The sequence below is a fragment of the Salvia miltiorrhiza genome, unplaced genomic scaffold, assembly GCF_028751815.1.
Source record: "Salvia miltiorrhiza cultivar Shanhuang (shh) unplaced genomic scaffold, IMPLAD_Smil_shh original_scaffold_269, whole genome shotgun sequence".
NCBI classification, from domain to species: domain Eukaryota; kingdom Viridiplantae; phylum Streptophyta; class Magnoliopsida; order Lamiales; family Lamiaceae; genus Salvia; species Salvia miltiorrhiza.
In genome coordinates this window covers 309,871-381,526 of record NW_026651514.1, presented here as the reverse complement: position 1 = coordinate 381,526, position 71,656 = coordinate 309,871, and the positions used below count along the sequence as shown (strand labels likewise).

The following is a 71,656-nucleotide window of genomic DNA, read 5'->3' as shown; positions in this document are numbered from 1 at the left end:
TGAGAGTGAATTTTCTGTCTATTTATCAGCTTGTACATTTATATATACAAGATATCCTAATCTATCATGAGAAGGAAATAAATTAAATTAAGCCCTCTAACATAAAACTAGATCACAGACATGTACTTTATCAATGACAACTGACAAGAAAAAACACATACTTCTTGTACAGTGCGTCCAGTTTCATCTGACCTTCAGCAACAGCACTGGGGTTCATGCCCTGTCAAATAATCATGAGCATGACATGACAATCGCAAGTTTGAAGCGCCATAATAAAGGATTATATGCAATAGTAGAATGATGAATGCAATAATAAACAAGGGTCTGCAGCATGATCCTGATATAAAGAAAGCAAACAGGATCTAGAGTAAATTTACATACCCAGAGTCTTAAGCTCATACCTTATTTTGCATTTCGTCCCTAACTGCCTCCATTTCTGGTTTTAAAAGCTGCACAAGGTTTACAACCACAAAAATGTGTTTATAGTCCAATGCATAGAGCAATGTGGTAAGCCAATGTCACATTCAGTTCAAGTGAAACATTATTAGACAAAATAGATCAAATATCAAATATAGCATGAGGGGTCTCTATTTTTTGACACTATAATTCTCAAGTTTATGCCAGGGAGTTGGTGTTGGTACACCATAGTTTACCTGACGGTTGTATGATTCTAATTCCCAATTTCCACTCCTTCATGAACAAAATAACAAAAGTATGTGTATTATTTGAAATTTTCTGACAGATCAATGAGACAAAAATTAATATGTGTCTCCTTAATGAAAATGAGAGAAATATATTATGTAAATGTTGCTCTACTCAACTAAGTACTCTTACCTTTTTTTACATGTTCTCTAATTTTACGTTTCTTATATGACCTGAGCTAAATCCATCTAGAAAATCTTCTCAAAAGTTTCCTTTTCACTTTACCTTTTTATTATGAGCAAGACGGGCAATGGCAGATGCGGGATAATAGTTTTAGACTTTTAGGGTGGAGGTGTGGAGCACATGGAAATATGACAATGAGTCAAATTTGTAGGTCTAAAAAGAGAATCGATACTCAAATAATTAACGTATTTTACATCTTAGCTTTAATAGAAATGGAAGCCTCCATTCCACCATTGAGGACAGGTACGTTTTCAGAAATGGTGATTTCTTAAATTTCTATAATCCAAGACGTATGTCTTGATAGTAATTTCTCCATAAATGAGTTGCCAGAATTCCGGGATCAACAAATATTACTGTATGTACTATGTAGTAAGACTCGATCAGTATACAAAACCCAAACTGCAGAGGCCAAGAGAACTCACAGCAAATTTTGAAGTGCACTTCAGTTGATGTATGAGAAGAGGAATTTGAAGCCAACGAATAATAAGAGTTGTCACAACAATGGATGCCCACCTAAACAGAAGTTACAGAGGCCACTTTGAGTTATTCAAATCTTAACTACAAAAAGAAAGAAAGATCTCTCCACTCCAGATCAGCTCACACTTAATACAGTAGGATTTGCATCGATGCATACCTTTGAGGTCAAATCTTGAACACAACATCAACTTTCTAAAATGTAGTATAACCTTCCTAAGAAACTCAATACTATATGTACTTCAATATGCAATACCATAATTACTCTTCTATCATACAAGATTAAAATAAAATAAAATAAATCTCCATGCAAACCTTTTACCAGAACAATAGCACTAAACATAAAAAAAAAATGAAAAAATATTCCGCATATGTAAAGTCAAAGAATTGTCCTCACCAATTAAAACCAGTAAAGCAGTGTACATAATCAATCAGATACTGGAGGGCGGCCACTGGAGCAAACGAATCCGCGGCTGCAATGGCCACCTCATTCATCGCTGGAGCAGCCTCCACAGCCTTATCCCCCAGCACAACAACCACATCATTCAGAACATCAATTTTATCAGCCGCCACTTCTCCAACTCTCGCACTCGAATAATTCCGGCCGTAGCCAAATCCGAATCCCGCCGGAACAGAAAATCTCCTATCTTGAAGCGCGCTTGTCGGTCGGCGGTAATTGCTGAAATTATCTCTGCCTACAAAAAATCGGTTGTGAATATAATTCCCGATTTCAGGATAATTCGAGATCGGTTTCGCTTGCAATTCGTGAGAATCATCATCGTCGCTATGAATATTAGAAATTGAAGGAGAAATTCGTTGTCGATGTTGATAGAAGAGCTTCGCTCGAGCTGTGATTATCCGCCTGTACGCCATTAATTCCGCCGCCTCCAACCAAAATCGAGACAAATGATATTAAGAAATTCTCTGATCTTAATAGAAAGTGAGATTAGTTTGAAGAGGGAAAATGGTGAAGTCTTTCGACATTTGGAGGAACAAACAGAGAAACAGAAGAAGGGTTTCGGGGGTTTATAAACTACTGTACTAGAAAGTCTAGAATAGATGGCTTTTTTTTTAGGAGGGAATAGAAAAGATGGCTTTGATTGAATAGTAAGAGCATCCACAATGCTTGCACCCATAGTGGGTGCAATAGAATGGGTCCCACTTCTATTGCACCCATTCCCACAATGGTATTGCACTCACTATGGGTGCAATAGATTTTATTTTATTTTTGAATTAGTTTTATTCTAGTTTCCATTTTACAATAATTAAGAAATTAAAATTTCATTGAATTAAAATTCAAATCCTACATTGTTAGAAATAAAAGAAATACAAGAAATTAAAATCCTAAATTACTTAAATTAAAACAAACATAAAATAAAAAATCCTAAAAATCTACGGGATGTTGTGTCGTTGCTTGATCTCCGCCACCTTGCACATGTGAAACGCCAATTCGTCGGGATTCATTTGAGAGGTGTCCCGGCTCATCAACATGCTATCGGCGAGGTCACGTTGAACTTGGGAGAACGTTTCCATTGCATTCACCATATTCGCCATGTACCCGAGAGCTTTTTGGTTATCCTCCGACGTCTCTTCGGCCTTTTTCTTGCCTTTCCGCTTGTCTCTCTTGGCCGCCTTTTGGCCTTGGGGCCGGGTGGAGATAGAGGCGTCACTAGAAGTCGTTGTGGGAAGACCGTCGGACCCCTTTGATCGTTTGTCCGAATGGACATCGGAGTGAACATCCCCGCCAAGACTTGAAAATTTCTTCGACTCGCGCAAGATCTTCCATGCATGCGAATACCGGAACGGAACACGGTACTCGGCTAGCCACATTGCCTCTGCTTGCTCCAGGATTTGAATATCACTCATGCCTGATTTCCATTGATCGTGGCATTTTTTGTGCATGGCCTCAAACCTCTTCGCATCCTTCGACACCCGTTGAAAGTGAGATTTGATTTGCGTGACGTCGCGTGAAATAGATCCTTCGGGCCTTTTATCGTTGTACTCGGCGCAGAGGGAGCCCCAAAACTTCGCCCCTTTTTGGTCGATACCCACCACAGAGTCGTGGGTGTGCTCGCAATACAAACGGCAAATTAGCACCGTTTCTGCCGGATAATAGTTGCTACGTTTGGATGCCGTCGGCATAGAAGCAATCTCCTCCACGTCGGGCTCGGGCTCGGCAACGGCGGCAAAACGGGGGTTCAAATTGGTGCCCGCCTCTTGAAAGGCATTCGATTCTTGCGTGAACGGCGAGAATCCTTGCCTGGAAGCATTTGATTCGTCGGGGGATGGATTTTGAGGATGTTCACGCCAATAGTTGCTCCAATCGCCTTCCATTGCTATTTGTTGAAATAATTTAAAAGATGAGGAGAATGGATGAATGAGGAGAATGGATGAATGATAGAGGACGAAGAAGAGAATGAGGTTGTATATGTATATATAGAGGGGGTATATAAATTTTTAAAAAAAAAAAAATCGGCAACGGAAAAAAAAAACGGTCAAAAAACGGCTATTTTTAATTTTTTTTTTTTCGGCCGAAAAGGAGCGCGTGTTTTACACGCCCCCTCCTTCGCTCCCACTATTCACGGGTGCGTAGCAACGCCCCCCCTCCTTCACACCCGGGTGCGGCAATGGTGGTGGGTGCGATAGGCCGGGTTCGATCCGGCCATCGCACCCACCGCTGCGGATGCTCTAATAGAGCAGTGGAAATTGGGTTAACCATATTAGACCGCATGGTCATCTTTTTTATCTATATATATATATATATATATATATATATATATATATATATAACCTTTTTCTTTCAATAAATAGGCATGGCATTTGCAATATTTTTTGCATACTTAAAAAATTCTCTCCCATTTTTCTCAATTTTTCAATGGATCCAATAAATTTCTTCTTAAATTCTCCAAATTTGTTGAACTCTCAAAATTATTCACAAGATTATTATCCTAATTAATCTTAAAAATATTCATACCCAAGATTTTGGAAACAATTCCAACCCCCAGTTTCACTCACGAACATATCCAACCTACAGAGACATGCACAAACACTTCAGGCTTTCCAAAAGGATGGACTGATCAAGAAGACTTGGCGCTAATGCATGCTTGGTGTAATGTTAGTTCGAATCCAATTGCTGGCACTAATCAAAATAGTGGTACTTTGTGGAAACAAATTTCAAGAATGTATGAAGAAGCTCGAGCTGACAATTAGTATCGATAGTTTGTTTGTAATATTGCAACGCTTATTGTAATTTATGTTTTTAATTTAGTTTGTGTAATTTTTGTATTGCTTTTTAATTTCATAGTTATTGCTCGATTTTACTTTTTAAAATTTTTGCAATTTATTGTTTTAATCATAACTTTATACTCCCTTCGTCTCTAAAATAACTTCCTCTTTTCCCTTTTTGGAGCGTCCCCCAAATATCTTTCACTTTTTTTCTTTCTATTTTTGAACAGTTACCCCACCACTAATAATACTTTATTTATTCTTACTTTTCACTTTTCACCACTCTCAATACTAATTATAACACATTTTCTCCAATAATAATTATAATATTTTTTCTCCACTATCAATACACTTTACAACTTTTCCTTAAAACATGTGTTGTCGCTAAAGAGGAAGCCATTTCAGGGACGAAGAGAGTATATATTTTTTAACAAAAATAATTGTAAAGGTTAAAAATTATGATAAAAAGGCTTAAGGTGAAAATAGGCCCTTGAAGTATACGTCCTTATAGCGTTTAGCTTCCCTTACTCACTGTGTGTGCAAATTACCCCCTAAAGTTCAAAAAATCGCACACTTAAACCCTCACGTCCTAACGTCGTCAATCAACCGTTAGTCAATTTTTTTTAATTCAAAATCAATAGGCTTTAACACTAAGCTGCGAACTGGAAATAGAAGTCTTATTCCCGCAATCTTTCCCAGCCAAAGCAGCAGCCAAAAGCTTGTTAGAAGACGCCGATGACGATCTTAGCTGGTTGAAGGCGTAATCGGCCGGAAACCTATGCTTCAAGCAGATTTTAACTCGGCAAGTCTTGCACGTCTTCGTGTGGGAGAACGTCAGAACCTCCTTGCAGCGCCGCACGGGGCACGCCGACTTCATCTTCTTCCTCGGATCGCAGTCGCCGGACTTCTCGTGCCTCTCCAGAAGCTTCTTCTCGTCCTGTCCATCGCATCCCGTCATCTCGATTGCGGCCGAGCAAGTTTCGCAGACCACCACTTTACGGCTGCCAACGTCGGATTTCAGACACTCGTGCGATTTGGCTGACCGGTGTTCTACACAAAAATACTGCAAAAAACGTAAAATCATTTAAGTCACTTCACCAAGAACATGTGGCTGCAGTTTGCCGACGCGAGCATGGCAACCGAAGTCGCTGTGTGGCTCAGCGAATTTGTGGCGGGCCACGACCAGTTCACCAATAACTCCATTGTGGAAACCATCTGCTTCATTCTGTGGCTCTCAGTCACCATAATCTCCTTCTCACAGAGTGAGTAGTAGTTCAATCTTCTGAATTCACCCCTTTATTTTCAATTACCATAAGTCGTGTATGTTTTGTTGCAGGAGAGAACATCAAGGACTCTGCGTCTAAGGTGGTGCTGGAAGTGTGGATATGTGTGGTTTTCGTGGTGGGAGCGAGTTTCACGGCCGTGCTGAGCTTGATGATGACTGTTCCGAGATTGGAGCCTTCTGTGAGGGAGATAGACTTGTTGAGGAACTCCAATGCAGTTGTGGCATGCAATACCAATTCCTTCATCTATCGTTATCTTGTTAATATCCTAAATTTCAACCCCAACAATATCAAGCAGATCAACTCTATTGATGGGTATCCACGATCTTTCCAGAATGGTAAGATCAAAGCTGCTTTCTTAGTGACGCCGCATGCTAAAGTGTTCCTCGCCAAATACTGCAACGGCTACGTCATATCGAGTTGATGGCAATCGGATTTCTAGCAATGTCTTCCTAAATCTGGAAAATATTATGTTCCGCCGCCCATTTCTTCCACCGGAGAATTAGGGTTCTATGTTTCTAAAAAATCCCTAAATTAAAGGGCCATTGCAAATCGTTACTAGTGGGCCCCAGATTTTGAATTAAAAATAAAAAATAAAAATTGACTAACAGTTGACTGACGGTGTTAGGACGGGAGGGTTTAAGTGTGCAATTTTTTGAACTTTAGGGGGTAATTTGCACACACAGTGAGTAAGAGGAGCTAAAAGCTATAAGGGCGTATACTTCAGGGGCCTATATGCACCTTAACCCTAATAAAAATAATAATATATATATACTTTTGTGGTTGGGTGGTCACATGATGTGGTTGAAATGGTTGTTGTTTTTTATGGTCGAAGGTATCTGATATTCAAAAGATTAAGATATCGAATCAAGATCAAATATATATTAGGAGTATGAAATAATTATCTACTATACTCGATCCGATATCAAATATATTTAATTGGGTATTAGGTATACTTTATACTAAATATAATTTTTATTTTTTTATAATTAAAAAGTACTAATTCTAATTTTGTTCTTGGAAGATTTGGCTAAATGTACTAGCATCTCTTTGTGTTCCATTTATGTTGATTTAGACAAGTATTAGTAGAAATCATAAAATAAGAACATTGGGAGTAATCTAATAAAACATTTCAGGGATTAATTCAAGGGCTTCTTATGTTTGTAACTAACTAATTTTACATTGCAGGTATTATGATACATAGTTGGCGAAGATACTTCTGACCAACACTTTGAATTCATAAACGTGATAATAATTACTAACTACACCGGTCTCTACTTTACAAGAACTGAATGAACCGATACTTGGGACAAAACTTCATTGGAATAAAACTTCATTTACTCTCTACTATAGAGCCTTACCAGGGTGGGAAGATTTTCTTAATGCAATGGAAACAATTTTGAGTGGGTTTTTCCCGATGGAGGATAATTTTTTTATAGTATAACGATAAGAGATTCAAATACTTAAAGATGAACTTAAGAACTCGAGACTTATACGAAAATTGTAGATATTTGATTGCTAAATGATTTGAACCGGCTTTATAACAAAGATTCTATCCCTATTTATCAACTATGACAAATGAGGGCATTTTGGTAAATTCAACTCTAGGACTGGAGTGATAGTCTCGTCTTTTTACCTTTCTCTTGTTCCAAGTGGGCCGCCAACCAAATATTCCTCTGTCTTCTGATCCGTAGGGGTGCATGAGACCATCTGCAAAACGATTACACAAGTACTTTTTTAGGTGCATTCTTTTTCGAGCTATAAAGGTCTTTTTGTCTTCTTCTCCAAAGTTGGCATCTTCAGGTACCCACCCTATTTGACCAGCTTTGTTGGCGATTCATTTCTTCATTGTTGAGTTCATCTCGCTACCAGTCTTTATGCTTACTAAGGAGATAGGTGGACCAGCTCTCTCATGAACTCCACAACCGGGTATCTAACTTTGTTAACCTGTAAACTCCTTATCACAGATGAATCAACTCTGTGTCAATGCTCCTAGTGGTCAGATATGTTATTCATGTTCTTCATTCCCTATAAGTTAATTTATAAGTATTATTCGGAGGTCCATCAAGCCTTGGGCCTTAGGTATTTGGGCTCAATTTTCTTTATACTGAAGAAGGCCCAAATACCATCCTCATCAATCACTCATCCCAGTCTGGTAGAGGCACCGTACGTAAGTCTGCCAGACTAACCAATTTGTGCCAGTATTTTTCTTATCTTTTTTTTCAAAGAAAACTTATCTCCAACCGTCAGATCTGTCGTTTGATCTGCCACCACCTTACTCTCTTGATGTGACGTACAACTGGTGTACAATTAACGCCTTTATGTCAAATTAGCTCTGTGTTAAAAAATTGGAGTCAAGGATTTTATTAAAAATCTCATGTACTTCATAATTCGCATCGCATGTAAAATAATACTCCATCCGTCCATCAATAGTATGACACTTTGGTTGGGCACGAAATTTAATAAAATGATTGATGATTTTTATGTAGTGGAGAAAGGGTCCCACAATTATTTGAAATAAGTGGTTGAAATTGAATAAGCGATGGGTTTTTTTGTAAATAAATGATATTTGTAAGGATAAATATGATAAACACTCATTTTGTATGGTTTTTATGGCTTATATTATGTGAATTGTGTCAAAGTTGTACCAATTGTGTTATCATTTAAAGTTTAATTCATATCATTTCATGATTTCATGCTTGGGTATAGTTTTGACCAATTTGATGTAGGAATGAGTGTTATTGGAGCATTACTAATGAAGGAATGTGTCTAAGGAAGAGATGGAAGACAAACAAGCCTGAAAATCGAGAAAAAGACGCAGAAAAGGTGGAAAACCGTGCCGACGAGCAAAACGACGATTGGGGAGAGAGGTCGCTGAGTTTGAACTCAAACCATGAAGAAAATCGGCGATCGCCGGAAATGCTGGCTTACTTTCATGTTGTAATTCTGGAAATCGGCAATCGCCGAGTTTGTTCGGGCCGCGTATTTTTGAATTTTATGTTTTTTTCTAGTATTTTCGAGTTTTAAGCTGGGTTTTTCCCTGAGACTATATATAGGCAAGCTTTATTTTTCAGTTTCATAGCTTTAGAATTTCATTGCTTTCTAGATTTTAGAGCTTGAATTAGATTTCTCCAAGGATTGAAGATTTAAGATTGTTACTTTGGTTTATTCCGGGTTTTTACATAATTTAGTTTTTTACTATTGATGTCTTTTTTATTAGGGATAATTGCGTGAAAATACGCCAACTTTGTCAAAAATCCATATTTGACGCGAAGTTAGGATTTTACATTTTAATACACCAACTTTCGTTGTTGTCCAAATTTGACACGACTTAATTCTTAAAAATTCAAAAAACAATCCCTTTTTGTAAATAATTATACAAAGACCCACTTATGTTATTATTTGGGACATTTAAACCAAAATAAGATATTTCCTTATGATGTTTTCTTTTAATCTTTGATCCGCGCCTAAAATGGTTTAAAAGAAAACATCATAAGAAAATATCTTGTTTTGGTTTAAATGTCCCAAATTATAACATAAGTGAGTCTTTGTATAATTATTTACAAAAATGGGTTGTTTTTTGAATTTTTAAGAATTAAGTCGTGTCAAATTTGAACAACAACGAAAGTTGGTGTATTAAAATGTAAAATCCTAACTTCGCGTCAAATATGAATTTTTGCCAAAGTTTGTGTATTTAAGTGCAATTTTCCCTTTTTATTATGTTTATGTTTTATTTTGCTATGTCTGGCTAAGTTCTTTATCTGATTCTAGGGTTTGTAAATAGTTAATTGAATTTGTGTGATTAACTGGTTGATACATTTTTGCCTTCTAGTTTATGATTCATAATTCTTGATGTTTGAATTCTTGTGAATTACCTGATCAATAATTTGCATGTATAGCTATTCGGTTTTAAACCTAACGGAGATAACTGTTTAGTGGATTCGGGAATGTATATATGATTTTAACCTTGAAACCTAACGGAGATAGTTAGATCATAGGGAGCTATTCTTAGGTATTTTAGGAGTTAGTAGATTTTCTTGAGACCTAACGAAGATAGAGAATTTATTAATCTACTGTCATTTGCTGCTCTAGCGATACTATTTGATTATATGTGTGATCTCTCATCATAGCTGGATTAAACTGGTAATTATGATTAATAAGTTGATTATGTGAGTTTGATTAATGAATTTACATCCCTATGATTAGTATTTTATTATCTAATTTTCTCTTTGATTGTTTATTTGTTTTGTTCCAAGCTTAACAGTTTAGTGGAGCTGCTACAGAAAATCCACATGAGCATATCACTCAGTTTCTGGACATCTGCGATACTATCAAGCAGAATGGAGTGCCACCAGATGCCATCAGGATGAAGATATTTGGATTTTCTCTCAGGAACCGAGCTAATGATTGGTTTAAGAGCCTGGATAGATCAGCTATTACTGGCTAGGAAGATTTGTGCAGAGCTTTCCTGACAAAGTATTTTCCTCCTTCTAAAGCTCAGAAGATTATAGCAGAGATTTCTCACTTTGCTTAGCTAGGAGATGAGACTATTCATGAATCATGATGCATGGGAAAGATTTCTCACTTTTCTCAATGTGATTATATGTGTGATCTTTCATCATAGCTGGATTAAATTGGTAATTAGGATTAATAGGTTAATTATGTGAGTTTGATTAATCAATTTACATCCCTAAGATCAGTATTTTATTATCTGATTTTCTCTTTGATTGTTTATTTGTTTTGTTCCAAGCTTAGTTTTAATTAATTCTTTCATCTAGGTGCTTTGCTTGAATATTGTTAGAGTTTTTTTTAGGATTACTTAGAGTAATTTCGTTTCTCAGTCCTCGTGGGTACGATACTCTACTTGCTATTTGTTGCTACAATTACACTGTTATAGTTGCAGTTTTTGTTGCTAATAAATTAGTGATCGGAATGATAAGGAAAAGATGTGGGACTATTACCTAAAAAGGAAAGTGACATACTCTTTGCGGACGCCCAAAATGACAACTGTGACATACTCTTAGTGGACGGAGAAAGTATTATACATGTGAGTCATTATTTTGTAATTGCCTTTTTATCATATGAATTTTAAATGTACTATTTTTTAATTATTACATTTATATGTTGTAGTAATTCAACTTATTTTCTCATATTTTATATTTTGAATATATTAATAATTAAAGCAAATAGTTATGTGACAAACATACAATTTTAACTCACCTTGATGAATACAAATCAAATCAATATTCACAAGAAATGGGCGAAATGTTAATTTGACTTGTATTCACCAAGTGAGTTAAAATTGTATTTATGTTTGTCACAAAATTATAACTTTAATTATTAATATACCCAAAACAGAAAATATGAGAAAATAAGTTGAATTACTACAAAATATAAATTTAATAATTAAAAATATTACGTTTAAATTTTATATAATAAAAAATTGCAAAAATAGTACTATCTCCGTCCATCAAGAATGTATCATTTTTGGTGGACACGAATTTTAAGAAAATAATTGGTAGATTTGTGTTAAGTAGAAATAAGAGGTTGTGGTTGAATTGAGCGTGAGACCATATAAAACTGAGTGGTTGCAATTAAAGAGAGATAGTGGGGTCATGTCCCAAAAAGAAAAGTGGTATACTCTACCTAATCGATTAATTGTGTTAAACTCTTGACAAACAAAGGTAGTAATAATTAAATTACGTCACATATGAATTTTATGAAAAATTTATTTTTATTCATAAAAAACTTTCGGTTCCACATCAAACTTTTAGTACACTTAACCATTTAGATAACCTAAACGAAAGGACAATAAGATCCAACTTCGAGTTTACAATAGAATATATTTATTTGAGATAGAAATTGTAATTTTTATAAAATCTAAACAAAAAATTAAAAAATGGGAAAAAGAATTTAACGAACAATAGAATTTAATTCTATTTAAAATTATTAGTACACGCATTCGAGATTTTGTAGCACCATAGTTGAAATTATAATTTTTATAAAATCTATATAAAAAATCAAAGAATGGAATATTTTTTGACAAACAATAGAATTTTCTATTTAAATTTTTTAGAATCTGTATTCGAGATTTTGTAGCATGTTGGTTGATATATCTTTATGATTTTTTCATCATTTTTTTTATCTTTTGTTATTTATACATTTAATATTAATTATTAGTATTTTTTATTGTTCAAATTTTAGTTGAGATGGATAATCTACCAAGGTAACAAATAATATTTGATTATTTTCTAAATTTAAATAAGTTCGAGTAATAGTGGGTATTACTACAAATTGGTTTGAAACCCAAATGTATAGTAACTTAATATTTTATTGAGTTTCAAATGGTTGTGGATATGAGTTTATAAATTGGAAATGAGTTTCATCGTTTGTATAATATCCAAAGAAATAATGGTGTCAAATGGCCACATTGAACATGCAAACTCAATATTTGACCACTAATTGAAAAAACACAAATTATGGTCATTAATTAGGCAATATGCCTAATATACCCCTAATTGGGCGGACTGGGTAGGGTCAGAAGCGCGGGTCGCGTGCCGGGTAGGATCAGGCACGCGGGTCGGGTTAGGCACTTATGGCACCATTAGTGCCATAAGTGCCAACGAATTTTTTTTTACTCCCCCTGCCCTGTCTACCCCCCAGACCCCCGACCCCACCCACCCCCAAGCCAAAAGGAACTTTTTAAACACTTCCCCTAGGGTTTAGATATTTCATTTAGTGTTTAGATTATCCGTTTAGGGTTTAAATGTTCCATTTAGGGTTTAGATGATGCTGTTGTTTCTATATTTGTTCTGCATGTTTGGCACTTATGGCACTAATAGTGCCATAAGTGCTAAAAATACCATTTTACTTTATTTTATTTTGGATTTTCGTTGGGGCGTCTTCTCTCTCTGCAAAATGAGATTTTAGGGGCAGCGTTTTGCGCGGCGTTCCCCTCTACACCTGCCGCTAGAGTTGTCAACTGGGCTGGGCCAGCCCGGCCCGGCCCAGGCCCGGTTGAGCCCGTAAAGAGTTAGGCCCAGCCCAGCCCAAGCCCACATTTGAAATGGGCCGGTCCTGGGCCGGGCTTTTTATAAAATATCGAACCCAGCCCGATTCAGGACCACATGTCTAGTGGGCTTGGGCCTCAAATGGGCCGGGCCTCACATGGGCTTATGCTGGGTCGAGTATGATGGGCTTATACTGGGTTGTACTTCGAATGAGCTTCAGTTGGGTACGAATGAGTTTTCAATTTTAGATTGTTTTAAATTTGTAATTATTATCTTTAAATTATTTTGAGCTTATTTATATATTTGACAAATGGTCCTTGGGCTTTAAATAGGTTTAATATTTTATTGGGTTTAATATTTTAGTATTGCTAAATTGTGTAGGGAATTGAATATTGAATAAGAGGAATAAATATATAAATAATATTTAACCTAAATTATTGGGCTTGGACCGGTCCTGGGCTGGGCCTGGTCCTGGTCCTGGGCCGGGCTTGGGCTGGGCTTCTAACGATCCTGGTCCTGGGCCGGGCTTGGGTTTGATAAATAGCCCAAATGGAGCCCATTTCAAAGGGCTGGCCCGGCCCAACTAACCCATTCGATCAAGTGGGCTGGTCCTGGGCCGGCCCATACCGGGCTTGGGCCGGTTCGGGCTGGGCCGGCCCGGCCCAGTTGACAACTCTACCTGCCGCCGGTTGCCACCAACCCGGCACCACCTCCAGCCTCCGGTCCGCGGCTTCTACACCCGTCGAGCATCCTCCTTCTCCAAGTTTCACTCTCAAGTCTCAAACTCCGGACGCCGATTCAAGGTAGCCACTGCTTAACTCCGGAGAACTCGGCGTTTCGCCCATCGCCGATCCGCCTCATCGCCGATCCAGCAGCGCATCCATCCGGAGCTCGGCGTGGCGGAGAGATCCAGCAGCAGTCGAACGACTGTTCATCGAAGACTTTCCTCCAGTCCGGAGCTCGGAGTGCTCCACCGCGAACTGCTCCAGATCTGCTCGGCGTGGTGTGCAGAGTGCGGACAGCAGCGGAGAGCTGGCGTCTTCTTCAAGTGGGCATCTGATACAGCAGCGCCTCCAATCTCTACTATTCATCGAAGACTTTCCAGCAGCGCCTCCAGTCCGGAGCTCGGCGTGGCGGAGAGGCTGGAGAGATCCAGCAGCAGTTTCCAGCTGAGAGATCCAGCCTCATCGCCGATCCGCCTCATCGCCGATCCAGCAGCAGTTGAGAGAGCTCGCCGATCTCCGGTCTGCCGCCACCACCGACGACCGGTGAAGATCAGGCGTTCGGTGCAGCACAGCAGCGTCGGCCTACTGGTCGAAGAGGAGCAGTCCGCCTCCGCCCTGCAGCCATTGGTGAAGGTCCGCTCCCTTCAGGAAAATGGATTTCTTTGCTGAGATCGCCGGCACGCCGTCGAACGACCAACCGATGCCGCCAACGTCGATGAGCAAGTCATCGACGCCAACCATGCAAATCAACCAACAACAGTTGTCGATAATGGTTGATAAGTCAGGGCTGAATCTGCCGAAAGTTTCCAATAATTTCTCTAGTCATAGACATGGAGAATGTCACGACAAAGAGAAATTTGCTGCTGAATCTACTAAGGGTGTGGCTGAGGAATCTACGCCGACGACATCCAATACTAGGGTTCCGAATTTGATCAAGGAAAACAATTCTAAGAATGCATCGGCGACGGAGCTTCATCGGCCGAGCACCACTTCTTTTGCTTCACTTCTGAGGAGACCCCGACAAATTGAACGTACGCCGGATGTGCTTGTTCATCGCTTCACTTCGCTGCAACCGGATTTCTCTGGTGAAATACCAACGCTTAGGGTGCCAAAAGAGCATCTGCTGCCCAAGATAAATCAATTTGAGCATGCTTTAATTGGTCGTCTTCTTCTTAGGAAAGGAGAGAAGCCGCGTCTCCTCACGGATCTTAAACGTGATCTTCAGGTGGCTTGGAATTTTGACAATGATTGGCAAATCATCCCCATGGGAAAGAGCTTCTACACTATTAAATTTAATACCGCTCAAGACAAGGCGTTAGTTCAGAAAAGCACCTCTTGGGAGTTACCTTTCGGAACCATGCGATTACGCGAATGGGTAAGATTCTTCGATCCCTATAAAGAAATTTACTCACTTTGTGAAGTTTGGATGCGCATTTATTATTTGCCCTTAGAATTTTGGACTCTGGATGTCATTACGGGTATTGGAAGGGCGATGGGATCGCCTATTAAAGTTGATGGGGCTTCTGCACGTGGTGCTGCTGGTCATTATGCTAGAATTTTGTTGGAAATTGATCTATCGCGTCCTCTTCCGGAGGCTTTGCTGGTTGACGGGGAAGAACGTTCCTTTCACGTCGAATTTGAATTCGAACAACTCCCGGCCTTCTGCTCTAAGTGTAAGATCACTGGACATTCTATTGATAACTGCAATAGAATGAAGAACAATTACAAGGAGGACAGCAGAAAGGGGAAGGCCAAAGACATGCCGCTGGGTAAAGACAATGAAATAATTAATAAGGGAGCTGCCAAGGATGTTAGGGCACCTAACTGGAAGCCTAAATCTTGGGACCAGAATAGGACTGCCCAAGCTCACAGACAGCAGATTATCACTGAAAATCAGTTTGGGGTTTTGGAACAGGTGGCTGTCGAAGAAGAGCAGATTATAAATCAGTTGGGGGTTTTGGAACAGGTTGCTGTTGAAGAAGAGCAGATTCAGACACCGCGGGGAACAAAGAACCACAATCAATCGTTGGCTTTAATTGATAGGAATATTGATTTTGAGGATGTTAATGGAGATAGATTGACATCGGGTCCGGATATCTTACAGGCGATCACTATGCCGGTTATGGAAGAGAGAGATTGGGGAGACGAGTCTGATGGGCAGTCGGATGTTGGCAATACACTGCCTGAAGCAAATTCACAACAGATGGTTATTTTTGAAAGTTCGGACAATCAGGATAAAAATTGGGAGAAACAGGAAATGATGATGGAAAGCGCTATCAAAGCTCAGCGGATAGTGGAAACTTTCAGGAATTGTGAGGCGGAGGCGCAGGTGAAAAAAAGGGGGAGACCGCCGAAAGATTTGGCGGCAAAGAAACCGATGATTCGTGGGGAAGATAGTATCAAGAGTCGTCTCCGAAAGTCGGTGGAGCAGCAACCTAACCAGCAACCTAACCAACAGGCTGAAGATTTCATCAAAAATAAACTTTACAAAGCTTGGGAAGCAGGAGATAAACCTCGAGATTTCATTATTACGTCAGGGAGCTCGAAGAATGATAGAGCCCTGAATAATGTGGCGGCCAAGAGTTGGGCAGCTGAAGTGGAATCGGGTGAAAACCCGAACACGAATTCTCAGTCTTTATGATGAATGTCCTCGTATGGAATGTCCGGGGCCTTACGGACGAGTCCAAACGAGTTTTAAAGGAGCATTGCGACTCCTTCTCCCCTGTGATTGTTGGGATTATTGAGCCTAAGACGAATCTCAAGAAGACTTATTCAAGATTTTGGCGTTCTCTGAATCTTATTCCTTGTTTTCAAAATTCAAGACATAACATGAGTTCGAATATTTGGGTTTTTTCTCATCCTTCTGTTACTCATGATGTGATTTTCTCCTCGGAGCAGGTGGTTATCATGAACTGCAGATGGTCGACGTGGAATTTTAAAATCGCGGTGGTGCATGGCGTTAACACGTATGCTGGCAGACGTCGTTTGTGGTTGGATCTTCTGGATCATATTGATGGTAATGTTGTCTTTATTGGCGATTTTAATGCGGTGAAAGGCGCCCATGAAAGAAGTAGTGACTGTATGCCTAACTCTACTTCTTGTGCGGAGTTCTGTGATTTCATTGAAGCCTCCGGTTTCATTGAGGCGCCTACGGTTGGTCTGCATTATACGTGGTCTGGTCGTAGATTTATGCCAACCCATGTGGAGTCTCGTCTGGATAGAGCGATTTATGCTGACTCTTTTGCGAATCTCTGGAGTTCGGTTTTTGTTCAAGCTCTTCCACGTATTACCTCGGATCATTCGCCGCTTGTTCTTCATTGCATGGTGGATGCTCCTCCTCGCCATCGTTTCTTTAAGTTCCTTAACATGTGGACCTTACATCCGGATTTTCTCAATACGGTGGAAGGGTCCTGGCATATGGATACCGAGATTGGTTGCCCGATTTTTAAAGTTATGCATAAATTAAAGCGTCTTCGGCAGGTTCTTCGCGAGTGGAATCGGAATGTTTTTGGAAATGTGGATTCTTGTATCATGAATACTCAACAAGAGCTTTTGGAGATTCAAGATCAGATTGCCAGGGATGGTTACACGGAGGATCTCTTTGATAAAGAAGTGGAGGCCCAAGCTAAAATCAACGTTGTGCTTTCCAGGCAGAGCTCGCTTTTACAGCAAAAAAGTCGGGTGTCTTGGCTTCAAGACGGAGACAGGAACACGAAGTTCTTTCATGCAATGCTTAGGTTTCGTCGTAAACCTCACATCGTTTCTCACATGGAGATCAATGGTGTTATGAATTATGATCAGACGGCTATTGGAGATCATATCGTGGATTTTTTCTCTTCTTTGTTTTCGACTAGCAGCCATACTAATACTGATATTTCGGCAGTGGAGGCGGTTATTGAGGAGAGGGTTGAAAATCGTTATAATAATTCGCTCATTCGTTTGCCGGATGAAGAGGAAATTTCTGCTGTGGTTTTTCAGATGGAGCCGAACAGCTCACCAGGGCCAGATGGTTTCTCGGGTAAGTTCTTTCAGCATTGTTGGTCGATTATTAAAGTGGATATTTGGTGTGCTGTTCAAGCTTTTTTCAGGAATTCTTATCTTCCTCAAGGCTGTAATTCTAATACCTTGGTGTTGATCCCTAAGAAAGATGTCGTCAATTCGGTCTCGGATCTGAGACCGATTGTTTTGTCCAACTTTCTTTACAAGATTATTACTAAGGTGTTGGCGTCTAGACTGAGTCAGGTTGCTGCTGTTTATGTTTCCCGTCATCAGTTTGGTTTTATTAGCGGCCGTTCCATTCACGATTGTATTCTGATTGGGTCGGAAGGAGTGAACTGTATGCATCGTACGAGCCGTGGTCAAAACATGGCTTGTAAGATTGACATCAAAAAAGCTTTTGATACTCTTAACTGGGACTTTCTGCTTAACGTTCTTCGTGTTGCTGGCTATGATCCAAAGTTCATTAGTTGGATTGAGATTCTGCTTCATTCGGCTAGGATTTCTATTCTGTACAATGGTCAGCTAAAAGGCTATTTTGCGTGTTCAAGGGGTGTTCGTCAGGGCGATCCTCTTTCTCCGATTCTTTTTGGAATCGCCGAGGATGTTCTTGGTAGGCTCTTTGCAAATTGTGTTAGCGCGGGCACCCTTACACCGATGCAAATGAGACAGGGAATTAATTTTCCCACTCATCTTTTATATGCGGATGATATTCTGGTTTTTTGTCATGCCACGGTCACGAACGCTCATACCATTCAGAAAATTATGGAGTATTATGGTCAAATTTCTGATCAAATTGTTAGCCAGGATAAGTCGCAAATTTTTTTTACTAGCAAAGTTCCATCTCAGACCTGCAGGGCTATACGGAGCATATTGAGGTTTTCTCAAGGCAATTTTCCGATTTCTTACCTTGGGGTTCCTATCTTTAAGGGCCGTGTGCGTGCTTCATATCTTCGACCGATACATGATCGTGTGATCAACAAGTTCGCGAGATGGAAGGGATTACAGTTGTCGATGGCTGGGAGGATGTGCCTGATCAGGTCGGTTATCCAAAGCTCCCTGACGCACTCCATGATGGTTTATAGATGGCCGACAGCTCTTATTAAGGAGCTCGATGCGTGCTGCCGTAATTTTCTTTGGACTGGCAACATCAAGCAAACGCCGTCTTGTTCTGTGAGTTGGAAAAGGGTCTGCTCGATTAAGGAGGAGGGCGGTCTCGGGGTAAGGTCGTTCGAGCTCATGAATAAGAGCTATCTCATGAAAATGGCGTGGAAGGTGGTTGGTGGGCGTGAGTTCGGATATGATTTAATTAGAGATAGATATCTCGATCGCTTTGGGCGTAGTAAATCTCTGGTGGCTGCTTCTACTATCTGGATGAGCTTACGTGAGGAAATTGATGGTTTGGTGGCGGATTCGTACTCGTATATTGGTGATGGCGCTTCTACTTCGTTCTGGTATGACGACTGGCTTGGGTATAATCTTTTGAATAAATGCGGTATTCCACATTTCATGCTTCCGTTTCTTACTCAATCGGTGGCAGATTACTTCTATAATGGAGTCTGGCATTTCACGCAAGCCTTTGTTAATGCTTTTCCTGAGATAGTGTGTGATATTTTGCTCACTCCTCTGGGCACTGACGGAGATGTGCGTTTCTGGAAACCCTCGTTGCACGGGAATGTCACTACTGCGCTGGCCTTCAACAAGCATTGTCATCATTTTCCGAAGGTGTCTTGGGGTTCTTGGCTTTGGGAATCCTTTGTTCCGATTCGACGTTCCTTGATATGTTGGCGTCTTCTTCATAATAGAATGCCAACTTATGATCGCCTTATCCGCTACGGTATGATCACGCCTAACGTTTGTTTGCTTTGCTTAAAAGGAAGTGAGTCTCAGGATCACCTTTTCTGGAATTGTGAGCGTGTGAAGAATATTTGGGTTACGTTCCTTGGGTGGTTCAATTTCAATCAAGGGTTGCAAGAGAGTGATATTCATAGTTTTTTGGTGGTAGCTTGGCAGTATAAACTTAGTCCCCTCATCGGTAATTTCTGGAAAGCGGGTATCATCACGATCATCTGGGCCATTTGGATGCAGAGAAACAATTGTATCTTTGATAATCAAAAGTTCGAAGCACATCGTGTCATCCACACTGTGAAAGTTGCTTTCAAAGAGATTGATAATAACTTTGCTAAATTAGGCTACATGTGGAATTCTTGGTCGGATTATCTGATTCTCCGGGCAGTGGGGGTTAATACCAGGAGTGCTCCTCCTCCGGAGTTTGTGGAGGTACATTGGTGGCCACCGGTGGCGCCGTGGATCAAAGTGAATACTGATGGTTCAGCGACGGGAACTCCGGGCACTATTGCGGCAGGTGGGGTGTTTAGAGATAACTGGAATGTGGTGCGTGGTTGTTTTCACTTCAAAGGTGGCTCGGGTTTTGCCTTTGAAGCAGAGCTACTGGCAGTTATCTCGGCGATTCAAATTGCTCACAATCGTGGATGGCACAGACTTTGGATTGAAGCCGATTCCACCTACGTGATACTCATTCTTAATTCTCGTTCTTTGAATGTGCCTTGGCGATTTAAGGCGGCGTGGAATAGGATTTTAAAGATGTTAGATTATTTCTCGCTGCAGGTTTCTCACATCTTTAGAGAAGGAAACAAGGCGGCCGATTTAATGGCTAACCAACAACGTTCGGAAGGGTGGTGGCCGCACGAGATTGAGGAGATTAGGGCTGCGGTTCATCTTGACATGGCTTCGCATAGCCATCTGCGTCAGAAACGGTAGTTGGGGCTGATGTGTGGCTGTTTGGTTCTAACCGCCCGTTCAGTTTTTTTTCGTGGGGTGAGAGCCGGGATAGTTTGGGGACGATGGTTAGGCCGGAGTTCCGGAAACTTTCCCTTCCGCTCTTCCCTACTTTCGTTTTGTGTTTAGACGAGTACTCTTTTTCCTTTTCACGGTTTTTCCCTCTGGGTTTTCAGTGAAAAGGTTTTAATGAGGTTCGGCCCTTAGTCTGCTCCTTCTGTGCTCTCAAGGGTTTTTTTTTTGGTTTTTTCTTTCCTTTTTTTTTATATAAAATCGTCATTTAATAAATTTTGGATTTTCGTTGGCACTTATGGCACTATTAGTGCCATAAAATAAAATAACAAAAGTAGAATTTGATTTATTTTTATCTAGGGGGAGTAAATTTTTTTTTTGTTTTTGGCTTGGGGGTGGGTGGGGTCGGGGGTCTGGAGGGTAGACAGGGCAGGGGGAGTAAAAAAAAATTTCGTTGGCACTTATGGCACTAATAGTGCCACAAGTGCCTAACCCGACCCGCGTGCCTGATCCTACCCGGCACGCGACCCGCGCTCCTGACCCTACCCAGTCCGCCCAATTAAGGGCAAAAACGTCCCAAAGCTATAAAAATGGCCAAAATTTATGTTTTTTCAATGAGTGACCATAATTTGTGTTTTATGATTCATTTTGGCTATTCCAAAATTTTACTCATATCCAAATATATACTTTGAATTTTTGTTTTGATATTTTGTTATTTATATTATTTACTATATCATGATTGTTACAATTTTATATTTGATTATGCAGATTTTTATACATTTTAAGCTGATTCGACAAATTAACTTGTAATTACTATATGAGTTTGATGACAATAAGTAGTAAAATTACTTATTAATTGAATAAAAGCATGTATATAGCTCGATCGGACCCAAATGTAGTAAAATTACTTACTAATTGATTCCACATCAGCATTCAGACTCTAGCTGTGAAGTTACGCACGTCTCACGTGGAAAATAGCTCGATTGGGCCCAAATGTAGCTCATTTACGCCGCAATTAATAATAAATAGCCCAAATTTGAAGGTCCGAAAATATATGGCATAATTTTACAAAGCGCCCTAAGTTAGTGGCCTACAAAAATTTTGAACTCTACATGAAATATTTAAACTGTTAGATTTCTAGTAGCCTTGACTCCGTTATATTTCATCAGGGCTTTCAATATATCAACACAAAATAGATACATAATACAAGCTACTCACATAAAATAGATACATAATACAAGCTACTCACTTAAAAGAAATGCCAAAACTCGGTGGGACGAAAGGAGTAATACAAATGAAACAAAAAGCAGGCTATTTGAAAGGGGAAAACTCTTCAATATTATCAACGGAATTGTGAAGGGACTTTTGTATCTTCATCAAGATTTGAGGTTGAGAATCAGCCAGCAACATGAACCCAAAGATAGGAGTTTTGGTAAAATCCAAACTGAAGCTCAAACTCACGCAAAGTTGTTGGAACATAGTATAAGAAGGCCTAGTTATTGAATCTAAAAACACAAATTTAATATCAAAACCCTCTATTATAGCGGATACATGCCTCCAGAATACGCAATCAGTAGCTGAGTTTTTCACATAGAGAGATCTTGGCTGTGCACACAAGTCTATGTCAATCGGGTCGGCCCATTTGACTTCGGATTAGCTTATTTAGTTTTGAGTTACTTTCGATTTGGGCTAATTGAGTTTTTAATTTTTCGAGCTAAAATATTTTGACTCTAACCCTAACCCACTCTATTTCGGGGTAGCCCGTCGGGCCAACAAATTTATGATTTTTTTATATGTATGATTTTTTAATTGATAATCATGCATATTCTTGTACGAATAAACAAGCCGTGGTTTTTTAATCAAGACACTTCGCTTCGTTTTAGATACAAAAATTAGTGTTATTTCAACATTAATTTATATAGTAATAGTGTAATACAAATTCGGAGAATCAAATAACCATTAATTTAATTTCATTGATCCAAGGCAGATAGCTAGGAAAAACTGCACACCCCTATATATATTACGTATCTTATTAATTTGATAAACAAATCGATGATGTACTTGTGAACAGTAATGTATACAACATCAAAAGAAAAAAATTATCCTCCAAAGAGTTCAATCTTAAATCCCTTTGTTTTCCATAAGTGGTCGAATATATGTTTTTTTTTATTTTTTTTAATAGGAAGAATAATAGTTTTGAGTTGATAGTATGTTAGTAACTAGCTAGAATCCCCCCTCCAATTTAGGATAATTGTCATGAAATTAGGGCTGGGTGGCTTTAGAAAATTATTGTTAATATTAATGTTTGGACAATTCATTGAATATATATGTTTTAATTTGGTGAATTAAGTGAAAACTTCCTTGAGTATTTTGGCAAATAACTTGAAAAACAATTGAATCAGCCTTGCTTATTAGGGTCCAGTACTACTCTCCTGACAACACACACATGTATAAAAAAAAAATTACTAAAAAAATATATATAAAGCTACAAATTTAATTAAGACAGTATTTTTCAATAATCTACACTACATTAATAAAAGGGGTTATTGCCATAAAATACACCAAGTTTAACAATTTTCTGGTTTATATCATCACTTTTTTTTTTGGCCAGAAAATACATGAATTTATAATTTGTTCTCAATTATCCCATCATTTACAATTTTGCCCAAATTAATCTGAGGTGTTAGCCGTAATTGCCAACGTGGCTGCCGGAATTGCCAAATCACACATACACACCTCTCTCTCTCTCTTTCACACACACACGTACACACCTCTCTCTCTCTCTCTCTCTCTCTCTCTCTCTCTCTCTCTCTCTCTTTCTCTCACAGACACACACGCACGTCACATTCCCTCCCCTTTCCCGCCCTCCTCCACCGCAGAGCCGCCGCCGCCGTCTTCCCCCCCAGCAGAGCCCCCTCTCCGCCGCCCTCCCTTACCCGCAGACCCTCCCCCCTTCGCTGCCCTCCTCCACCACCGCAGCAGCAGCACCCGTTGCGGTCCTCGTTCAGCTGCGACCGCCCAGCCAACAGAGCCCCCCTTCGCCGCAGACCCAACAGCGCCACCGCCCCTCCTCGGCCCCCAAAGCCAGCAGCTTCCCCTCTTCCACCGCCGCTCCCAAAACCCTCGAAATCCGCCACATTTATCCTCGAGCTTCGTCCCACAAAATCATTATCCGCTTCCAAAAATGAAGCTCTAGGGCTATCGTTTGAGGAAATCGAATCCTGCGTCGATTTTGGGGAAATCGAAAATGAGGAGGATTATAGGGAACAACCAATTGTAGAGGATTGGAAGGGGGGGGGAGTGGTTGCAGCGGGGTTGGGGGAAGGGGCTCCGCCGGGCTGGTGGTGGCGGCGTGGGTGGGGGAGGGGGACAGTCCGTTGGGTGGGGTTGGGGGAGAGAGGGAGGGGGACACACACACAGACACACACACACAAACACACGCACGCACACACTGCACACACGCGCGCGCGCAGCCCCTCCCCCTTCTTCCTTCTCCGGCGACGGTAGCGTCGCCGCCCCTTAACCATCCCCTGTCTCTCTCTCTCTCTCTCTCTCTCTCTATCTCTCTCTCATCGTCTCCCCCACCAGCAATTTCTTCAAAAACTCAACCAAAACCACCAATTTCACCATTCTTAATTATAGATCTGCAAATTGGAAAACTTTGGGTGAAGGGAAGGGAGATAGGTCGATGGGGGAAGAGAGAGGAGGCAGGGCCGCCGGCTCCGCCGACGATGCTGTCGTCCGGTGGCGGCGGCAGGGGGAGGACCGATGGAGAGATAAGGTGGGGAGTGAGGGGCAGCTGCTGGGGGATTGAGGGGGATTGGGTGGGAGGGGTGGCGAGGGAGGGAGAGGGGACGGTGTGCTGGGGTGGGTGGGTGGGTGGGTGGGGGGAGTGGCAACACATCATCATTCTCAAATAAATTAAATGCCACGTAACTGCCACATAAGCCACGTAAATGACACATAAGTTTCGATTTCGCCGGAGATACTCACCATGGGATTTTTACCAATAAATCATAAATTCATGTATTTTTTTGCCAAAAAAAAGCTCATGATATAAACCAGAAAATTGGCAAACTTAATGTATTTTATGGCAATAACCCCTTAATAAAATTTGAAATTAACAGCTGCTGAATAAATACTTGTTTCATTCATATCAACATAATTAATTCCATTAGGCTACATATATACATAATAAATCTTGAAATTCTTAAATAAAACATGCTAATTAATTCTCGACCTCCATCATACTCCCTCCGTCCCACTAAAAATGGTTTGTTTTTCATTTTGGGTTGTCCCATTATATATAAGTGATATGGTTATATAAATAAAAAAATTTAACCCTTAAAAAAGTGTAGTCTCTGTCACTTTCAATCAATTTACAGCTCATTAATTAATTCTTGTGTCGAAAAGTTTTGAGCCACTTATAATGAAACGGAAAAAGTATTATACTACTTGGTGGGCATCTCGTAGCGGCAAACCGGGCAATAGTGACTCCTCCGCAGCCATTTCTTGATGCACCCGTCGTGAAAAACATGCGAACACGGCATTCTCACGGTGAGGCGGAGGCCGCCGCCGCGCTCCTCCGAGCAGATGCAGCAGCCAACCTCGTCGCAATTCTCCAGCAGCCGAAACGAGGAATCCGCGGCGGGAACCATGCCAGGGCAGTCGCTCTCCACTGCGTACACGTGCTTGTTTCTGATCATTATCTTGAAAGCAAAGCTAAGAATGATGTGCTTATGTAGGGTTTCGGCGGGGAAACTCTTCCGCACTTCCGCCCACGCGAGCTTGATCACGAGGCGGCGCTCGAAGTCGGGCAGGCGATCGCCGATGGCCTCTACTACGTCGTCGCACGACAGGGATTCTTGAACGGTGACTTCGGCGGCGGTGTTGTAGTTGACGGCGGGGAGGGATTCGAGAAAGTGTGTGCCGGCGTAGTTGGAAGTTTCGGTGTGTAAGGAAAGTTTGAATTTGATCTTGAGATGAGGGAACATAGTGCGCCGGAATGCACTTTCGATTAGTTCGACTGTCGTCGCGCGCTCGTAATTCATGCTCCACAAATCTATACTATATTAAAACAGCAGTTTTCAATTAAAAATTGATTTCAAATCAATTTCAATGGCAATTTTGTGATTTCTTGCAAAAATAATGACTTTTTGTATATATTTAAAAAATAAGTAACTAACTCAATTAAAATTGCATAACCCATCATTTTTAAAAAAAATGCACACCCCACGTTTAAAAAGAAAAATTGCATAACCCACGTTTATAATTCCATAATGAATTATATGTTTATATGTGTATATATACACAATTTATAAGGCATTGGTTATAAATAATTTATAAATTTATATTTATATAATAATTTATAATATATTAAGAAGATAATTTTCAATTTCTAATTGATTTCAAAATTAATAAGTGGCAATTTTGTAGTTATAAAAAATTGAAGCTTTATTTGTACAATATAAATTTTTCTTTGTGTTCTTATTTTTTAATATTATTTCTTTTTAAAATTGTGAAATTAAAATTATTTATAAAATATATCAAATTAAATATCATGATAAGAGCATTAATTTGATATATTTTATGTAAATATTTGATTTAAAATGGAGAGTTATATTTATTTAAAGATTAATAATTTTTAAAAATTCTCTCTCATCTCTCCTCTTTTTTTGAATAAATCAATTTTTTCTATTTTATTCTTTTTACTTATTATTTATGCCTTTTCACAATATCAATTTTTATTATTGTGAATTTTTCTTTGTTTTTTTATTTTTTTAATATTCAACTCAAATATATTAAGTGAAAATTAATTTTTTTTCTTATATTTAATTGAGCTGGTATCAATTTATATATATAAAAATATAAAAACGTTTTCCGTGCATTGCACGGGGTGCAAATGCTAGTTAATAATGGAATTGGTGTTTATGATTTTGTGAAAGAGAATGTGAATTTGGAGAAAATTAATTGGATGTGACTATCGGGCTTTATTTATATCGTTATGCGAGTGAATACTTTGTTCCTTGGCGTAGAAGGATTCAGACTCCAATTAGGATACATTTGGGTTAGGGTTACTTACCTCTTATTGCCTTCTTTAGTTTTATTTTTTAATATCTTTTTTGGATTAATTTGTTCGGATGCAATCTCTAATATACTATCTGAAGAATTTTGTTTTGGGTTAATAGTATTTCATGCCATGAACTTTCAGTGTTTTCCATAAAATATCTCGAACTTTTATTTTCTGTTAAAAAATCACGAACTTTTAATTTTTTCCATAAAATGTTCCGCTATATGAAATTCGATAACGAAAAAAATGACAAAAAACACCGAACTTTTAACGTTTTTCAATAATGGTGGTTTCTAATATGATTTTTCAACAATGATGGTCCCCGAAATATTTCATTCGACGAGATAAGTCATCTTTTCGTCATCGAATTTTGTATAACGGGACATTTTATGAAAAAAAACTAAAAGTTCAAGATTTTTTAGGAGAAAATAGAAGTTCGGGATATTTTATGAAAATTGCTGAAAGTTCGGGACATAAAACACTATTAAGCCTTATTCTTTTATACATAATTCATATAACGAGTACATATAAAAGTCGGACTCCAACTAGGAAGGGTGAGTCTCCTGTGCGACGGTCGCATAATATTCGAAATAGGAATAGACATCGAATCACTACAAGACATGCATTTGCAAATGTTTCCATTTTCATTAACTGTAAGTGTTACTTTTTTGAGAAGTAACATTTACTTTTCCTGAACAACATTATTACTTTTTCTAAAAGTAATGTTTACTTTTATTGAAGATAAGAATTACTTTTGTAATTTATAACCCTCGAAGATAAAAACAAATCTTAATATTCGAAATAGGAATAGACATCGAATCACTACAAGACATGCATTTGCAAATGTTTCCATTTTCATTATCTGTAAGTGTTACTTTTTTGAGAAGTAACATTTACTTTTCCTGAACAAAAGTATTACTTGAACAAATATTAAAGCGGAAACTACTAATAACCAAAGAAAAAATGCACAATAAGAGTTATCCTTGAAGAAAAACTACTAATCAAATGCATGCCAAATTTTGGCTGGAATTGCACGTGTCTTGCAACATAAATCAACATAAGAAATCAAATACACATGCAGAAATACCCCATTTTGGACGAACACCCCATTTTTTTTACCCAAAAAAGAAGAAAAAGAAAAGGAATTTGAATTTCTCCATGTCTGTATCCTGTTCGACGAAATTCCAACAAGACATTTCCAAATTTGTATTATTAAATAACCCACCCTAAATTCCCTCATTCTGCAACTCATTCGGGGACGGTGGCTGCGCCGCTTGAAAATCCGATCTGTCGATTTGGAGGAAGAGGCTTCGCGGACAGCCGGCCAAGTACTCGTCATCCTAGATGCGTTTAGAGCGCTTCGCTAGCTCGCCTACAGCTGTAATGGTCGAAGCGGCGGTGGGGCGGCGTCACCGGATACAGAGCTTCGAGAGACATGGTCGGAAGAGAAAGAAGAGAGAGCGGCGAACCTAAACAAAGAGAGAGAAAAGAGAAAAGAGATGGGGTCTGCGTCGACTTAGCTCGCCGGAGATGGAGAAACAACAACGTGAAGCGAGGAAGGAGAAGGGGAGGCGTGAATGATAAGGGAGGAAGAGAGAGAGAGATCTGTGCTTCTTGAGAGAGAAGTAGAACCGAGAAACAGCGAAAAAATAGGAATTAAGAATTAGGTTTAAACTGGAAGGGGGTGGGGCAGGCTTGGGCGGTGGGCCGGGTATCTAATCGGGTCGGGCGAACCCGTCGCATGCTGTGCGACGGTCGCACGCAATAATTTGCGAACTAGGAAATATTTGGGTTACTTGTATCTCTTCTTGCCTTCTTTAAAATTTTTTTGGTGTTTCTTTTTTATTTGAGTGACTTCATACTTAATTTTAGATTTTCATTTCTCCAATTATTTTTTTAGGGGAAAAGAAGCTATTATATTAAATCTCACTTAATAATATCTGTGAGTCCAGACCAAAAGTCAGACTTCCAGATCATAACATCAGTAAAAGAAAGGGTTAATTGCCACAAAAACCATATACTTCTTCGATTTTTGGTTTTTTCCCATGACAAAAAAAATCTGAACAGAAATCCATGAATTGGAAAATTAATTGCAATTTTTTCCCGCGTCCATTTTCTGGCGATCTCCGATGGAGCTCCGATCCAACGTGGCTTAACTGATTCCAAGTGTTAAAATAAAATCATGACATGGCAGCCACATTACCTTAATTTTCCACCTCACCTAAACCCGTAATTTTCCACCTCACCTCAACCCAAAACCCTCATAGAAGCCTTAATATACTCTGGCGAGTTGTCAGCTCTGTCAGCTTTGGTGGCCTTGGTCAGCTCTGGCTACCATTTTTTGAGCATTCCATTTTCAAATTTTTGAGAACGCTGGTCAAGTTAAGAACTAGATTTTTGCTCTGCATTAAGAACTACATTTTGAGCAGATTTTTGGTGTCATTCCATTTCCAGATTTCGAGCCATTAAGATCTACAAAGGAATCGCCGAAACGGATTTTTCTCGGTGTGAGATACACGAAGGACGGCTGGTATTCCACATCCACATTGTGCAGGCGGTTGCAAAGCTCCTGAATTCGAGCTTCCAGTTAGGTTTTGGGACATTTTGCTCGACGAACCCTAAGTTTCGACGAACCCTAAGCTTCAGATTTTGTAATTCAATTGTTAAAAAACCATAAAACGGCGTCGTTTAATTATAATTAAAATGACGTCGTCTCGTTCAATTCCCGGCGATGACACGCTGGAAATTCGATTGCCACCTTGGATTCAATTTGGGGAAAAAATGGACTCGGGGGAAAATTGCAATTAATTTTCCAATTCATGAATTTTTGTTCAGATTTTTTTTGTCATGGGAAAAAACCAAAAATCGAAAAAGTATATAGTTTTTGCGGCAATTAACCCGTAAAAGAAATAGCAATATTTACCAAAAAATGGGCCGCTCTATTAGCTTCCCTACGAACATGACAAACATCAAGAACAATCAACTCCCTTGCTCGAACGAACGTCACACAGAGAATCCATTCTGCCGGAATTCTCGCATAGAACATGAACCGCAAGCAATGAATTAGTATAAATAACCAGCGGACCCAGGTCATAATCCAAGTAGTCTCAGAAGCCAACTGCAAGAAGATAACATGACTTAACAGAATATTGCTCTTTCTCATCATGTATCCAGAAACGGTCATCAACCTCGCGTTTGGAATAGACTTGCAGTTGGTGTGGTAGAAAACTAAGCCCCAACTTATCCAACATCCACCTGCCATCCTGACCGATAAAATCCGACACCAAAGTTCCATCATCTCCAATTCTCCATCCAACACCAAGCTTCACCAACTCCCGCCCCCAAAACAGCCAACGCCAATTAATTCACTAGGGGCGTATTTCTATCTGTATTTATTAACTTTATTTTTCAAATATTTCTCTTATTTTTAATATTTTGGTTGGATGGTCTAATATGTTTACTAAAAGTAAGTGTTATTTTGAAGTCTTGATAGAATGTTTTTCAATTCGTTATATTAATTTCGTATTACTTGATATTTCTAAAGATAAAAGTTGTATATGATGTAGATACGATAGTGAGGCAATGTCAGTTGATGATGAAAATGAGAGGTACACTACTAAAAATGGAAATAGGGATAACGGTTCATACATAACGGTTTTGGTCAAAAACCGTTATGTATGAGCGCACTTTTAGTAATACATAACGGTTTTTCAAGATTCCATTATATATGTACTGTTATCCATATGTATTTATAACAGTTTCAAATTAAGTGTTACGTATTAACGTTATCTATTAGTAGTATATACTCCCTCCGTCCACGAAATGAGTACTCATATTTCCTTTTTCGTCCGTCCACGAAATGAGTACCCATTTCCCTTTTTGGCAAGTGTACCCCACACATCTCTTTAATTAATACACTCAAAAAGTGGGACCCTTAAACTATTCACACTACACTCCATACATTTCTTAAAACTCGTGTCGTCCACAAATGGGTACTCATTTTGTGGACGGAGGGAGTATAACGGTATTACAGAACCGTTAACCCATTCGTTATGTATGAGCATCTATTCAACAACGGGTTTTTTAGCGTTAAGAATATCGTTATATATGAGCGTGATTTATAACGGTAGTTCCAACCGTTATTCCTTACTGTTATCTATGAGGTTTTTTTTTTTAAACTAAATTATTATACTAAAAAATATATTGAGCAACTCCCGCCATTACTCGTATGTTTTCGCTCCAAATCTCACACTCCAGCAAATCGCTCCAAATCCCCAATTCGACTCCAGCAAATCGGTCTTCCCTTCACCAAATCACCACTCCAGCAAATCAACAAATCAATTAAGTGTGAAATTGCACCAAATCTCAAACCCTCGTCGCCGCCCCAGCCTTGTACGACCGCCGCTCCAGCCCCCTCCGGCCGTCGCCGCTCTCCCTGCCCCATCTCCTTCGATTGACAACCCGCCGCCCTCACCTAGCCTTTCGTCGCCGCCCCAGCCTTCTACGGCCGCCGCTCCAGCCCCCTCCGGCCACCGCCGCTCTCCCCGCCCCATCTCCTTCAATCGACAGCCCGCCGCCCTCACCTAGCCTTTCATCGCCGCCCCAGCCTTCTACGGCCGCCGCTCCAGCCCCCTCCGGCCGCCGCCGCTCTCCCCGCCCCGTCTCCTTCGATCGATAGCCCACCGCCCTCACCTAGCCTTTCCCGGACTACTCCGCAGCAGCAGCAGCAGTTTCCAACGCCCAAGTTCCCAACTAAAGGTAATGCTGAAGAATACTTGAATATTTTGTGAATTTGGGGGTTTAGGGTTCTTCTTCCCTACATGCAGCCCTAAGGTTTAGGGTTCAATGTTTCTTAGTGTGTGAATTTGTTAATTTCTGTTAATTTCGATGAGAATGATGCCTATCAAAGAGATTTGATGATCCCTTATGATTGTGAAGGGATGATTCGAGATGTTGTTCTGGAAATTCTAGTTCTGCATCTTGCTTTAATTATTTAAGTAATAGGATTGCAGTCTCATTATGCTGCTAAATGCTGATTATTTCTGTACAATATGGTCATCTTTTAGGAATAAGAATACTGTAGGATGTTCTGATTTTCTAGACCTGATGTTGCATCTATATTGTTCTTATGATAGAGCTTCAACACTTAAGGAACAGTCTCCCAGATTCAGTTTCTGTTCAGCGAATTGAGGAGAGATTAAACTCTCTAGGGAACTTCATTTCTTGCAATGATCACGTTGCTCTTTCACATCCTGACCTTGCCACTGCTACATTAGTTCGAGAACCATAAGGAAATTCATTAATTGAAAGAGAAAATAAGAATCTGTAACAGCACAAGATAGTAAGCCTCGTCTTACCACTGCTACATTAGTTCTTTTTCTGAAAAGAAAAATAAAATTATTCGCTGTTTATGTTTATTGATGCATCTATTGCCTTATTTTGCTTCTTCATTGATCTGTTTTTGCTTCATTAGAGGTGTAATGAGTTATAGACTGTATATCTATTCTTATTGTTATGTTTTTTTTTTTTTTTTTTTTTCAGGGTGCTGAACTTGCTGCATAGGAAGGAAAGAGTGCAGCAGCATTGGCAGCTTGTACGGCGTTCGTTGAAGATCTAACTGAGCTGCGTTTTCCAGCTCCTAGGATTCTTGCATTTAAGGTAACAGGGGATTTGTAACCTCTTCAGCTATGAATTGCTTATGAGTTGGGTTGTCTGTTTTGAGTTAATGTTTTCATTTGTGTTTGTGGTGTATATTTTTGGTATGAGATGTAAAGATTAAGTGTATGAATCGTTGTTTGTTCTAGTATATATATACTTTGAGAGAGAGAGAGATTAGATATTGTTATTATGGTGTTTATGTTGGTATTTTTATTTATGTGCTTTTGGAATTGACTAGTAAAGAAAAATATATTTTCCTACATGCTGCTGCTGTTATGAGTATCTTTATTTGCAAACTTGAATTATTATGTTTAAATGATTAGTTGTGAATAGATTGTTATATATATATATATATATATATATATATATATATACTTGAATGGCATATCGGCTGGAAACTTTCCTCGTGCCCGTTAGATCACCAAACTTGGTGAGCTGGGTCTGGACTGTCACAATGCCACGTACCTTTGAGTATCTTTATTTGCAAACTTGAATTATTATGTTTAAATGATTAGTTGTGAATAGATTGTTATATATATATATATATATATATATATATATATATATATACTTGAATGGTATATCGGCTGGAAACTTTCCTCGTGCCCGTTAGATCACCAAAGTTGGTGAGCTGGGTCTGGACTGTCACAATGCCACGTACCTTTGAGTATCTTTATTTGCAAACTTGAATTATTAGGTTTAAATGATTAGTTGTGAATAGATTGTTATATATATATATATATATATATATATATATATATATATACTTGAATGGTATATCGGCTGGAAACTTTCCTCGTGCCCGTTAGATCACCAAAGTTGGTGAGCTGGGTCTGGACTGTCACAATGCCACGTACCTTTGAGTATATTTATTTGCTAATTTGAATGATTAATATTTAAATGGTTGGTTGTGAATAGATTGTCAGTACGCTGAGGTGTTTACTAAGTTGATTTTTGAAATGGACAAAGTATGGATGTCAAGTAATAGGCTGTCAAAAGAGTATGAGGACGGGGTTGAAGCTTTCTTGAGTTTTGCAGTGCAAAGTGGTTGTGATCCTATGTTTATGTCTTGTCCTTGTGCGAAGTGTGCTAATACTAGGAAGAAGGCCGTCGAAGTTGTAAGGGCACATATTATTATGTTTGGGATGGACTTGACATACAAGAAATGGGTGTGGCACGGCGAAGGAGGAACGTCTTCGCAGTCAACATTTGATAGTAACCGTGCTGGGCAAGGTGATGCAAGTATTGGGAATGAGGAGCCAATAGATATGATTCATGATGCGTATGATGTTTATAGGGATAATCCAACTAGTTTTAAGAGCATCCGCATTGTGACCTCCTTGATAGCCTCCTTGATAGCCTACTTGATAGTGTTTGTGTTATTGAGTAGGTAGTGCTGCATTGGGGTTCCTTGATAGCCTCCTTGATAATATTAGTTTTGATTTTATGTTTTTCATTTAAATTTTATTGCATAATTTAAATTGCATATTTAAATACTGGATTAAACATAAAATTTAAAATTACTTAAAACATAAAAAAAATACATAAAAATTTAAAAAACCTAAAACATCATTAAAATCACATAATTAAAAGCCTAGGATAGACCACGACGCCTGAGCACGTCGGCGACCATGGACGCGTGCAATGCACGTTGTGCGTCCGACATGTTCGTCGTATCCGTGTTCAGGAGCTGCATATCGAGCTCCCTCTCCCGGATATCGTTCCTCCGCTGGTACTGGGCGGTGAATGCCCTCATCTGCGCGTCGTTCCTATCCAACCTCTCCACAATTTCTGGTAGAGGATCCGAGCTCGTATGCGACGCTGCTGCCTTCCCTTTCCCTTTCTCCGCCGCCTTCGCCGCCTTGTTGCCAATGGGCCGAGCAGAAGAGATCTCCTCACCCGACGCCGAGGTGGTGAAGCCGCCCTCTTCCGTAGTCTTTGTCTTCTTGGAGGCATGCACGTCTCCAAGGAGGTACATCGACTTGAACTTGGGATTGTTCCGGAGAACTCTCCACGCGTTCCAGAAATTGAAGGAGGCACTGGTTGGGCTTCTAGCCTTGAAGATGGTTTGGGCCTTTTCACGAATCATATCATCCGAATGACCGGACGGCCAATTGTTGCGCGTCTCCACCCAAACAGCTTCCCAGAGACGCACATCCGCGCTCACCCGGGACCAGTGGCCTTGAAGTTGCTTGATGCCGATGTCGACGCCGAGGATGGGGTTCACACGCTCGCGGATCCGGCCCCAATATGACTCTCCCTTCTGATCCGTCCCACGGATCGAGTCGTTGGTCTCCTCCGCCCAAATTTGGACGATGAGATCCGTATGCTGTGGAAGGTAAGTATGACGGTAAACTTTTGGTTTGTCGTGCTTCATTTTGGTGGCCTTTTCCTTCCTCCGGCCGCCTTTTTTTGGTGGGAAGACACTCTGCTGAGCACTCACCGGTTCCTCCTCGGGCGGGCTCTCATCCAAGTTGATTCCTCCCATATCGGGATGATAATCGGAGGAGAGATCAGGGCACCAATTTGGATCGTAGAAAGGGTTGTGTGGATCCATGACGGAGAAAATTGTAGGAGAAGAAGAGGTGTGAAGAGAAGAAGGAAGAAGAAAGAAGGAGAAGAGGTGTGGAGAAGAAGGAAGAAGATGGGTTGTTTTAAAGAAGAGAAGAAGGAGAAAAAAAAAAAAAAATTCAAACGGTCGGTCAAAGGTGCGGAGACCGAGGAGCTGCAGTCAAAATAATATATATAAATTCGAATTTTTGAATTTTTCATAATTTTTTTTTAAATTGGGCGCGTGCATTGCACGCGCCATCTCCACCGGCCATTCGAGGATACTCGATAACTCGAGGAGTCCTCGAGGAGCTCCTCGCCGCATCGCCCTCCTCGACGCAGATGGTCTCCTCGAGGACCTCCTCGAGTACCCGCGATGCGGGTGCTCTAAGGAGTTGCTTGAAGATGCTGCTAAACCGTTATATCGTGATTGTAGCAGATTCACTAAGTTATTTGTCACTATTAAATTGTACAACTTGAAGGCTAAATACAGTTGGAGTGACACTAGTTTCAGTGAACTGCTAAACCTGCTACGGGAGATCCTACCTGAAGGCAACGTGATGCCTTCTTCTCTTTATAACGCCAAGAAAACCTTAGGCACTTTAGGTTTAGATTATGAGAAGATTCATGCATGTTCTAATGATTGCATTTTGTATCGGGGGGAGTATAAGGATTCAGTTAATTGTCCTACATGTGGTATATCAAGATGGAAGATGGATAAAAAGAATAAGCCTCTTTCTGGTACGCCGTCGAAGGTGTTGTGGTATTTTTCACCGATACCAAGATTCAGAAGGATGTTTCGGACTCCTGAGATTGCCAAGGATTTAACTTGGCATGTGGATGGCAGAACTCCTGATGAATATCTTCGACATCCATCTGATGCACCGGCTTGGAAGTTAGTGGACACCAAATGGCCAGAATTTGGGAATGAACCAAGAAATCTGAGATTAGCTTTAGCAGCCGATGGTATGAATCCACACGGTATGATGAGTTCTAATTATAGTTGCTGGCCAGTTTTGTTAGTCACGTACAACCTACCTCATTGGTTATGCATGAAAAGAAGATTCATGATGCTAACTCTCTTAATTTCTGGTCCCAAACAACCCGGCAGCGATATTGACGTGTACTTGGCACCTCTAGTCGATGACTTAAAAGAGTTATGGAAGAAAGGCATCCAAGCATACGATGGGTATCGTGATGAATTCTTCACACTTAAATCTGTACTTCTATGGACGATTGACACACACCCGTCGTGCGGTGCGGACAAAATACTTGTGTATGCCCAGTACAGACAATACACGCTCCTACTTCTCGCAATAAGAACTTAGCCTTAGCGGTAAGTGTAGGGTCGAATCCCACAGGGAGTGAGGAACCACTTTGTTCTCCTACGACAAACTGAGGTGTCACAATTCTCAATCTGTATATTCTGCACAAGAAATAAACAAGATCAATAATAACAAAGGGGTGAGGTTATTCGGTTAGGTCATAACTGTTGTTAACATTTGTTTCGGTCATAGGCACACTGATGATCCGTCTACGATCCATACAAGCCCAAGGCGTGGCCCAAAGACATTGGGGCGTTTCAAGGGGTTATACTTCACGTATAGGATGGTTGATTCTCATTGTGGTCACTTGGTCCGAAGGTCACACAATCCCCGGTCACAAGGCAGTGCTTCACTCCTCCTTAGATAGTAGTCATACCCGTTACTCACCAAGTATGCCCCTCACCAACCTTCTCTCCCGAGGTCCCCAACTCCACGCTTTTAGTGACACATGCCTCCTGGACTCAACTATTTCCGGCTTTGTCAGCCGACCAGTCATAGACATGCTACGGCGTCGAGATTGCTTTCCTCGTTTGATAACCATGGCTTTATGCCTCGTCACAGTTGATGGATAGTCTCTAGAGAAGCCCAAGACTGAGGAAGGGCAGTGTATCCCATCAACCCTTTCCCCACCTTCTGGATCTACAACGCCTTTTGTTGACGCTGTTCAGCTACTCGGTCTTGGGCATACCGATTGTTGTACCTTGGTATACCCTGGCCTTTGCTTGACACAGACAGCATTTTACCGAACGGAGATCACCCGTTAGGCCCCTACTGCCCATGGTTTCGAACAGATCCTTCCGGAACCACGAGACTCAACCGAAAGAACAAATGCCTCACGAATGTTTACATGTTAACAATAATTATTTCCACCCCTAAAACCTCACCAAGGGAATTACTCACACATAACGTAATTCATAAATACAAAAGAGATTAAACACATTAAAGACGAAAAGAAATGCTGAAATAGATAAATAGTACCTAGGTTTCAAGCCTTCGAACTTGTTCAAAAGTAGAAACACAACGGGAAATGGAAAAGCACGAAAATGTGAATTGTTTTTGGATGCCACACGCGGAGAACTTAATTGAATACTAAAAGTAAAAACAAGAGTTCCAAAGTGCCAAGAAGTTCTTCACGCTGCACACCATTAGTCTTTTATACTGCCGGATGGTAGAGGCCCAACCCTAGCTGCGCCGGTTCCAAATCTTCGCCGGGATCTTCTTTCCTTAATTAGCTCGATCTTTGATTGATCCTGATTGAAGATGGCGTCCAGCTGCAAGCTTAGTCAATCTTTCCCATTCCTTCGATCCTTCCAGTTTCTTCTTCCACCTTCTACTTGTTTCTTCGAGATCTCCGAGATTTACCTTCCTTTTATGGTTCTGGCTGTCTGCTTCTCATGGTAACGATCAGACGGATTGCTCTCTTTGGTGTGACTTATACCAGGTGGGTTGCTCCAGGTTCCCATGCCCCAAGTTGAATTGGAGAGGTACTTGTTGGCCGAAGCTCCATGCTGGTAAACATGACTTAGCAATCCAGGCTCGGTAATGCCCATTCTGACCGCATTTCTTCCGTTTCCGCTCTACTGACCTTTCTTCCTTTACAACTTCGTTTTTCCCCCTGACAGACCTGTACCGACGCAAATAAAGGGAAAAATAGGGCCAAATGGCCCAAAAGTCGAAGACGCATCAACGATCAACGACTTTCCTACCTACGGAAACTTGTCGGGGTGTGCTGTAAAAGGTTATAAAGCTTGTCCAATTTGTGCGGACAGAACTCATGCTAAATACTTACCACACAGCAGAAAATTATGTTATACAGGACATAGAAGATTTTTACCACCATCTCATCCGTATCGAAGGCAAAAGAAAGCCTTTGATGGCGTGCAAGAGTTGCAATCTGCCCCAATGTTCGCTATTTTATTTACACGCCGCAAGTGTACGGGTGCAATTGTATATAGTGGCAAACAAGGTCGAATCCACAGGGACTAATGGTTATCAATGCCTACTCTTAATTACTTTACTCTATCTGGAAAACCGAATTGTAAAGGTTTGATTTTTGGAAAGCAAATTTAAATTGAAATAAAGAAACACTAAAAGAAATCAAGCTGTGAAAATGCGAAGTAACAGAAGAAAGAGAGTTTCCCAAGGCAAAGGTTTCAACAGATTCGCCTAACTAACACGTTTGATTCAATTAATGAGATAATTCCTAAGGCAATCTCAAAGTTAATTCATACCCACTCCCGTGGCATACAAATCGTTGATTACATGCAAGGTTACCATCCCTGGATCACACTTCTAACATGTAACTCCTAAAAGTTCCTAGGATTAAAGCCTTCACAATTATTAATTCCCTTTAGAATTAAGATAAATGTGTTCTATGTTCTTAGTTCAGGTATTAATTATCATCTCCCGATCTCAAATTAAAACCTATGATAATGCTAAATTGGTGATCAAGCAATAAAGCAAGCAATTATAACAAGAACATAAAAAGGAATAGAAATCTCAATTAATTAAATCAACAGTCAGAAATTCGAATCATGTTTACTCCCTAAAACCTGGGAAAAAGGGATTCTAGCCACACATAGACATATGAACTAGAATCAATATCTCAATAAAACAGAAAAACATTCAACAATAAAACCGTAGTGAAATCGAGAATCTTCAATCTTGCTCTGTCTCCGTTCTCCGTCTCTCTCAGCTCTCAGGGAAAGGAAAAATATGATGAAAGGTGATAAAAAGTGCAGAGAATAAGTTCTTGGGGAGTATTTATATGCCCTAGGTCTTGTAGCTCTCAAAAATACCCAAAATCACTAAAAAAATCGAATTTTGGGCGGAAAAACGGCGTCTCGCGCGGCCGGGTCGCGCGCCCGCGCGCCGAGCCCGCGCGCGCTGTCCAGCAGGTCTGTCTTCGTCGCGCGGCCGCGCGCCTGGACCGCGCGACCTCGCGCGGCCTTGCGCAGTGATTTTGTTTTGGCTCGTTCTCCCTCGTCCGAACTCCGATTTACGAACTGTTTGCGCTCCTGAACTCCTATCGAGACGAACTACAACTTCTATTTCAGCGAAATCTTCCAAATTCTGCTTCTTTATTTCTGAAAATACGTTCAAACACAAGCGAGTGACAAGTTCTTGACCAAAAACCAATATAAGCTCAAAATAAATCATCAAACACACAAAAACCTCATAACTAACCATCAAATATGACACACTAAGAGGTAAAAATGCATGTTTATCACCCAAAACCAATGACTGGCCGTGAGATTTTAAACAAAATGCAATCGTGCAGCTGTGTGTGGGGAAAAACCAAAGGGAAAAATATGGTAGATGAAGGCAGTTGCAAGAAAAGGAAGAAAAGAGAGCAGCGTGAGAAACGAGATTCAGTTGTGCCCCCTGAAGATTCACCGTGTTTCAAGAAGAAGTCCATATTTTATGAATTGGAGTATTGGGAACATTTACATATTCGTCACATACTCGATGTGATGCACATCGAAAAAAATGTGCTCGAAAGTGTAATTGGTACGCTATTAAACATTCCGGGGAAAACGAAAGATGGAATAGGTGCGAGAATGGACTTGGTTGAGATGGGTTTGAGGAATGACTTAGCACCGAATACAGTGGGGAAAAAAACATGCCTGCCTCCTGCATGTTACACATTAAGTAAAGAAGAGAAGCAAAAAGTTTGTGAATCATTTTTGCGAATGAAAGTTTCTGATGGATACTCTTCAAACATTAGCAAGCTTGTATCATGAAGGAATTGAAGCTTACTGGACTGAAATCACATGACTGCCACGTCTTCATGCAACAATTGCTTCCTATAGCTCTACGTGGTGTTTTGCCTCGCCGTGTCAGGATCGCCTTAACTAGGTTGTGTCTTTTTTTAATGAGATATGTAGTAAGGAAATAGATGTGCAAAAGTTAGAAGAAATTCAAAAAGAAGTTGTGACAACTTTATGTCTGCTCGAGAAGTATTTCCCTCCTTCATTTTTTGATATAATGATACATTTAACTGTGCATCTAGTGAGAGAAGTTAAATTATGTGGGCCGGTGTGGTATAGATGGATGTACCCCTTTGAAAGATTCATGAAAATCTTAAAGGGCTATGTACGAAATCGTCATCGACCTGAAGCCTCTATTGCTGAGTCTTACATAGTTGAAGAAGCCATTGAGTTCTGCTCGGAATATTTATCTACTGTTGAAACAGTAGGAATCCCATCTACCCATCGAAACATCAATGTCACAGAACCTTCAGCACGAGGTGGTACTGTAAAAGCAATTAGCAATGAAGAATTGGAGCAAGCTCATCGATATGTTTTGAATAACGAGGCTGAAATCGATCCATATATTGAGTAAGCTCTCAAACTTTATGATTTCTTTCTTAACACAACATTATTATACATATTTAACCTTAATGAAATTATTTGCAGGGAACATAAGACATATTTGGCATCGATGAATCCTAAGAAAGCTAAAGGGAAGAAATGGCTTCAAGACGAGCATAATAGGTTGTTTACTACTTGGATGCGCGAATATGTTGAAAATGCAATGGTTGATCCCGAGTGTCAATTACCAGAGAGGTTGAAAGTAATATCTTTTGGGCCTAGCGTGCAAGTAACTGAGTATTCTACTTACTCAATTGATGGTGTTGTTTTTAGTACACAAAAGCGTGATGAGAAATGAGTAACTCAAAATTCTGGGGTTAGCATACGTGCAAACACTATGCAAGTTGCTAGTGCGAAGGATAAGAATCCTGTTGTATCGAGCATGATAAGTTAATTGTGCAGAATTTGTGAAAGTTGAGCATTATTATTTTACTCCATTATTTAGTTATGTAATCTAATTTGTCTTTGTAGGGTGAATTGCATGATGACGAAGAAGTGAAGAGAGCAACCTTGTGGAAAAAAGCAAGAGTTAAGAAGGATGGAGAAGTTGACGATGAAAACCTGAAGATTCCAATACAGAAAATTGTTGTTATTTTAATTTATAGAAGTTATATATTTTATATTACATGAATCTGTTCATTTATTTTTGAAAATGTCTTTAACTTTTGGATTCTTTATATGCACTAGGATGAATGCATACGCAAAAAAGAGGAAGGGACGCTTGATGCAGAAACATGTTCCGGTGATTTGCTATCATATGCACTTGATAAACCAGAACACAGTGGTCGAATTCGAGCTTTAGGGGCAGGGGTGAAGCCTAAGTCGTTATACATTGGTAAAAGTCAAGGGGATGAAGAGAAGCTTAATGACTATGCAAAGCAAAAAATTGATGAACAAGACAGAAAAATACTTGTTCAAGATAAAGTGATCTTCGAGTTAATTACTCGAATTGGAAAACTTGAAGCTGCTGTGGGTGAAAAGCTACCGAACACTGAAGCACTGGGTAGTTGTTCTGCCATAGCTCCATCTCCGACTCGAGTTGAGGTGAAAGACGATGAGGTGAAAGACGATAAGGTGAAAGATGATGACATCATGGAGATAGACAAAAATGAGTTGGTTCAGGTAACTTTTGTGAAGTTATGTTTCAGCTGCTGAGATTTGTTGATTTGTTATGAGCTTGTTTAGTGATAGAAGAAGAGATTGGTCTTGATTTTTGAAGGACAAATCAGCTGTTGCACTACTAGTACTCTCTGTTTTTAATATTGTGCATACTAGTACTGTGTTAGGATAACTATTGACTTTGAAATGTAAATTTATGTGGATTTATTGTTAGGGTACAAGGGTTGCGTTGGTGGACAAATCAAAAAAAATTCTAGCTTATGGAACAGTGTTTGCCATCGGTAGTGTTCTACATGGTGCTCCAATGCCTGTAAATAGCTTACGCGTGTCAATTGATGAGATTTTGGATGAATTTGCAACTCTTCCCTATCCTGTATCGGATGAGATACAGACTGTTGGGAGTGCATTAGGCAGTCATGTAGCATGGCCTACCCCTTTGGTGTTGGAAAGATCAGTTGAGGTATTTTCAATCTATATTTTCTTGTCTTGCATTTATTTAAGTGTTAATATTTGTAATATATCATGCTTTAGACACTTAGTACGAAGAAGAAGAAGAAGGCTGACAAAATATTGATCAAGGAATCTTCAATAAACAAAATGTCATCACTGCCTCCTTCATTAATAGCACTGTACTATGTGATGGAGAAATTGTTTAAGAGCAGTTGAGGACTACAGTTGCCAATAGATACTGAGCTTTTTGGGGTTGAAATTAGTCTCTGGATTGTGGAGCAAGATCTAATTCCTTTCTGTAACATGGAACCTATTACAGGAAGTTGCACCGTCGCATATGTTTTGTAAGTTTATCGATAAGTTAATGAATTAGTACTATTTATATGAGGTGTTTCTTTGTTGCTAATTGATAAACACTCATTTTGCATTGTTTTTAGGAGTGTTTAAGAGTTCAAAGTGCTAGAATTATGCTTGGTTGTGATATCATTTGGTTTAAGTTTCATATTCTTTTGTGATATTACTTTTGGGTATGGTTTTGGTTATTTTGCTTTAGGTTTGAGTGTTTTGAAAGCTACATATGGATGTTGAAGATCCAAATATCAAGTTACTAGTGTTTCGGATGCAAAAATCGACGAAACGAGCTTGAAGAGCTCGAGAAAAAGGAAGAAACGGAGCTGCCGGCGATCAACCGGCGACCCAGCCGGCGGAGGAATTTAAGGAAGCAGCCGGCGACCCAGCCGGCGCCCGCCGCTCAGCCCGCCGAGAAATCGGCGTGGCTGGCGATCAGGCGGCGCCCGCCATGCGCAGTGGAAAAATTGTGAAGAAGGCGGCGACCGCCGCCTGCCCGCCGCGAGGTCGCCGTCAGTCCGTTATTTTGCGTTTTTTATTCGTTTTTCAAAGTCTTTTCGAGCTCAAACTCTGTAGTTTACCCTGGTACTATAAATAGGTCTTCTTTTGACCTATTTTGGGTTCCTTTTTCAGTTCCCAACTTTTATTTTTTAATTTCACAGCTTTAGAATTTCTTGCTTTCCAGTTTTTACTGCTTGGATTGGATTTCTACAAGATTGAAGATTCAAGCTGCTACATTCGTTCTTTTTCAGTTTTTATATAATTCAGTTTTTCTAATTGTTTTCTTTTTAATTATGTTTATGTTATATTTCATCATGTCTGGCTAGTTCCCTTTAGCTGATTCTAGGGTTTGTAAATAGTTGATTGAATTTATGTGATTTATTTGTTAATACCTTTGTGCCTTCCAGTTTATGATTCATAATTCCTGGTGCTTAATTTCTTGTGAATTATCTGATCAATAGTTTGCATGTTTAGCTATTCGGTTTGAGACCTAGCGGAGATAACTGTTTAGCGGATTCAGGAATGTATGATATGATTTTAACCTTGAGACCTAGCGGAGATAGGTGGATCATAGGGAGCTATTCTTATGAGCTATTGGGAGTTAGTAGATTTTCTTGAGACCTAACGGAGATAGATAATTTACTAATCTACGATCGTTGCTGCTCTAGCGAGAGTGATTGATTAATTAAGTGATCTCTCATCATAACTGGATTAAACTGGTACATAGGATTAATAGATTTATTATGTGGATTTAGTTAATGAATTTACTACCCTAGGATCAGTTGTCTTTTAATATTCGAATTTTCCTACGTCTTTTTAATTATTGTTAATTGCGTTTTAGTATAAGTTAATTAAACCTTCCTGCTTTCGTTTACCTGCATACTGTGAGAGTCTGTTTAGGAGATAGATAAAGTAATTTCGTTTTACAGTCTCTGTGGATACGATACTTTGCTTGCTATTTCTGTGCTACGATTACACCGTGTTAGTTGCGGTATTTTTGTTGCTATAAAAATAGTGATCAACTTTTTGGCGCCGTTGCCGGGGACTGTTTATATTTTGCTTTAATATTTCCAATAGGACTTTATAGTACTGCAAGTTTTTTTTGTTTTTATTTTTCTTTTCTAACTTTTATAAGTTGTGTTTCTATAGGTTGCATATGAACACACGATCTCACGGGAATCCTCTCTTTGAGTTTGACCCTAAAATCAACAAGACCTTGCGCAATCTAAAGAAGCAGAACGATCAAGTTGAGACAGAAACGATGGCTACTCCAGAGCAACTCCAAATTCGAGCTCTGCAAGAGCAGTTGAAGAAGCTGCTTGATGCACAGGAGACGAGAGAGGCTCAGAAACAACCAGCCATCAATGAAGCGTTCATACCACAGTATGTGTACCAGGAGCCCCCACGAGTGAACGTTAACAACTTTGAGCTGAAAACGGGTTTGATCACGATGGTTCAACAGAGCCAATATGGTGGACAAGCGATCGAAGACCCTAATGCGCATCTGGCGCATTTCCTGGAGCTGTGTAGCACGGTAAAGATGAATGGTGTCCCTGATGACATTATCCGTCTTCGTCTTTTGATCACGGTAAGTTTATCGATAAGTTAATGAATTAGTACTATTTATATGAGGTGTTTCTTTGTTGCTAATATATAATCATTTTTTACTTTCAGCCATTTGTACAGAAACATGAATAAAGATCAAGCTGGCAGATTTGTATTTGTGAACCCGTTCACTATCTCACACTCTAGCAAGTTATCAATCGAAGATAGGGCACGTGCATTATCAGAACGATTGCTTCTTACAACTGCAAATCAAATTGTTTTGGCGCCTTGCAATGTGGAGTAAGTGAATACTTAACATTACAACCTCAATAGTTACTAAGTTCTATGATCATTGCTATACTAATTTTTTTACTTGTATGAAATAGTAAACATTGGATACTCACAGTAATTGTACCACACAAATGCCACGTGTATATGTTCGACTCTCTTTATAATAGAATTCGTGATGTCCCTTGGAAAGTTGCTGTTGACAAGTAAGTTTTATCACCTGTGCGTATGTCCGTATACTAATTTGCTTGTATTGACTGTCGTTTAACTTCTTGTTTGTCCGTATATTAATTTGCTTCTATTGGTTGTTTGTTGAAAGTAATTTAACTTCTTGATTGGGTGTCTATTCGTATATTAATTTGCTTGTATTCATTCTTTTGAAGTGCTATGAGTATCTACAATGCAAACAAAGGAAAGAAATTCAAGAACTCGGCAAAATGGGAAACTATAAAGGTGTGTGCTATTGTTTATAGGTAATATTAATTCATAGTTGGTAACCTCATATTTTTATGATTCTAAATGTAGGCTCCTAGGCAACCTGGTGGTACGGAATGTGGATTTTTTGTGATGCGCTATATGAAATAAATAGTGCAAGGGTTTGAAAAGGACGCCAATATTTCTCTGCCATCATTGGTAAATGCTTATAAATATATACTATCATATTTTAATGTAACATTTTTCATAAATTATACTTGACCACTAATTTTTATTTACAGTTTACGAATGTACAATATTCTCAAGTTGAAATCGATGAAGTTCGCGAGGAATGGGCTAAGTGTGTTCTTACACATGTATTGGACTGATCAGGTATGTTTGACTTGTGAATTATGATCAGGCTATTAATCCTCTTATATCATCCCTAAGTGTTGGTGATATACATGTGCCATATTAATCCTCTTATATCATCCTCTTATACTTGTGAATTATGATCAGCCTTTAAAATTCACATATGGAGTATAACTTAAGTAACAAATTACTGAAACTGGGCTTTTGAGATTAAGTTTAGATTCAAACATTTGTGAAGTTAATCTTCATTTAGCATCATTTTTAGTTTCTTTACATGGCACATAGTATTATGTTTTACTGATTTTGTTTCATGGTCAGGTGGCAATAACAGTTAGCAGGAAGATAGGAAGCTAGATGTGGCATTTTGGTTGGTGTTTTGTATGTCTTTTGAATCTGGAAAAAATGTAAAAATTTGGTGAAGCAAGTGTTGAACACCATTTTTTTGTTAATATTGTTTGGATGTAAATTACATGACTACTTTAGGTACTTTGAAGCTACAATGTATGGAAGTTTAAGTTATGTTATATAATATGTTTTGGATTGTATTATTTGAGAATATTGTATATTTGTATGAATTATAATTAGAAAATTACAAAAAACAGGCAAAAAAATAAAAAAAATCCTGAAAATATGGTTAATTTTATAACTGAGAATACATAACGGTTCTCATTGCCGTTACTAATATGTATAAACATTGTTATCTATAATCTAATTACACAACGAATAATATAAATTTATGACGGTAAAACACTGTTACAATTGATACCAAAGATAACGGAAATAACCGTTTTGTGAAGTACAAAAAAGCGTTGTATATAATCCCAATACAGTCTCTACGAAATATATTTTATAACGAAAAATTAAATTTCGTAACGATAAAAAAGCGTTATGTTTTCTACCATTAAACAACGGTGGATAACCGTTATGTAAAACATAAATCACCGTTATATATATCCCTAATACATATCGGAAAACAAACTTTTTATAACGGAAAATATTCGTTATGTATGAGTATTATACACAACGATTTTGCGTGTGTTATGGATATCCGATAAACCGTTATGTATTCATAGTATAGATAACGGTATATTACCGTTATGTATGAGCACCCTCATACATAACACCACTATATACAACGGTAATTTTGGTACATACATAACGGAAATTTACCGTTACGTATGAGCGTTTTTTTAGTAGTGGTAGCACGAATGTTAAAGTTCAAAAGCTTTTTTTTGTCTTAAAAAGGGGCAGATAAAAATTCTATTTCCCAAAAAAAAAGCTGTATATGACAATTACAAATTATATTTGGTAGAATCATATTTTTTGCTCGTGAAGCACATCCTTTGACTAGTGTGGGCGTGTATATAGTATTAATAACAAATAAAAACGGCATTTAACATAATTCTAATTATTTGCACGTAATATATAAAGTAACAACAACAATAATAATAACAATAATAATTAATAATAATAATAATAATAATAATAATAATAATAATAATAATAATAATAATAATTTAATTGGAGTCAATATATATATTATAGAATTAATGTGATAGTCATAGCTCTCCCACAGCATAAAGGTACAAATTAATGTTTTGCCCGTATCTTGGAATCGAGGTTAAAAACGGTGTGCTTAGGTACGTAGGGTTTTGGTCGGGATGAAAACCTTCCGCACCTCCCACGCGAGCACAATCGCACGACGACATTCTGTCTTCTTCGTGGAGACGACTGCCGATGGCTTTTCCGACCGCCTCTCGCATGCCATCATACAACAATGATGATGTGGGCGGCGGTGGTGTTGTACAAGGAAGAGAGGCATTGAAATCTAGAATCTTGGTTTATAACATAGCTGTAATACTCCGTGCGGAAGAAAAGGTTGAATTTGATTTTGAGATGAGCTATCGCAATACTTCAAAAATTATCACTGCTAGAAAATTTTGTCATAGTGGTTGGCTATAAGGTTAACTAAAAATACAGTTAAAAAACATAATATACTATCCCTACCTGAAATTCTTTGAATCATCCGATCTAAAAATATGTTACTACATGACATGTCCATCAAAGCCTTTGGTCAACACCAAACGCACATTTAATTTATGATTGCTTCAACGGCTCTTTTCATCAGCTGAAGGTGGTTTCTTAGATATCCCCAACAATTTCTGAACTTGAGGGTCCATCATCACTGAAAAAACGATATTATTTATATATATACCAAAATAAATGTAATAGCTTCAAACAAAATTAATAAGAGAAGAGGACTGACCAACTGCATATACTATTGAGAAGAGGTTGGAGGCAATCCCGTAACAGTATATTGCCTGCACAAATATGCACAAACTAATTCTTCATTTCGTGGAGATTGTTTATCAATACCAAAGACTTAAAACTATCATTACATAGCTTACCACAAAGTCAAATGGAATTACTTGTAACTAAATTTGAGATATAAAGAAATTCTCGATTGAATGCAGTTATCCGTGATTACGCTATTTGAAGGTTTCAGGAGACATCTTGTTCGTTAGATATACGTCTTCTTCATTAGTATTATATGTCTTATTCATTGTCCTCAGTGTTTCACGAAAAACAGGGGGTCTAAATAGGGGGTCTCAATAGAGCGCGCCCCTATATATATATATATATATATATATATATATATATATATATATATATATGGAGTGGTTCAATTGAGAAGCTCAAATGTGTTGAGAAGTTAAGAAGCAATCTAATAGATGAACATGGTAAACAAACCGCGGGTAATCTTGCAGTGATAGCCACAAGCAATGCTACTGCTGCAAAAAACTTGTTCGCATTCTTGGGAGGTGTAATGCCTTCTGCATGAATTCCCAGATGCAACTGATCTATTAACTGATCTCGAGGAACAAAGAAGATGATTCAGAACATGATATCATTCTTTGTAACAATAAAAAAAATTAGAGGTGCATATCAAAATTATGTTGTATGGTTGTAGCCGAAACTTCTTCCAGCAACTGCTCATACAATATTTTTAAGGACCAACATTTTCTTTATTAGATAAGAACACATGGAAGTAAATGGTAGTGAAGCATTCTGACAAATTCACAATCAAATATACAAATGAAGAATGAAGCCAGATGATAAACGTCTTGAGTGTATTGTTATTAATTCATAGGAGCCTCTGGATTACTGCATCAGTAGAATAATCTATGTAAAATGACTAAGGGAAATGTTAAATAAGATTATGTTGGATATTAAATCAGTTATAACTCTTAATATGCTTAGCAGACAAGGGAACAGAGCACGTAGCTAACCTGCCTTCTAATCCATAAAGTCAGTGCCATCAGAACTGGAAGACTGATGCTATCAGGAGTTGTTAAATCCATGAACCATAATGTTCCGCCTGTTGCAAAAGAGGGAACTTTCTCCGCCATGTTTAAAATCTGAATGGAAATCGTTTAAAAAGATGGATGAAAAACATAAGAAACAGAGAGAGCAAAAGGTAATTTATCGAACTAAAAGGAATGTGATCTTACCGCAAAGAAGAAAAGGCACTTATTTACATCTGACATTATTAATCCCAAAAACTGAATCATACCAAATCTGCAAGAGCAATATTCAAAGCTAAGACCAGACAGTGGGAGAAAAAAGAAGATATCAAAGAAGAAATGTATAACTGACCATTTCAGTGCAACTTAGATAGCCTCAGAATTAACTATGAATGTTTCAGCATTTTGAATAAAGAAGTGTTTCCTATGTTCAAGAATGGGTTCACTTTTCTATTCTTTCTCCTTACTATTTCTTTGATTATGGTAACAACCACAACTTCCAACAATCAAAGGAGGTGACAAATACAGTCATTTTGATCTATTACTCAAGAAGAAATGAACCACACATAATTCGTAAGAAGGTAAAGACACATACTTGTCCGCAAGTTTGCAAAGGATCTCTATTCCCTTATCATCATCCTGTCAAACGATAACTGATTATGAAATGCGAACTACGATATTTACAACAGACGAGCTTCAAAAGTCATTTGTGTGAGAGTAAAATACACAACAAAAGCCTAAAGCACATACATTGTTTTTAAAGGCTTGTAAACCTGCCCGCAGTTGTGGTCGTAGCTGCAAAAAGGTACAAACACAATTGTGCATATAGTCATGAGACAATGCGTTGCATCTGATACTCAATCCAATACATCAAGTTCTTCACACAATAATCCTTATGTATGTATGTGGTGGTAATTTGGAGAAGTATTAAAACAATTGTGCAGAGGGTGGACAACTTACAGTTGCGCTGTTTTTGGAATTGAATCTCAGCCGATGTATGAGAAAAGGAAGCTCGATGAAACTGATCACAAGAGTTGCAGCAGCAATTGATGCCCACCTATAATCAAAAATCCCAAAAAGATAACTTTGCTTACTTCAATAAACCAATCTACTATAACACCGTGCTTAAGAACAGAACATCCAATTTAAGTAATGCTAATACTGCTGGCTACAGAGAAAAATCATCACCATTCAAATCCAGTATAACAGTGCACATAATCAATCAAGTACTGGAATGCAGCCACCGGAGCGTATGAATCTGCCGCTGCAACGGCCACTTCATTCACCACCGGAGCTGCCTCCACAGCCTTATCCCCCACCACACCGATCAAGCCATTAAAATCCCCAGCATCATTTAGAACCTCAAAGTCCGAAGGCACCTTCGACATATTTCTCTGGAAAATTATCCCATAGCCTGTTTGAAACTCAGATCGCATAAGTCGAGTTACATTTCCTGATAGCAGGGAATTGCCAGCATTGTTTCTGGTTATCAGAAAATGGCCGCAGATCTCAGAGTTCCTGAAAATGCTTTTAGCAGGCAATTCTTCACTATCGCTACTACTAATATGTGAAAATGAAGGGGCGAATCGCTGGTGCTGTTGATAAAACAACTTTGTTCTAGCTATGATGCTACGCCTATACGCCATTCCTTCCGCCTCCTACAGCAAATAGAAAAGAAACAGATGAAAAAAGTGTTACCTAATTTTGTTTACATTCTTCAGTTTCATGATTACGAACAAATGATGTTAAGTTACAGTTGAAGATAGTTTCAGCTAACCACGATGAAATAGTATTAACTAAAAAAACTCGTTAAATGGGTACAATACAACACCTCTATTTCTTTAACAAAATCAGCACACACATTCTCATTTTCCCCCTTAAATTTCAATGTTTGAAATTTTGAAAGAAAATTAAATCACTACTCTCCAATAACAACATTTCTGAGCAACCTGGAAAAAAATTACAGTACAACAGTTATAGTTAATACTAATATCTGCTAAGTAACAAAAATATCTACATTTTATATACACTGTAACTGTTATCGAAATCAATCTCTCTCTCTCTCACACACACACACAAGTAACACTCCAAAATATCCACAAAAGTAAATCAGCTCAATTTCACAAACAGAACATGCCAACATTTTTCGTTTTTCACACATTTCGAAGTTCATTATCAGATCACATCCTTCAAGCATGAAAAATCTCCTACAACGAGCAAAATTAAAATTAAACGTGAAAATTAAATGTTTTGAAACATTTCTTCAAGCTGCTTTTTTTTTTTTTTTTTTTTAACATCAATTAAAATAAGAATCTTACTAGGTTTTGAAAATGGGAGAGCGGAAGACGAAAAAAGATGAGAAATGGAAGAAGGTTTTGGTGGTGGAGCTTTTAAGCTGATGTGAAATGACATTCAATTGTTGTGAATGATCCTAAGTTAGTAACTCTGTTTATTTCTTTATTTCTTTATTTCTCGCCTTTCCTTTTTAAGAATTAAACTTGCAAGCTTGCATTCAAAGTAGCTACTACTCTAGAGTCTAGCCATTAGTGTTTGCTTTGAGCAATAACGAAATAATATCCTACATTTACTATACTTTATAACTAGTTTGTTTTAATATACTTCCTCCGTCCAATTCCAATAGTCTCATTTTCCTTTTTGGAACATCCAACTCCAATAGTCTCATTTCTATTTTTGATAATAATTTTACACTACAAACAATGTGGTCTCACACACCTTTACTCACTTTTACACTCAAAAAATAAGTTTCTTAATCTTCGTGTCCAAATGAAATAGGACTATTGGACCGGGACGGAGGGAGTAATAAAGACTTTAGATTGGCGGTATAAAATTTTGGATAACATTTTTTTGTTCTTATAAGGTACTATAATTTTATATTTAAGGAAGAATGTTATTTCACTCGTCCATTAAAAATAGTTCTAAAAGAGAATAACACGAGTTTTAATAAAAATTATTAGTATATTGTAAGTGTAGAAAGGGCTCCACTTAAAAAGTACTCCATAATGATATTTTTTTTTTGATAAATTACATAAGTAAATAGAAAATAAAATTAAAGACCGCGACTCAGGTCTTGACATTAACCTCCTGCCACCAGGCCAATACACACACACACACCATGTGAGAGAAACTTTTCAAGAATAAAAATGGACTAATTTTTATAGACATCCAAAATGATTAAAAAAAATTAACTATTTTTTGTGGACGGGTGAAGTATAATTTTATACCACCTTATAAGAGATGGATAAATATATTATCATTCAAAACATATAAGATATAAAAAAGTATGATCTCCATATTAAATACTCCCTCCGTCCCACTAATGAAGACACACTTTCTTTTTTGGGCCGTCCCAATAATAAAGACACATTTCCAAAAAAGGAAATAATTAGGGCATAAAATACACTAATTAATTGCACCTTAATTATGGTATAAATAAGAGACAAAAAAACCCTAATCTTATTTTTGCCTCTCTCACTCTCTCGTCTCTCACTCTCAATCCAGCTCTCCGCCTCTCTCACTCTCTCGTCTCTCTCTGTCAATCCAGCTTCTCCGGCGAGCCTCCGACCACCGCCGAGCACCCCTCGCCTCTCCGACCACTAACGGGGGCAGAGGGCCGAGACCTAGCCCTAGCCCCGCCGAACAGCGCGGCGCCCCTCCCCCTCTCTTCTCCTTCTCCGCCGCCGCCGCCTGCTTCTCCTTCTCCAGCCGACGGCGGCTCTGGGGCCGCGCCGCGACCGCCTTCCTTCTTGTTTGCATCTCTCTCTGTCCGACTCCTCTCTCTTTCCCTCTCGGTTCTCCATCATCTCTCTCGACCTCTGTGTTTGCCGCCGCCTTCTCCGACCGAACAGCCGCCACCCATTCTCTTCTCTTCTCCGATAGATCTGGTTCTAGTGGCTAGGGTTTGCAGGGCGGCAGAGCTGGGGGTTAGGGGCTAGGGTTTGCAAGCGTTCGATTTTGGGCAAGACCCCCTCCGCCTTGGTTCTGGAATCCTCCATTATCGCCGCCCATCTCCTCGCCCCAACTCTGCCACCGCCTCCCTCCTCCGCCAACGTCCGTGGCCGGCGTCACTGCTATTACAAAATTGATGTTAATTTTGAATCAATTTTTGGTGCTAAATTTTTTGGAATTGTTTGTGGGTTCGATTATCTCTTGGTTTGATTTGCAATTGTTTTTGGGTGGTTCGATTTTTCAATTTGCAATTTTCAATCTGTCCAATTGTTTCTGGGTTGATTGAATAAGTTTTTGAATCAGTTTCTGCAGTCACAAATTTGCAATTGTTTATGGGTTCGATTTTCAGCGGCATAGCAGAGGGAATCGACGGTCGTGGTCGACGGCGGCGGCGGCGCTGGTGGTCGGCGGTGGTCGGAGCAGATGAGAGAGAGAGTTGGGGTTTAATAAAAACATTAATGAAATTACAAAAATTTAAAATTCAACTAAAATATTAAATAGAAATAAATAAATACACTAAATTAAAACTAATCAACTACACTAATAGTGGTGGGCCATAACACTTTAACAACTAATCTACCTTTCCTTAATCTCCGTGCCCAAAAGACCTACTCCCTCCGTCCACGAAATGAGTACTCATTTGTGGACGGCACGGGTTTTAAGAAATGTATGGAGTGTATTGTGAATAGTTTAAGGGTCCCACTTTTTGAGTGTATTAATTAAAGAGATGTGTGGGGTACACTTGCCAAAAAAGAAAATGGGTACTCATTTCGTGGACGGACGAAAAAGGAAATATGGGTACTCATTTCGTGGACGGAGGGAGTATGTCTTTATTAATGGGACGGAGGGAGTATAATATTTTTATACCTCATTTTATTATCCCTCTATTTAAAGGAATAAAAACCAAACACACGCTTAAATTAGTAATACAGTATGTGGCCATTTTTTTGGGGGGGTTCTAGTATGTGGCAATTTTAACATAAACGATCACCTATTCATCGTGAGCAAGCATAACATGTCCACCACCAATGTAACAATTTTAATTAGGAAATAGAATTAACATACTCCCTCCGTACCACGAATCTTGAGTCACTTCTTTTCGGCGCGGAAATTAAGGAGTTGAAAATTAGTGTTTTAAGTGTGTAGGTAATAAAGTAGAAAAATACACAATTAATTAAAATAAGTTTAATTAGAACCCTTTATTTTTTTTACTAATTCTTACTACTATATATAGAAATGACTCAAGATTCGTGGGACGAATGGAGTATCTCACTCTAATTAAAATTATCACATCAATGGTGTACGTGATCATTTCTAACTCTAATTAAAATTATCTTATTCTAATTAAAATGGGCACGCTATGTTTGCCCACGATGAGCAGGTTATTTTTATCGTGTTATCGTATAATTAAGACGTATATATATGAAATGTGTAGAAAAAATTATTTGTGGGCATATGAATGAACACGTAGAAAATACTACTATTATTTTGTATTTGTATGCTAAAACGAGTTGGATCCTCTACTACATATTGGCAGGGACCGAGGGAGAGGGATTTTAAAATAAAATTAGTAGGTATTATGTAAATTATTTAATTAATATTTTAAAAAATAAATAGATTTAATAAATTCTTCATTGTGTTAATTTATTATTAAAATAAAGTATTATTATTATTATTATTAAAACAAAATGTCTCATGTTATGAAGGCTTTGGCTTCATCAATCAATATTTTAATATTATATATAACTAATAAAAAAATTATAATTGTAGTAAAAATACTTAACTTTTAATCACTTATCGATGCTTTGAAACGATTTGAAGCGACAAAATAATTAATTAATTATTTTTATACAAGGCTATTTTACCTTTTTAGCCTTAATTTGTTCTGCTACATTGTTTCCTGGGCCTTCGGTTGCTTCAACGGGTTTTGTGTGAGAATACCGAATTGCATGTACGTCAATATGTTTAAATTCAAAAATATGTTTAAATTCAAAATATGTTTTGTGTGAGAATACTGAATTGCATGCGTTTTGTGTGAGAATACCGAATTGCATGTACGTCAATATGTTTAAATTCAAAATATGTTTTGTGTGAGAATATTGAATTGCATGTACGTCAATATGAATAATCCGTATATGTGTATGATAATATGAATTATTTGTATGCTTAAGTGTATCTGAATATTTGTATGGATTCCTCATTGAGTATATTTTCAATATGCTCACCCCTTATCTTTTCAGTTTTGTAGTTCTGGAGTCGAGGTGGTCATGGAAGTCAAGAATGACTAGAGATTTAGTATTTCTATATATATGGAAATTTAAGTTAAATTTATTACGTTTTGAATTATTATTTTTATTTCATGTTACTATATTAGTTTTTGGGCAAGTTGACTTTGAATTAGTTTAAATTTTAATAGTCAAGAAATTTTATTTTAACTATTAGCTCTTCAAGATTTTAAATTGAAAAATTTATGAAAATTAGGGGCCGTTTGATTTGCAGTTTAGGATTGATTAGGATTAAAATTATCTTGAGAAATTAGTGTGGATTAGTGTGGATTTATATTATTTCATGGGTGTTTGATATCATGGCTACTTAATCCTATATTATGTTTGATATCCATAGGATTATGTTGGATTATATTATCTAATACCAAAACTATCCTCACATAATTTTAAAAATATCATGTGTGTCCACCATTACTTGGGCATTTGCATCGATATGCGTGAGGAAGGGTAGCAGAATTTTTATCCAACTTCTCAGTATTAAATTTATCCGAGGGAGGTGGGCGGATTATTAGTATGGGTTAATCCCACAAAATAGCATGGAGAAGTAGGATTAAGTAGGAGTTGACCATATTAACTGCACATGATATCAAACATCACACTAATCCGTATTAATTTAATTTATCTTACCTATAAACCCATATCAAACATGCCCTTAGGGTGTTACATAGTGGTATCAGATTAGGGGTGAGCAAACCCAAATCGAACCCGCTAAACCGACCCGAACCGACCCAATAGACACATACGGTCTGGTCCGGGTATGATTTCTAGGACCGAATAATTTTCGGGTCGGTCCGGGTCTTAACCCGCTCGAACCCAATGAACCCGGACCGACCCGTACCTATAATATAATTATTTAATTTATATTTTTATAATAAATAAATAAAATTTTATCTAATAAAATTAATATCAAACCCTAATATCTAATAACTAATATCTCAAAACTCAAATCGGTACCCTAGTTCCTAGCGCCGCTCACCCTTCAAAGTTCAAACCCGCCGCACCGCTCACCCCTCTATCTAGCGCCGCACGGCCCGATTCCGGACTGGACCGCCGCCCAGCAAGGTAGCAACAACTTTCTCACCGGAACGTCCTCCGCCTTCGGCATTCTCAAACGCACGCGATGCGAGGTGCAGGCACAGCAGCCTCGACGCTCAACAGCAACATCAGCCTCTACGCCCAAAGTTTAAAAGATTTGGTTTTCTGAATGTTTCATATTTGGATTAAGTTTGATAATGGATAAATTGTTCGAGTGTTTGTGGAATCCAAGTAAGCTTATTTTGGTTGAATGTATTTATTTAATTGACTAAATTGTGGCTACTACACAAATGGCTGCATTATAATCTGACTACTACAGCTGCAGTTCATTATTTGCTTTAGAAAATAGTATGTACTGTTGAATTCATTCAAAAGAAATGGCTAAATCCGATGTGATAATAGTATTTTGGCGGGTCGGACCCAGACCGAACCGAACCCGATCGATGTTTGGGTCCGGTTCGGTCCTGGTCGGTTCTCCCTTATAATTCGATCCGAGTCGGTCCATGATTTGAAAATTTTCGGGTCGCCAGTTCTAGTGGGTCGGTTTGGGTTGGTCCGGGTCCGACCCGATGCTCACCCCTATATCAGAGTGGGTCTACGTTCGTGTAGACTCGTGTTTTAAAAAAATGGTTGTCAAAAGGTTAAGTAAGCCTAGTCATTCCAAAATCACGCGCTGCATCGACTCCAAGGTATGTGTTCTAATTGTTCAAGTATATGGCCATTATGTTGTTTTATATGACATTTTTTTATGATGCTTTTATGTTCTAGTACTATTATGTTTAAATCCGTTAGAAATAGTTGTATATTGTGAAATTGTTTAGATGGCACGAACACGTTAAACCCTCACTAGAGCCGGAGTTACTCTACACGCACGCATTAGGAAATTGCGCGAGGAATATGAATGACTAAGCAAGAATTGTGATTTCTTGTGTGGACGATGCGAGAAATACGAAAGGATTAGGAGGCTGCAATCAACGTATGACTTCTATACATGGAATAGCGACTGCGGGTTCGTGGAACACGTACAAAGGATGAGCAACCTCTATTACGAATTGAATGAACTAGGAGTTTATATGTAATGCCCCGACATTTTTTTTATTAAGGAATATAGACTTTTAATTACTGATTTAAGGATTGATTATGGTAATTAGGGTTCTGCATCCATTAATAAAATGCGAACTTATATGAATTTGATGATTTATATATGTGATGATTTATTTTCATTTTTATTTTCAATGAATGATGCACTCAAATATATTCTAAGTTCATTAATTTATTACCAAGGATTTAACATTGAAGTGTTAAATATAGATCTTTTAATTGATTGTTAAAGTGGGCCTATGTGATTATTTAATTTTTTAAATTGACAAAACCAAATGGATTTTTATGCTTCAATGGGAATTAAGTACGTGTTAATGTGTTTATACAAGATTGGGCTTCCTTATGTGGATGATTATTAAAGTGTTAAGTCTTTAGATATTTCTTTAATCTTTAGATATTTTTGCTAAGTGTGATTAAGCAATACATGGATCACAATTCATCCAACAAACCTGATACGTGTGACGTATCTTCAAAGGAGGATGGTAACCCACGGCTTGAGGAGGTGCAGCGGCAAGAGGAGAGGCAGCCGGAGTTTGTGACTTACGAGACGAATGAGACGAGTGAGGCGAGCCGTGGGGAGGAAGGGCGTATGAGTCGTCCGCAACGGAGGGTCCGCAAGCCAAGGAAGTACGAGGATTTCATACCTCATCGTTAGTTGATTATTTATTTCCGAATTATTGTTTTGGGCTTGGCCCGTTTTTTTTATTATTTCGAGTCGAGCAACTTATGAGCTCCGTTACGGGTTTTCTTGCTGGTTCTTTCCCGGTAACGTAAGTCCGAACCAACCCTAGGGGTCTAGTATTTATAGAGAGAAGGGTGTAATATCGAAGGCATATATGAAACCCTAATTTCTATTATTTTTGCTGCGTTTCTTCTCATTTTGAGGTGCGTACGTCGAGCTTTGATCTCGCGTCCTCCGCTATCTATCTCGATAGGATTCGCATCCTATCAACTGGTGCTTTCATCTTGAACGATGACGATTCCGGTGACCAATCCGGTGGTGTCGGAGATCCCCTTGTCGACAGCAAACCCTAGTTCGTTGCCGTCATCGACGGTCGCGTCCTCGGGTGCGCATACCCTCATGTCGATGGAGGAGGTTGTGGCCATGATTCGTCGATTGGAGGCGAGATTTAATGAACGAGAGGACAAGGGTAGGGCCCAACAGCCACCGCCCCCACCGGATCCCGATCCTCCCTACGGGATGCCTCCCGGGTGGCGCGCACCGTCGTGGATTCCAGGAGGGTCGACGGCGTCGCTGCCGGAGCCGTCGTACACATACTCGCCTGCCGTTGTGACGCCGTATTCGGCGCCTTCTTCCTTCGCAGTGCCCGGTGCGAGGGTAGGGTTTCGACACCCTTCACGCTTCCCACCGTCTCAGTCCGTGCTGCCCGTGCCGCCGTCGTCGTCTCACGACCAGTCGACGTGGGACCTTCCACCGTCACAGCAGCCTTCGACTTGGGATCTACCGGCCTCCAGCCCGGCATTTGAGCAGTCGGGTCACCGTTATAATTCCGCGGCGACGGGGAGCGACTCATCTAGGCTGTTTCGAATGGAGCCCCCAATCTTCGATGGTTCGGAAGCGCAGAGTTGGGTGACGAGGATTCAGTATTACTTCGACCACATCAAGATGCCGGAGAATCAGAGGTTGCATTACGTGGTGATGTTATTCGCCCCGCCTACTACGGAATGGATATTTTCTTATAGGGCGAATAATCCCCGCGTCTCTTGGTCTCAGTTTTTGGAGGATGTCCGTAGGCGTTTTGATGTCAATTACTTCGTTGATTACAGGGAATTAATTGCTAAATTGACTCAGACGGGTTCGGTATCAGATTATAACAAGGAGTTTGAGCGCATGATGAGCCATATTCACGGTGTTTCCGAGTCGATGTTGCTCTCGATTTATTTGGGGGGTTTACGCCATTCCGTGAAGGTTCAGGTTCGGTTCCAGCATCCGACGTCGGTAGCGGCTGCCATGGCTATAGCAAGTGAGTTCGAGGGGGTTTCGGACCGGGGAACCGCGCCGGGACGCCGGCAATGGCCGAACCGGGAGATACGGCCTGCTGGGGGAGTCGGGCCTTCATCCACGCCGACTGAACAGCCCCCATCAGCCCCTCCGCCTTCGGGGAGCCGCTCGAGAGACTACTCCAAGCTGCCGGTTGTTCGTCTCACGGCAGCGGAGAAGGCGGAAAAGACCCGCCTAGGCCTTTGTTGGTTTTGTTCAGAAAAATGGGCGAGTGGTCACGTTTGTAAGGGCCGGTTCCTAGCTTATATTGGCTCTGATGATGAAGACGAGGCGGAGACAACTCCCGTGGAGCCGGCTACGTCCTCGGCGGAGGTTATTACGGCGGATCTTTCGCATCTTTATCACATGGATGGTCGGACTCGCGTGGCTGCAATGGAATTTCGGGGATTTCTTGGCAAGGCAGATGTTCGGATTCTGGTTGACACCGGTAGCACGCACAATTTCGTGCACCCCCGCGTGGCCGAGAAGGTGGAGTTACCTCTCAAGGAGATTCGCTCGTTTAGGGTTTACGTGGGGAACGGAGAATCTTTGGTTTGCTCCAACATGGCATCTAAGGTGGAGCTGCGGATTCAAGGCCATGCTTTGCCTTTGGATCTTCACGTATTGCCCATTCACGGACCCGATGTGATATTGGGTATGGCTTGGCTTAGCTCGCTTCACAGAGTGACAAGCGACTATGATGCGGGGTTGCTTGAGTTCCATCATAACGGCCGGCTAGTTCGCTTACGCGTCTCACCGAGGTCAGCCCGTCAGGTGTCGGCGAGCTCGTTGGCGTCGCTTATGCTCCACCAAGAGGTGGTGGAGTGTTTTGAGTTGGTGGCTTTGGAAGGCGAGTCTTTGGCCGAGTCCGAGCCGTTGGAGTTGCCGCCCGACATCCCTACCGCCGTGAGGGAGACGATTCTGGAGCATGCAGCCGTGTTCGCCATTCCTACAGGCCTCCCGCCTTCGCGGGCTTTCGACCACCGCATACACTTGCTCCCGTCCACGAAGCCGGTGAACGTCAGGCCGTACCGGTACCTCTACTTTCAGAAGACGGAAATCGAGCGGCAAGTGAGAGAGATGCTTGAGGCAGGCATCATTCGTCGTAGTTGCAGCGCTTTTTCATCACCGGTGCTCCTGATACGGAAGAAAGACGGATCTTTTCGCTTTTGCATTGATTACCGTGCTTTAAATACAGTAACCGTGGCAGATCATTTTCCGATTCCAACCTCTGATGAATTATTTGATGAATTGGGGGCAGCCCGATTGTTTACGAAGCTGGATTTAAGGTCGGGGTACCATCAGATTCGTATGCACGAGGAGGACATCTATAAGACAGCATTTCGAACGCATGACGGCCACTTTGAGTTCTTGGTCATGCCATTTGGTCTTACGAATGCTCCATCGACGTTTCAGGCAGCTATGAATGACATATTCCGTCCATTGCTTCGCAGATTTGTCATCGTCTTCTTCGATGATATTCTCATCTACAGTCGCACGGTCCCGGAGCATGCCGAACACTTGAGAGAGGTGTTTTCTATCCTACACCGCCATCACTTTTATATTAAATTATCTAAGTGTTCTTTTTGCTGTGATTCGGTTGAATACTTGGGACATATTATTGCAGATGGCAATCTCAAAGCCGACCCGTCCAAAATCGAAGCAATGGTGGCGTGGCCTCGCCCTACGAATGTGCGGAAGTTGCGAGGGTTTCTAGGCCTAACGGGGTATTACCGACGTTTCATTGCGGGTTATGCTATGATAGCGACCCCGTTAACCGATCTATTGAAGAAGGAGGCGTTTGTTTGGTCTTCGGAGGCGGAGCAGGCGTTTCAAGCTCTGAAATCGGCAATGACATCGGCTCCCATCTTGCGTTTGCCCGATTTCTCCAAGACATTCTACGTCGAAACCGATGCCTCGGACTTTGGCGTGGGCGCAGTTCTGCTTCAGGAGGCACATCCAATTGCTTTCTTTAGCAAGAAGTTGGGCCCGAGACGTAGAGTGACCTCGACTTATCACAAGGAGTTGTATGCAATAGTCGAGGCAGTTCAGAAGTGGCGTCAGTATCTCTTGGGGAGCGAGTTTGTCATAAGATCGGATCAGAAGAGCCTTCGGGAGTTGTTGCAGCAGGTTATTCAGACTCCGGATCAACAGTTGTATATCCGTAAGTTGATGGGGTACAAATTCAGAATTGAATACAAATCGGGCGCAACTAATAAGGTGGCGGATGCGTTATCGAGGCGTGACGAGGCCGAGATGGGGGACGGGGAGGCCGAAACTTTGTTGTTGGCCGTAGCTCACCCTCTGCCGGAAATATTAGAGATTTTAAGGGCTGATGTGAGGACTAATGGGGAGTTGATGGAATTAATGGGCCAAATTCAAGAAGGGCAAGCTCCTGCCGGATATCGTGTGGCCGACGGCCTCATCTACCGTGGGCGGCAGCTCGTAGTGGCATCTTCGTCGGCAGCGAAGCCGGCCCTCTTGTACGAACATCATGCTACACCTTCGGCAGGTCACCCGGGCGTGGAAAGGACGTTGCGACGTTTGGCGTCGACATTTTATTGGGCAGGGATGCGAAGTGATGTTAAGAAGTTCGTAGCTTCGTGTGTGGACTGCCAAACGACTAAGTATTCAACACAGAAGCCGGGTGGTTTACTACAGCCATTACCCATTCCGATGCAAGTTTGGGAAGATGTCTCGATGGATTTTGTTACCGGTTTACCACAATCGAGGGGATTTACGGCGATTATGGTGGTGGTGGATCGCTTGTCGAAATACGCACATTTTGCGCCATTGCCTACGAGTTTTGATGCTTGGAGAGTTGCCAATTTGTTTGTGGAAACGGTGGTGAAACATCATGGATTCCCGAATTCTATTGTAACGGACCGGGATTCGGTATTCCTCAATGAAGTGTGGGAAAATATGATGAAGTTGAGCGGTACGAAGCTGAAATTCACCACGGCTTATCACCCTCAGTCCGATGGTCAGACGGAGGTGTGCAATCGAGGCTTGGAGCAGTATCTCAGAGTTTTTGTGGCGGATAGACCGACGAGATGGACGAATTTTCTCCCGTGGGCGGAATTGGCCCTAAACTGCAGCCATCATGCGGGTCTAGGAACCTCGCCATTTCAAGCTTTGTATGGCAGGGAACCGCCGGCTCTTGTTGCGGTCTCTCCTCCTTCGACGTGTCCTCCGGCGGTGGCGGATGTGATTCGGCAACGTGGAGAGCTATTGGTGTGGTTGCGGAAGAATCTTGAGAGAGCCCAACAAAGCATGCGTGACTCGGCTAACAAACACCGCCGCCATGTCGAGTTCGAGGTCGGCGATCGCGTTCTTTTGAAACTCCAATTGTATAGGCAACATTCGGTGGCCAGACCCTTATCGCAGAAGTTAGCGCGGCGTTTTTTACGGTCCATTTCCCGTGGTGGAGCGTATAGGGCAGGTAGCTTATCGTTTGTCGCTGCCCGAAGGAAGCAAGATCCATGACGTGTTCCACGTAAGCTTGCTTCGACCGTATGTCGAGGGTGGAGCCACGGCAGTTTCGGAGTTCCCGTCTTTTTTTGCTCGGGGTCGGGTCGTTTCTCGGCCTATCAAATGGACGGCGACTAGGCGGGTATGGCGCAATGGGGTTGCCGTGGAGGAAGGCCGTCTGCTGTGGGATGATGATAATGGCCGTGTCCCTTCTTGGGAGCCGTTGGAGGTCATATCACGGCGATTTCCGACTTTAATCCTTGAGGACAAGGATTCGGTTAACGTGGGGGGAGTTGATACGTGTGACGTATCTTCAAAGGAGGATGGTAACCCACGGCTTGAGGAGGTGCAGCGGCAAGAGGAGAGGCAGCCGGAGTTTGTGACTTACGAGACGAATGAGACGAGTGAGGCGAGCCGTGGGGAGGAAGGGCGTATGAGTCGTCCGCAACGGAGGGTCCGCAAGCCAAGGAAGTACGAGGATTTCATACCTCATCGTTAGTTGATTATTTATTTCCGAATTATTGTTTTGGGCTTGGCCCGTTTTTTTTATTATTTCGAGTCGAGCAACTTATGAGCTCCGTTACGGGTTTTCTTGCTGGTTCTTTCCCGGTAACGTAAGTCCGAACCAACCCTAGGGGTCTAGTATTTATAGAGAGAAGGGTGTAATATCGAAGGCATATATGAAACCCTAATTTCTATTATTTTTGCTGCGTTTCTTCTCATTTTGAGGTGCGTACGTCGAGCTTTGATCTCGCGTCCTCCGCTATCTATCTCGATAGGATTCGCATCCTATCAAAACCTCTTCCATCTCTTTAAAACAACACCAGAACTTCACTTATTATAACCACAAGGATCGAATTTTCTGTATCTTTCAATTCTCTTCACAATTGACTTCTAATTCTCTTCACAATTGACTTCTAATCTATGCCATATATAAAATCTGCAGAGACTAATACCATACACCTATTCAAGGTATTCCCCTTTTTATTCAATATCAGAGAACCACCAAAAGAGAATGATCCAAAAGAAAAGTTTACATGTATTAACATATGAACTGAAATTTCATAGAGTTTAATTTGCAAGAAAAGAAAAGAAATTCAGATGTTAAGCAATCGTGTATATGATATTTACAGTTTTTGATATGTGTAGGGGTGGGAATTTCGGGTTCGGGTAATCGGGTACCCGATACCCGACCCGAAAAAATCGGGTATCGGGTACCCTATACCCGATTTTTTCGGGATCGGGTATGAAGGAATATTAAACTGAATTAACGTTCCGCTTTGCCCGATGATCGTTTCTTGGATTATTATTAATTTATCATACAACGATTAATCCTAACATGCTCCTATGAATTTAACAGCTGCACGTTGGAGTTCAGAAATACCTGAAGAATTCAGAAGAATTCGTCAATCTGTCGCTGAACAGATCAGCCAACTTCAACGCTCCGTTAGACGCCTCAAACGTCCTCAAATCGTATTTCGCCCAGAAATAAGACTTCTTCGTCTTCGAGAGAGCTTTCTGTGGCCGCCTGATTCGTCTGAATCGGAGTTCTGTGGAGGAAGTTATGGCCGTTTTACGGAGACTGCCAGAACTTGGTTTCCTGCGAAAATCTGACTCCAGCTCTGATCTTCTCGACTGTATCCCGCTCAGCTTTCACCGTTGGATGGACAACGATCTATGAAAGTCCCAAGAGAGAAATAAGCCCCACACGTTTTTCTTCCCTGCGCCCCACAGCTCTCAAAACCCTAATATTTTTATCAGTGTGTTTTCCTGAGAGCTGACAGCTGTATTTAAATAAAATTAAATACGTGTGGGCACAGAATTAGTGTAGGAGGCGTCTTTCTCTCCTTCTAGGGCTAGGAGACATTGGGCCAGTCCAGGGACCAGATACAAGGAATAAAGATGGGCCTCAAATAAATTAATTTATCTATGGTCAGCCCAGACCATAATTAATTTATAAATATCAGTTCATTCCACTAGAGAACCGATACTGACTTACCCCTTTATTGCCGGTGATGAGTCGGGGGCTTGTATTTAGACTTATTAAATCTCCGTATTTAAAATATCCGACATCCATTAATTAATTAGAGCTCTGACAGCTTAAATTAATTAATCTCTTTATAATTCCTTAAGCAGTACCACTCAAACTTTATTATTACGCCTGAACTTAATCAACCTGCAGGGTTTAGCGTAATAAACCTTATTGAGCTCCTTAAGGGGATGTCATTATCCTATACCGGATACGGGTACTAATACAGATAATCAAATATCATATATTAACCGCTATCACCCAAGATACAGAGTACTCGAGTTAGTATATAACTTTCACCCATAGTAAGTCAAAGTGATATACGAATTAATATATATATCTGAATACTTATTAGTATTAAGATTTATAAGTCACCGAGATCTTGATTCTTCACTTAAGTCAGATAGAAGAATACATCTCAAACTGTGGTCCTATCAATACGTAATGACGTACCAGTATAGACAAGTAGCCAAGACAAACTACTTCCATCTATACTGCAGCCTAAACCAATAACTTGTCCTAGAGTTATTTCGGCTGTGATCATATTATATCTCTTAAGGTTATTCCAATTATATGGTCTTCTGTGATCTACAACACACCATATAATCTACTTATATAGAGATAAAGAACATACATATGCAATCATGAACACAATCAGATAGGAGATTAGATAGTGAACTTAGGAAACATTGTATACAAGCATAAAACGTTCTTGCTTTCAGTATACAAATCCAACAATCTCCCACTTATACTAAAGCAAACTTTTAGTATACAATGCGTCTATTTACCAATCACCTAACACTTCTCCCACTTATACTTAAAGTTTCCTAAGTGGGTGGCATCAATCTGGCATCAATCGCATTACCATCTTTCAATGACCATTTGCGATAAGCCTTTTGTGAAAAGATCAGTAGGTTTCTCCAATATGTGAGAGTTTATTCTTTGAGCACATAACCTCGATTTACGAATAATCGTATAACTTGGTACTTACTCTCCATATGTTTGACCCCTTGTGGTTCTAGGATTCCTTAGAGTTTGCAACTGCACTTGAGGTACCACGAAGGTGATGCTCTCACGCAAACTAGGAATCACTCTTAGACCCTGGAGGTAGTGGTCAAACCAAAAGGTTTTACCTCCCAAGGAAAACACATAGCTCGAGGTAATTATTCTTTGTTCCGGTCAGCCTGGGAATCCGAAATCATATAATCCAAAAAGGAACTAAACTGTCTAACTAGTAAACTATCCTTATTCTCTAGTCATGGACTTGAGAATATAATTTACCACAGTTCAGTGTCCTTAACTAGGACTATACAGATATCTTACAACCATGCTAACTGCATAGCAAATATAAGATCTCGTACATAGCAACCCATACATGAAGCTATCTACTGCGGAAACGTAGAATACTGCCTTCATTTCCTCAACCTTAATAGGCATCTTAAGACATAGTCTTTAGATAAAGGAACGCCATATCTAAAAGGTAGCAATCCTTTCTTGGCGGTATTCATACTACAACGAGTATTCTCAGTATCAATGTAAGACACTCGAGATAAGCCCAACATCTTTTTCTAGTGATCCCTTATAACCTTGATCACAAAGGTGTATACTGTACCTCCTTAGTCTTTCATCTGAGACTGTTCGGATAACCATTACTTTATGTCTTGACAATAGCTCCATATTGTCGCCAATTAGGAGGATATTATCTACATAAAATGCAAGATAAACCACATCACCGATGACACGAGAGCGATTGACACGAGATGTTTCTCTCCATCCCTCACGTAACCTCGATGGTTTAAGTGAGCTGCTATGGGTAAAATGATCCGAATGTTCTGAGCATGGTACTTGCGAAAATATCATCATAACCTATACCCTTACACTGGGCATAACCTTTCGCCACCAGTCTAGCTTCGGAAGCTACGACCTTGCTCATTCGGGCCTGTCATTATCTTGCATACTCACTTACAACCTAAGGCATGACTGCCTCCTGGTAGCAAGATTTTCTAGTATACACCCATATTCTTAATGGATTGCTCCATTGAGGTGTGCCAAGAATCTACATTCTCGTCTTCCACTAATTCCAAGTAGATATCTGGGTCGATTCTCTTATATTCACTACCAGGGACTGAATCCAAAGATTCTCCCAAGAACATAAATCGATCGGGTTGTCCCACAACCCTCCCACTATAATGGATCTGTGGTGGCACATGTGTGTCAACAGTGCGTGCAGTGTCTTGTGGTACAAAACTCTTGCACACTTGGCTTGGGTGATGGAATCGCCTGTCTAATGTCTTCAATTTCTTGAAGTACACTATCTGACTTGGATTAGTGATTACTCCCATAGTCCACTTCTAAGAATCGTGTGTCATTGCTAATAACCACCTTCTGATTCTTTAGGGCTAATTGCAAAGATACATAACTCATCATTGAACATATTTTTCCAAGAGTGACCTATTTCTTCTCTCCACCACACCATCTTATATAGGGATTACACGGTGTAGTAAACTGGGTTGGAATCCCAAACACTGACAATGAATCAGAAAAGATCATTCCTAACACATTATTGGCCCTTTATCCCCTTTGCCATGAATGACCCGGTCTCCATCTTTTCCTCTATACAGGATTCGCAGGTTCCAAAAGGTACAACTTGGATTGAATCCAATGTACTATTTAGACACGAGCCTTTGGATCCTGTTAAGATAGATGTGACCTAATCTAGGGTGTCAATATATGTGTAAGATCCTCATGAGAGATTAGCCTTAACTTTTTCTCTTTCTTTTGTTCGATGATGTAAATGCAATATAAAGGTATTTTGAAGACAAGTTATAGTGTGAAGAGAGATGTTCAAAAAATACCAGAATAGACAACTTTTGTCATTTCTTATGATAGAAACACCACTATCAAAAATGACATAAGATCCATCTATTCAAAATTTTGGAACATGATAAGGAACTCTCAAAAACTAAACTATGTCTTTAGGACTTAAAGACAAGTCTTCAATTGCAACAACTGCGACTCTAGTCACGTTGCCTATGAAGACAATCATCTCATCACTTCTCAGCTTCCTTGACAACCTTAAAGCCATGCAAGGTGCAACAATCATTATCAGTTTCTCTCGTTATCCACTACTCACAACTGAGTAGAAAACGAGCTGACATGTCTCAGTTACTATAGCAAGTGAAGTACCTTAACCCTTTGCCTTGAGTATTGAAAGAAGAAATTTCCAATACTCGATCTTATCACACCACTACTCCCACTATTTCCCTTGTCTTTCTTGCCCCTTGGACCCTTCTTCTTCCCGTCAAACGACGAAGAAGATGGCTTTCCTTTGGCAATAACAAGTGCTTGCACATCTCTTTCCCACAACTTCCTTAGCCGTAACTAGAGCATTCAACAACTCAAAAGAAGTATTATCTTTCTTGCTCATAACAGCGTTGAGGCGGAAGTTCTTAATTAAAAGACTTGGAAAAAGAGTTCAGGATAATATCGACTTTTGCTTCACCGTCGATACTCCCACTGAGCAAGTCAAGTCCGTCAAGAATTGCATGACATGCTCGTGCACTGAGCTGTGCTCACTCATAAAAATAACAAGATTACTCTCATCAAATTTAAATGAGCAGCTCAGTCCGACTCTCCAAACACTTTCTTGAGATTCAGCATGATGCTAATAGCATCGTCCATGCCCTGATGTTGAAGCTACAAGGTTTGTGTCATTATACTCATAATATAGCATATAGCCACATTATTCGTCTTATGCCACCTTTTATGTAATTCCTTTTTCTCATCAGTTGACTCATTGTTCGGACCATAAGAACGTGGAGTAGTAAGCAACACAAAGAAAACTTGTGTTAAGTTTGTGATAAAGATAAAAATCCAAAACTGCGTTTCCATTTTTTTATATGTGGACCGGTTAAAAGACTTTGTGCAAGAAAGAATAAACAATAAGAGACATAGACATATATGAAAGTAACGAACATAAAGCACATAATTCGTAACAATAATATTGTAACCTTTTGATAAAACAATATTAGTGAAACCTCCAACGGCTCAAAGAATTCTATGTGCAAGCCACGATGGGTGGACGTTTACACATAAACTCCTCAACCAGACTATTAACCTAGTCGTTTAATTTCCATCCATGTCAACTTAACCTTTTGACAAAGGAAATTAATAGTTGGCTCCTTTAACTAGACCATATCATTATCAAGAAGGGACTCCGATGGGGAGTTGTACATTGTACTTGAAATGATATCTAAGCAATGACCACATTTTAACCTTGAAAATTAAATTCTCGAAATTAACATACTCACGCGGACCATGTCGCTTTCAATTTAACTTTCTTGGTTATCTTATTTAAATCCATTCTCCAAAGTACTTGTGAAAACTATACAAGTAAGCCACGATGGGTGGACGTTTACTGCATAACTCCCACTACTTTAATGGTTTAAATATTTTTATAGAAACCTCTTCTGACAAACTTATGAAAAACAAATGTGAAGTAAGCCACGATGGGTGGACGTTTACTCACATTGCTAATCACTTTGTCTAGAGACCGCATGTGGAGGTCTACATAATTTTAAGAATAAAATTATTTAGTAATAACCACAAACTAACTTTGAAATTAAATTCTCGAATTTGACATACTCACTAGGACCATGCCGCATTCAATTTAATTTCTTAGTTATCTTATTTAAGATCCATCCTCTAAAGTACTTATGAAAAACATACGAGTAAGCCACGATGGGTGGACGTTTACCGCATAACTCCCACTACTTAAATGGATTTAAATACTTTTAATAGAAGTCTCAACTTAACAAACTTGTGAAAACAAATATGAAGTAAGCCACGATGGGTGGACGTTTACTCATATTCTCAATCACTTTGTCTTGAGACCGCTTGTGGAAATCTAAATAATTTTTAATCATCTATAAAATTATTAATACAGCTTAGTCTTTTTCTTTCAAAAGGTTTGTACATGCTCAAGCACATAATCCTAATCATGCTTTTCTAGAACACAACATGTAAAACATGCTTACAGAATTCTAAAAACATGCTTAAGAAAACGATAAACCTAGCATGCTTGTCTAAGCGCAGTTAATAAACACATATTAACAAGCAAAGACAAAACAGCATGCAAAGAGCATAAGGGATTAACACCACGGCATGCAAAGAACAGAATAAAAGAATTAAATTCTTCTGGACCCATTCGTGGAATCCCAACTTCTAATCTATTACATTTAAAAACAGAAAAGAAAACCCAAAAACAAACTTTGGCCCGAACACTTTAGGCCTGTCTTTGGAATTAGGGTTTGGGCCCCTAGGGTTTGAGAAACCGCAGCCGCCACCATCCCACAGCAGCCGCCCCCGGCGCTCGGCAGCAGCAGCCGGCGGCGCTGCCCGGCGAGCAGTAGCCCGGCACGCAGCCCCGGCGTGCAGCAGCAGCCTCCCGGCGCGCAGCCCCAGGCGTGCAAGCAGCAGCCAGCCCGGCGCACTGCCCGGCGTGCAGCAGCAGCCCTCCCGGCGCGCAGCAGCAGCAGCCCGGCGCACTGCCCGGCGTGCAGCAGCAGCCTCCCGGCGTGCAGGCAGCAGCAGCCCGGCGCACTGCCCGGCGTGCAGCAGCAGCCGTCCCGGCGCGCAGCCAGCAGCCAGCCCGGCGCACTGGCCCCGGCGTGCTAGCAGCAGCAACCCGGCGCACTGCCCGGCGTGCAGCAGCAGCCTCCCGGCGCGCAGCAGCAGCAGCCCGGCGCACTGCCCGGCGTGCAGCAGCAGCCTCCCGGCGCGCAGCAGCAGCAGCCCGGCGCACTGCCCGGCGTGCAGCAGCAGCCTCCCGGCGCGCAGCAGCAGCAGCCCGGCGCACTGCCCGGCGTGCAGCAGCAGCCTCCCGGCGCGCAGCAGCAGCAGCCCGGCGCACTGCCCGACGTGGAGGCTGCCCCGGCGTGCAGCGGCAGCCCGACGTACAGCCGCCCTGCCTCCGGCTCTCCAACCTCCGTCCATTCGATGTTGATTCGTCGTCGTCTTCGTCTCGATTTTCAATTTTTACAGATTACAACGGAAAAACAAATAGAATTTGAAATCCTAATCTAACCACGGATTTTCTCGCGGTGAAAAACGATTACAACGTCAAACGACGTATCCCACGAATCAACAGACCACGAAGAACAACAGCAGTAAAAACAACGCACATTATTAATCGTACATAAATTAATAATAGAGCCAAGAAATTAATCCTGGGCTCTGATACCAATTGAAGGAATATTAAACTGAATTAACGTTCCGCTTTGCCCGATGATCGTTTCTTGGATTATTATTAATTTATCATACAACGATTAATCCTAACATGCTCCTATGAATTTAACAGCTGCACGTTGGAGTTCAGAAATACCTGAAGAATTCAGAAGAATTCGTCAATCTGTCGCTGAACAGATCAGCCAACTTCAACGCTCCGTTAGACGCCTCAAACGTCCTCAAATCGTATTTCGCCCAGAAATAAGACTTCTTCGTCTTCGAGAGAGCTTTCTGTGGCCGCCTGATTCGTCTGAATCGGAGTTCTGTGGAGGAAGTTATGGCCGTTTTACGGAGACTGCCAGAACTTGGTTTCCTGCGAAAATCTGACTCCAGCTCTGATCTTCTCGACTGTATCCCGCTCAGCTTTCACCGTTGGATGGACAACGATCTATGAAAGTCCCAAGAGAGAAATAAGCCCCACACGTTTTTCTTCCCTGCGCCCCACAGCTCTCAAAACCCTAATATTTTTATCAGTGTGTTTTCCTGAGAGCTGACAGCTGTATTTAAATAAAATTAAATACGTGTGGGCACAGAATTAGTGTAGGAGGCGTCTTTCTCTCCTTCTAGGGCTAGGAGACATTGGGCCAGTCCAGGGACCAGATACAAGGAATAAAGATGGGCCTCAAATAAATTAATTTATCTATGGTCAGCCCAGACCATAATTAATTTATAAATATCAGTTCATTCCACTAGAGAACCGATACTGACTTACCCCTTTATTGCCGGTGATGAGTCGGGGGCTTGTATTTAGACTT

At 40.1% G+C, this 71,656-nt stretch overlaps 4 protein-coding genes, 1 long non-coding RNA gene and 1 pseudogene across 9 annotated transcripts in view; 3 read left to right on the top strand and 3 right to left on the bottom strand.

Moving 5' to 3' along the window:
* LOC131003783 (mitochondrial inner membrane protein OXA1-like) overlaps positions 1-2,432 on the bottom strand; it is a 5,748-nt gene extending 3,316 nt beyond the window's left edge. Inside the window, exons 1-4 of one of the 2 annotated variants that reach the window (XM_057930335.1) lie at positions 1,757-2,432; positions 1,308-1,398; positions 402-449; positions 162-220 (exon numbers count right to left, since the gene is read on the bottom strand). In XM_057930335.1, coding sequence (XP_057786318.1) covers positions 162-220; positions 402-449; positions 1,308-1,398; positions 1,757-2,232 — 674 coding nt within the window. In that variant the 5' untranslated portion in view covers positions 2,233-2,432. The remainder of the gene's footprint in view (positions 1-161; positions 221-401; positions 450-1,307; positions 1,399-1,756) is intronic. The other variant, XM_057930334.1, reaches the window with a different exon arrangement.
* Positions 2,433-5,218: 2,786 nt separating this feature from the next.
* LOC131003816 (zinc finger AN1 domain-containing stress-associated protein 12-like) lies at positions 5,219-6,353 on the bottom strand (annotated as a pseudogene).
* A 24,355-nt stretch (positions 6,354-30,708) lies between these two features.
* LOC131003772 (uncharacterized) lies at positions 30,709-32,324 on the top strand. Its single transcript, XR_009094792.1, has 2 exons — positions 30,709-31,820; positions 32,021-32,324. It is a non-coding gene; the product is annotated as an uncharacterized LOC131003772 (long non-coding RNA).
* Positions 32,325-44,483: 12,159 nt separating this feature from the next.
* On the top strand, positions 44,484-45,970 carry LOC131003771 (uncharacterized). Of its 2 annotated transcripts, XR_009094791.1 has the most exons (6): positions 44,497-44,648; positions 44,735-44,842; positions 45,020-45,089; positions 45,162-45,269; positions 45,353-45,443; positions 45,741-45,970. XR_009094791.1 is itself a non-coding variant. In XM_057930318.1 (5 exons), the coding sequence occupies exons 1-4, from the start codon at positions 44,494-44,496 to the stop codon at positions 45,219-45,221; spliced, it is 393 nt and encodes a 130-aa protein (XP_057786301.1). In that variant the 5' UTR covers positions 44,484-44,493; the 3' UTR covers positions 45,222-45,269; positions 45,741-45,970. The 2 variants fall into 2 exon arrangements, 1 of the variants encoding a protein (XP_057786301.1); XM_057930318.1 differs by lacking the exon at positions 45,353-45,443 and having other exon boundaries at positions 44,484-44,648.
* A 1,349-nt stretch (positions 45,971-47,319) lies between these two features.
* LOC131003779 (mitochondrial inner membrane protein OXA1-like) lies at positions 47,320-51,205 on the bottom strand. 3 transcript variants are annotated; one of them, XR_009094793.1, is made up of 11 exons: positions 51,046-51,204; positions 49,916-50,385; positions 49,688-49,784; positions 49,478-49,522; positions 49,323-49,366; positions 48,935-49,001; positions 48,713-48,841; positions 48,174-48,290; positions 47,689-47,743; positions 47,430-47,607; positions 47,320-47,349 (listed from the first exon to the last, which is right to left on the bottom strand). XR_009094793.1 is itself a non-coding variant. In XM_057930330.1 (10 exons), the coding sequence occupies exons 2-10, from the start codon at positions 50,371-50,373 to the stop codon at positions 47,531-47,533; spliced, it is 1,089 nt and encodes a 362-aa protein (XP_057786313.1). In that variant the 5' UTR covers positions 50,374-50,385; positions 51,046-51,204; the 3' UTR covers positions 47,320-47,530. The 3 variants fall into 3 exon arrangements, 1 of the variants encoding a protein (XP_057786313.1); XM_057930330.1 differs by having other exon boundaries at positions 47,320-47,607; XR_009094794.1 differs by lacking the exon at positions 47,320-47,349 and having other exon boundaries at positions 47,522-47,607; positions 48,174-48,256; positions 51,046-51,205.
* A 6,882-nt stretch (positions 51,206-58,087) lies between these two features.
* On the top strand, positions 58,088-63,086 carry LOC131003815 (uncharacterized). The gene is made up of 2 exons (XM_057930371.1): positions 58,088-62,446; positions 62,559-63,086. Exons 1-2 carry the CDS (start codon positions 58,088-58,090, stop codon positions 63,084-63,086), a joined length of 4,887 nt encoding a protein of 1,628 aa, XP_057786354.1.
* Positions 63,087-71,656: the final 8,570 nt, after the last annotated feature.

Excerpts from the sequence above, each read along its gene's own strand:
- LOC131003771 (XM_057930318.1), top strand. The coding sequence starts at position 44,494 with ATGAATAAAGATCAAGCTGGCAGATTTGTATTTGTGAACCCGTTCACT. Across the intron at positions 44,649-44,734 it reads TTGGCGCCTTGCAATGTGGA|TAAACATTGGATACTCACAG; the intron begins GTAAGTGAATAC and ends TGTATGAAATAG. Across the intron at positions 45,090-45,161 it reads CAAAATGGGAAACTATAAAG|GCTCCTAGGCAACCTGGTGG; the intron begins GTGTGTGCTATT and ends TTCTAAATGTAG.
- LOC131003779 (XM_057930330.1), bottom strand. The coding sequence starts at position 50,373 with ATGGCGTATAGGCGTAGCATCATAGCTAGAACAAAGTTGTTTTATCAA. Across the intron at positions 49,785-49,915 it reads TGTTATACTGGATTTGAATG|GTGGGCATCAATTGCTGCTG; the intron begins GTGATGATTTTT and ends TTTTGATTATAG. Across the intron at positions 48,291-48,712 it reads CTTTATGGATTAGAAGGCAG|TTAATAGATCAGTTGCATCT; the intron begins GTTAGCTACGTG and ends CCTCGAGATCAG.
- LOC131003815 (XM_057930371.1), top strand. The coding sequence starts at position 58,088 with ATGACGATTCCGGTGACCAATCCGGTGGTGTCGGAGATCCCCTTGTCG. Across the intron at positions 62,447-62,558 it reads AGTTCGAGGTCGGCGATCGC|GTAGCTTATCGTTTGTCGCT; the intron begins GTTCTTTTGAAA and ends CGTATAGGGCAG.